This window comes from Pan troglodytes, chromosome 23 (genome assembly GCF_028858775.2).
Source record: "Pan troglodytes isolate AG18354 chromosome 23, NHGRI_mPanTro3-v2.0_pri, whole genome shotgun sequence".
Classification (NCBI taxonomy): Eukaryota; Metazoa; Chordata; class Mammalia; order Primates; family Hominidae; genus Pan; species Pan troglodytes.
Window position 1 is genome coordinate 13,850,595 of NC_086016.1, and position 72,089 is coordinate 13,922,683.

Below are 72,089 nucleotides of genomic sequence, written 5' to 3' on the forward strand. Positions count from 1 at the left end.
GCTCTGTCCAAGAAAGGTTCAACTCTGTGAGCTGAATACACACAACACAAAGAAGTTACTGAAAATTCTGCTGTCTAGCATTATATGAAGAAATCCCGTTTCCAAAGACGTCCTCAAAGAGATCCAAATATCCACTTGCAGACTTTACAAACAGAGTGTTTCCAAACTGCTCTATGAACAGAAAGGTTAAACTCTCTGAGCTGAATGCACACATCACATAGTAGTTTCTGAGAATGATTCTGTCTAGTTTTTATACGAAGATATTTCCTTTTCTAACATTGGCCTAAAATCGCTTGAAATCTCCAATTGCAATTTCCCCGGAGAGTTTCAAATCTGCTCTGTCCAAAGAAAGGTTCAACTCTGTGAGCTGAATACACACAACACAAAAAAGTTACTGGAAATTCTTCTGTCTAGCATTATATGAAGAAATACAGTTTCCAACGAAGTCCTCAAAGAGGTCCAAATATCCACTTGCAGACTTTACAAACAGAGTGTTTCCAAACTGCTCTATGAACAAAAAGGTTAAACTCTGTGAGCTGAATGCACGCATCACATAGTAGTTTCTGAGAATGATTCTGTCTAGTTTTTATACCAAGATATTTCCTTTTCTAACATTGGCCTCAAATCGCTTGAAATCTCAAATTCCAAATTCCAGAAAAAGACAGTTTCAAACCTGCAGTGTGTAAGGAAAGGTTCAAATCTGTGAGTTGAATACGCACAACACAAAGAAGTTACTGAGAATTCTTCTGTCTAGCATTATATGAAGAAATCCCGTTTCCAACGAAGGCCTCAAAGAGGTGCAAATATTCACTTGTAGACTTTACAAACAGAGTGTTTCCAAACTGCTCTATGAACAGAAAGTTTAAACTCTGTGAGCTGAACGCACACATCACAAAGTAGTTTCTGAGAATGATTCTGTCTAGTTTCTATACCAAGATATTTCCTTTTCTAACTTTGGCCTAAAATCGCTTGAAATCTCCAATTGCAATTTCCACAAAAAGAGAGTTTCAAATCTGCTCTGTCCAAAGAACGGTTCAACTCTGTGAGCTGAATACACACAACACAAAGAAGTTACTCAAAATTCTTCTGTCTTGCATTATATGAAGAAATCCCGTTTCCAACGAAGTCCTCAAAGAGGTCCAAATATCCACTTGCAGACTTTACAAACAGAGTGTTTCCAAACTGCTCTATGAACAAAAAGGTTAAACTCTGTGAGCTGAATGCACACATCACATAGTAGTTTCTGAGAATGATTCTGTCTAGTTTTTATACGAAGATATTTCCTTTTCTAACATTGGCCTCAAATCGCTTGAAATCTCAAATCCCAAATTCCAGAAAAAGACAGTTTCAAACCTGCAGTGTGTAAGGAAACGTTCAAATCTGTTAGTTGAATACGCACAACACAAAGAAGTTACTGAGAATTCTTCTGTCTAGCATTATATAAAGAAATCCCGTTTCCAACGAAGGCCTCAAAGAGGTGCAAATATTCACTTGCAGACTTTACAAACAGAGTGTTTCCAAACTGCTCTATGAACAGAAAGGTTAAACTCTGTGAGCTGAATGCACACATCACAAAGTAGTTTCTGAGAATGATTCTGTCTAGTTTCTATACGAAGATATTTCCTTTTCTAACATTGGCCTCAAATCGCTTGAAATCTCAAATTCCAAATTCCAGAAAAAGACAGTTTCAAACCTGCAGGGTGTAAGGAAAGGTTCAAATCTGTGAGTTGAATACACACAACACAAAGAAGTTACTGAGAGTTCTTCTGTCTAGCATTATATAAAGAAATCCCGTTTCCAACGAAGTCCTCAAAGAGGTCCAAATATCCATTTGCAGACTTTACAAACAGAGTGTTTCCAAACTGCTCTATGAACAGAAAGGTTCAACTCTGTGAGCTGAATGCACACATCACATAGAAGTTTCTGAGAATGATTCTGTCTAGTTTTTGTACGAAGATATTTCCGTTTCTAACATTGGCCTAAAATCGCTTGAAATATCCAATTGCAAATTCCAGAAAAAGAGAGTTTCAAATCTGCTCTGTCCAAAGAAAGGTTCAACTCTGTGAGCTGAATACACACAACACAAAGAAGTTACTGAAAATTCTTCTGTCTAGCATTATATGAAGAAATCCCGTTTCCAACGAAGTCCTCAAAGAGGTCCAAATATCCACTTGCAGACTTTACAAACAGAGTGTTTCCAAACTTCTCTATGAACAGAAAGGTTAAACTCTGTGAGCTGAATGCACACATCACCATGTAGTTTCTGAGAATGATTCTGTCTAATTTCTATACCAAGATATTTCCTTTTCTAACATTGGCCTAAAATCGCTTGAAATCTCCAATTGCAATTTCCACAAAAAGAGAGTTTCAAATCTGCTCTGTCCAAAGAAAGTTTCAACTCTGTGAGCTGAATACACACAACACAAAGAAGTTACTGAAAATTCTTCTGTCTAGCATTATATGAAGAAATCCCGTTTCCAACGAAGTCCTCAAAGAGGTCCAAATATCCACTTGTAGACTTTACAAACAGAGTGTTTCCAAACTGCTCTATGAATAGAAAGGTTAAACTCTGTGAGCTGAACGCACACATCACAAAGTAGTTTCTGAGAATGATTCTGTCTAGTTTTTATATGAAGATATTTCCTTTTCTAACATTGGCCTAAAATCGCTTGAAATCTCCAATTGCAATGGCGACAAAAAGAGAGTTTCAAATCTGCTCTGTCCAAAGAAAGGTGCAACTCTGTGAGCTGAATGCACACAACACAAAGAAGTTACTGAGAATTCTTCTGTCTAACATTATATGAAGAAATCCCGTTTCCAACGAAGTCCTCAAAGAGGTCCAAATATCCACTTGCAGACTTTACAAACAGAGTGTTTCCGAACTGCTCTATGAACAGAAAGGTTAAAATCTGTGAGCTGAATGCACCCATCACAAAGTAGTTTCTGAGAATGATTCTGTCTAGTTTCTATACGAAGATATTTCCTTTTCTAACGTTGGCCTCAAATCGCTTGAAATCTCAAATACCAAATTCCAGAAAAAGACAGTTTCAAACCTGCAGTGTGTAAGGAAAGGTTCAAATCTGTGAGTTGAGTACAAACAACACAAAGAAGTTACTGAGAATTCTTCTGTCTAGCATTATATGAAGAAATCCCGTTTCCAACGAAGGCCTCAAAGAGGTGCATATATCCACTAGTAGACTTTACAAACAGAGTGTTTCCAAACTGCTCTATGAACAGAAAAGTTAAACTCTGTGAGCTGAACGCACACATCACAAAGTTGTTTCTGAGAATGTTTCTGTCTTGTTTTTATACCAAGATATTTCCATTTCTAACATTGGCCTAAAATCGCTTGAAATCTCCAATTGCAATTTCCACAAAAAGAGAGTTTCAAATCTGCTCTGTCCAAAGAAAGGTTCAACTCTGTGAGCTGAATACACACAACACAAAGAAGTTACTGAAAATTCTTCTGTCTAGCATTATATGAAGAAATCCCGTTTCCAACGAAGTCCTCAAAGAGGTCCAAATATCCACTTGCAGACTTTACAAACAGAGTGTTTCCAAACTGCTGTATGAACAGAAAGGTTAAACTCTGTGAGATGAATGCACACATCACATAGTAGTTTCTGAGAATGATTCTGTCTAGTTTTTATACGAAGATATTTCCTTTTCTAACATTGGCCTCAAATCGCTTGAAATCTCAAATCCCAAATTCCAGAAAAAGACAGTTTCAAACCTGCAGTGTGTAAGGAAACGTTCAAATCTGTTAGTTGAATACGCACAACACAAAGAAGTTACTGAGAATTCTTCTGTCTAGCATTATATGAAGAAATCCCGTTTCCAACGAAGGCCTCAAAGAGTTCCAAATATCCACTTGCAGACTTTACAAACAGAGTGTTTCCAAACTGCTCTATGAGCAGAAATGTTAAACTCTGTGAGCTGAATGCACACATCACATAGTAGTTTCTGAGAATGATTCTGTCTAGTTTTTATACGAAGATATTTCCTTTTCTAACATTGGCCTAAAATCGCTTGAAATCTCCAATTGCAATTTCCGCAAAAAGAGAGTTTCAAATCTGCTCTGTCCAAGAAAGGTTCAACTCTGTGAGCTGAATACACACAACACAAAGAAGTTACTGAAAATTCTGCTGTCTAGCATTATATGAAGAAATCCCGTTTCCAAAGACGTCCTCAAAGAGATCCAAATATCCACTTGCAGACTTTACAAACAGAGTGTTTCCAAACTGCTCTATGAACAGAAAGGTTAAACTCTCTGAGCTGAATGCACACATCACATAGTAGTTTCTGAGAATGATTCTGTCTAGTTTTTATACGAAGATATTTCCTTTTCTAACATTGGCCTAAAATCGCTTGAAATCTCCAATTGCAATTTCCCCGGAGAGTTTCAAATCTGCTCTGTCCAAAGAAAGGTTCAACTCTGTGAGCTGAATACACACAACACAAAAAAGTTACTGGAAATTCTTCTGTCTAGCATTATATGAAGAAATACAGTTTCCAACGAAGTCCTCAAAGAGGTCCAAATATCCACTTGCAGACTTTACAAACAGAGTGTTTCCAAACTGCTCTATGAACAAAAAGGTTAAACTCTGTGAGCTGAATGCACGCATCACATAGTAGTTTCTGAGAATGATTCTGTCTAGTTTTTATACCAAGATATTTCCTTTTCTAACATTGGCCTCAAATCGCTTGAAATCTCAAATTCCAAATTCCAGAAAAAGACAGTTTCAAACCTGCAGTGTGTAAGGAAAGGTTCAAATCTGTGAGTTGAATACGCACAACACAAAGAAGTTACTGAGAATTCTTCTGTCTAGCATTATATGAAGAAATCCCGTTTCCAACGAAGGCCTCAAAGAGGTGCAAATATTCACTTGTAGACTTTACAAACAGAGTGTTTCCAAACTGCTCTATGAACAGAAAGTTTAAACTCTGTGAGCTGAACGCACACATCACAAAGTAGTTTCTGAGAATGATTCTGTCTAGTTTCTATACCAAGATATTTCCTTTTCTAACTTTGGCCTAAAATCGCTTGAAATCTCCAATTGCAATTTCCACAAAAAGAGAGTTTCAAATCTGCTCTGTCCAAAGAACGGTTCAACTCTGTGAGCTGAATACACACAACACAAAGAAGTTACTCAAAATTCTTCTGTCTTGCATTATATGAAGAAATCCCGTTTCCAACGAAGTCCTCAAAGAGGTCCAAATATCCACTTGCAGACTTTACAAACAGAGTGTTTCCAAACTGCTCTATGAACAAAAAGGTTAAACTCTGTGAGCTGAATGCACACATCACATAGTAGTTTCTGAGAATGATTCTGTCTAGTTTTTATACGAAGATATTTCCTTTTCTAACATTGGCCTCAAATCGCTTGAAATCTCAAATCCCAAATTCCAGAAAAAGACAGTTTCAAACCTGCAGTGTGTAAGGAAACGTTCAAATCTGTTAGTTGAATACGCACAACACAAAGAAGTTACTGAGAATTCTTCTGTCTAGCATTATATAAAGAAATCCCGTTTCCAACGAAGGCCTCAAAGAGGTGCAAATATTCACTTGCAGACTTTACAAACAGAGTGTTTCCAAACTGCTCTATGAACAGAAAGGTTAAACTCTGTGAGCTGAATGCACACATCACAAAGTAGTTTCTGAGAATGATTCTGTCTAGTTTCTATACGAAGATATTTCCTTTTCTAACATTGGCCTCAAATCGCTTGAAATCTCAAATTCCAAATTCCAGAAAAAGACAGTTTCAAACCTGCAGGGTGTAAGGAAAGGTTCAAATCTGTGAGTTGAATACACACAACACAAAGAAGTTACTGAGAGTTCTTCTGTCTAGCATTATATAAAGAAATCCCGTTTCCAACGAAGTCCTCAAAGAGGTCCAAATATCCATTTGCAGACTTTACAAACAGAGTGTTTCCAAACTGCTCTATGAACAGAAAGGTTCAACTCTGTGAGCTGAATGCACACATCACATAGAAGTTTCTGAGAATGATTCTGTCTAGTTTTTGTACGAAGATATTTCCGTTTCTAACATTGGCCTAAAATCGCTTGAAATATCCAATTGCAAATTCCAGAAAAAGAGAGTTTCAAATCTGCTCTGTCCAAAGAAAGGTTCAACTCTGTGAGCTGAATACACACAACACAAAGAAGTTACTGAAAATTCTTCTGTCTAGCATTATATGAAGAAATCCCGTTTCCAACGAAGTCCTCAAAGAGGTCCAAATATCCACTTGCAGACTTTACAAACAGAGTGTTTCCAAACTTCTCTATGAACAGAAAGGTTAAACTCTGTGAGCTGAATGCACACATCACCATGTAGTTTCTGAGAATGATTCTGTCTAATTTCTATACCAAGATATTTCCTTTTCTAACATTGGCCTAAAATCGCTTGAAATCTCCAATTGCAATTTCCACAAAAAGAGAGTTTCAAATCTGCTCTGTCCAAAGAAAGTTTCAACTCTGTGAGCTGAATACACACAACACAAAGAAGTTACTGAAAATTCTTCTGTCTAGCATTATATGAAGAAATCCCGTTTCCAACGAAGTCCTCAAAGAGGTCCAAATATCCACTTGTAGACTTTACAAACAGAGTGTTTCCAAACTGCTCTATGAATAGAAAGGTTAAACTCTGTGAGCTGAACGCACACATCACAAAGTAGTTTCTGAGAATGATTCTGTCTAGTTTTTATATGAAGATATTTCCTTTTCTAACATTGGCCTAAAATCGCTTGAAATCTCCAATTGCAATGGCGACAAAAAGAGAGTTTCAAATCTGCTCTGTCCAAAGAAAGGTGCAACTCTGTGAGCTGAATGCACACAACACAAAGAAGTTACTGAGAATTCTTCTGTCTAACATTATATGAAGAAATCCCGTTTCCAACGAAGTCCTCAAAGAGGTCCAAATATCCACTTGCAGACTTTACAAACAGAGTGTTTCCGAACTGCTCTATGAACAGAAAGGTTAAAATCTGTGAGCTGAATGCACCCATCACAAAGTAGTTTCTGAGAATGATTCTGTCTAGTTTCTATACGAAGATATTTCCTTTTCTAACGTTGGCCTCAAATCGCTTGAAATCTCAAATACCAAATTCCAGAAAAAGACAGTTTCAAACCTGCAGTGTGTAAGGAAAGGTTCAAATCTGTGAGTTGAGTACAAACAACACAAAGAAGTTACTGAGAATTCTTCTGTCTAGCATTATATGAAGAAATCCCGTTTCCAACGAAGGCCTCAAAGAGGTGCATATATCCACTAGTAGACTTTACAAACAGAGTGTTTCCAAACTGCTCTATGAACAGAAAAGTTAAACTCTGTGAGCTGAACGCACACATCACAAAGTTGTTTCTGAGAATGTTTCTGTCTTGTTTTTATACCAAGATATTTCCATTTCTAACATTGGCCTAAAATCGCTTGAAATCTCCAATTGCAATTTCCACAAAAAGAGAGTTTCAAATCTGCTCTGTCCAAAGAAAGGTTCAACTCTGTGAGCTGAATACACACAACACAAAGAAGTTACTGAAAATTCTTCTGTCTAGCATTATATGAAGAAATCCCGTTTCCAACGAAGTCCTCAAAGAGGTCCAAATATCCACTTGCAGACTTTACAAACAGAGTGTTTCCAAACTGCTGTATGAACAGAAAGGTTAAACTCTGTGAGATGAATGCACACATCACATAGTAGTTTCTGAGAATGATTCTGTCTAGTTTTTATACGAAGATATTTCCTTTTCTAACATTGGCCTCAAATCGCTTGAAATCTCAAATCCCAAATTCCAGAAAAAGACAGTTTCAAACCTGCAGTGTGTAAGGAAACGTTCAAATCTGTTAGTTGAATACGCACAACACAAAGAAGTTACTGAGAATTCTTCTGTCTAGCATTATATAAAGAAATCCCGTTTCCAACGAAGGCCTCAAAGAGGTGCAAATATTCACTTGCAGACTTTACAAACAGAGTGTTTCCAAACTGCTCTATGAACAGAAAGGTTAAACTCTGTGAGCTGAATGCACACATCACAAAGTAGTTTCTGAGAATGATTCTGTCTAGTTTCTATACGAAGATATTTCCTTTTCTAACATTGGCCTCAAATCGCTTGAAATCTCAAATTCCAAATTCCAGAAAAAGACAGTTTCAAACCTGCAGGGTGTAAGGAAAGGTTCAAATCTGTGAGTTGAATACACACAACACAAAGAAGTTACTGAGAGTTCTTCTGTCTAGCATTATATAAAGAAATCCCGTTTCCAACGAAGTCCTCAAAGAGGTCCAAATATCCATTTGCAGACTTTACAAACAGAGTGTTTCCAAACTGCTCTATGAACAGAAAGGTTCAACTCTGTGAGCTGAATGCACACATCACATAGAAGTTTCTGAGAATGATTCTGTCTAGTTTTTGTACGAAGATATTTCCGTTTCTAACATTGGCCTAAAATCGCTTGAAATATCCAATTGCAAATTCCAGAAAAAGAGAGTTTCAAATCTGCTCTGTCCAAAGAAAGGTTCAACTCTGTGAGCTGAATACACACAACACAAAGAAGTTACTGAAAATTCTTCTGTCTAGCATTATATGAAGAAATCCCGTTTCCAACGAAGTCCTCAAAGAGGTCCAAATATCCACTTGCAGACTTTACAAACAGAGTGTTTCCAAACTTCTCTATGAACAGAAAGGTTAAACTCTGTGAGCTGAATGCACACATCACCATGTAGTTTCTGAGAATGATTCTGTCTAATTTCTATACCAAGATATTTCCTTTTCTAACATTGGCCTAAAATCGCTTGAAATCTCCAATTGCAATTTCCACAAAAAGAGAGTTTCAAATCTGCTCTGTCCAAAGAAAGTTTCAACTCTGTGAGCTGAATACACACAACACAAAGAAGTTACTGAAAATTCTTCTGTCTAGCATTATATGAAGAAATCCCGTTTCCAACGAAGTCCTCAAAGAGGTCCAAATATCCACTTGTAGACTTTACAAACAGAGTGTTTCCAAACTGCTCTATGAATAGAAAGGTTAAACTCTGTGAGCTGAACGCACACATCACAAAGTAGTTTCTGAGAATGATTCTGTCTAGTTTTTATATGAAGATATTTCCTTTTCTAACATTGGCCTAAAATCGCTTGAAATCTCCAATTGCAATGGCGACAAAAAGAGAGTTTCAAATCTGCTCTGTCCAAAGAAAGGTGCAACTCTGTGAGCTGAATGCACACAACACAAAGAAGTTACTGAGAATTCTTCTGTCTAACATTATATGAAGAAATCCCGTTTCCAACGAAGTCCTCAAAGAGGTCCAAATATCCACTTGCAGACTTTACAAACAGAGTGTTTCCGAACTGCTCTATGAACAGAAAGGTTAAAATCTGTGAGCTGAATGCACCCATCACAAAGTAGTTTCTGAGAATGATTCTGTCTAGTTTCTATACGAAGATATTTCCTTTTCTAACGTTGGCCTCAAATCGCTTGAAATCTCAAATACCAAATTCCAGAAAAAGACAGTTTCAAACCTGCAGTGTGTAAGGAAAGGTTCAAATCTGTGAGTTGAGTACAAACAACACAAAGAAGTTACTGAGAATTCTTCTGTCTAGCATTATATGAAGAAATCCCGTTTCCAACGAAGGCCTCAAAGAGGTGCATATATCCACTAGTAGACTTTACAAACAGAGTGTTTCCAAACTGCTCTATGAACAGAAAAGTTAAACTCTGTGAGCTGAACGCACACATCACAAAGTTGTTTCTGAGAATGTTTCTGTCTTGTTTTTATACCAAGATATTTCCATTTCTAACATTGGCCTAAAATCGCTTGAAATCTCCAATTGCAATTTCCACAAAAAGAGAGTTTCAAATCTGCTCTGTCCAAAGAAAGGTTCAACTCTGTGAGCTGAATACACACAACACAAAGAAGTTACTGAAAATTCTTCTGTCTAGCATTATATGAAGAAATCCCGTTTCCAACGAAGTCCTCAAAGAGGTCCAAATATCCACTTGCAGACTTTACAAACAGAGTGTTTCCAAACTGCTGTATGAACAGAAAGGTTAAACTCTGTGAGATGAATGCACACATCACATAGTAGTTTCTGAGAATGATTCTGTCTAGTTTTTATACGAAGATATTTCCTTTTCTAACATTGGCCTCAAATCGCTTGAAATCTCAAATCCCAAATTCCAGAAAAAGACAGTTTCAAACCTGCAGTGTGTAAGGAAACGTTCAAATCTGTTAGTTGAATACGCACAACACAAAGAAGTTACTGAGAATTCTTCTGTCTAGCATTATATGAAGAAATCCCGTTTCCAACGAAGGCCTCAAAGAGTTCCAAATATCCACTTGCAGACTTTACAAACAGAGTGTTTCCAAACTGCTCTATGAGCAGAAATGTTAAACTCTGTGAGCTGAATGCACACATCACATAGTAGTTTCTGAGAATGATTCTGTCTAGTTTTTATACGAAGATATTTCCTTTTCTAACATTGGCCTAAAATCGCTTGAAATCTCCAATTGCAATTTCCGCAAAAAGAGAGTTTCAAATCTGCTCTGTCCAAGAAAGGTTCAACTCTGTGAGCTGAATACACACAACACAAAGAAGTTACTGAAAATTCTGCTGTCTAGCATTATATGAAGAAATCCCGTTTCCAAAGACGTCCTCAAAGAGATCCAAATATCCACTTGCAGACTTTACAAACAGAGTGTTTCCAAACTGCTCTATGAACAGAAAGGTTAAACTCTCTGAGCTGAATGCACACATCACATAGTAGTTTCTGAGAATGATTCTGTCTAGTTTTTATACGAAGATATTTCCTTTTCTAACATTGGCCTAAAATCGCTTGAAATCTCCAATTGCAATTTCCCCGGAGAGTTTCAAATCTGCTCTGTCCAAAGAAAGGTTCAACTCTGTGAGCTGAATACACACAACACAAAAAAGTTACTGGAAATTCTTCTGTCTAGCATTATATGAAGAAATACAGTTTCCAACGAAGTCCTCAAAGAGGTCCAAATATCCACTTGCAGACTTTACAAACAGAGTGTTTCCAAACTGCTCTATGAACAAAAAGGTTAAACTCTGTGAGCTGAATGCACGCATCACATAGTAGTTTCTGAGAATGATTCTGTCTAGTTTTTATACCAAGATATTTCCTTTTCTAACATTGGCCTCAAATCGCTTGAAATCTCAAATTCCAAATTCCAGAAAAAGACAGTTTCAAACCTGCAGTGTGTAAGGAAAGGTTCAAATCTGTGAGTTGAATACGCACAACACAAAGAAGTTACTGAGAATTCTTCTGTCTAGCATTATATGAAGAAATCCCGTTTCCAACGAAGGCCTCAAAGAGGTGCAAATATTCACTTGTAGACTTTACAAACAGAGTGTTTCCAAACTGCTCTATGAACAGAAAGTTTAAACTCTGTGAGCTGAACGCACACATCACAAAGTAGTTTCTGAGAATGATTCTGTCTAGTTTCTATACCAAGATATTTCCTTTTCTAACTTTGGCCTAAAATCGCTTGAAATCTCCAATTGCAATTTCCACAAAAAGAGAGTTTCAAATCTGCTCTGTCCAAAGAACGGTTCAACTCTGTGAGCTGAATACACACAACACAAAGAAGTTACTCAAAATTCTTCTGTCTTGCATTATATGAAGAAATCCCGTTTCCAACGAAGTCCTCAAAGAGGTCCAAATATCCACTTGCAGACTTTACAAACAGAGTGTTTCCAAACTGCTCTATGAACAAAAAGGTTAAACTCTGTGAGCTGAATGCACACATCACATAGTAGTTTCTGAGAATGATTCTGTCTAGTTTTTATACGAAGATATTTCCTTTTCTAACATTGGCCTCAAATCGCTTGAAATCTCAAATCCCAAATTCCAGAAAAAGACAGTTTCAAACCTGCAGTGTGTAAGGAAACGTTCAAATCTGTTAGTTGAATACGCACAACACAAAGAAGTTACTGAGAATTCTTCTGTCTAGCATTATATAAAGAAATCCCGTTTCCAACGAAGGCCTCAAAGAGGTGCAAATATTCACTTGCAGACTTTACAAACAGAGTGTTTCCAAACTGCTCTATGAACAGAAAGGTTAAACTCTGTGAGCTGAATGCACACATCACAAAGTAGTTTCTGAGAATGATTCTGTCTAGTTTCTATACGAAGATATTTCCTTTTCTAACATTGGCCTCAAATCGCTTGAAATCTCAAATTCCAAATTCCAGAAAAAGACAGTTTCAAACCTGCAGGGTGTAAGGAAAGGTTCAAATCTGTGAGTTGAATACACACAACACAAAGAAGTTACTGAGAGTTCTTCTGTCTAGCATTATATAAAGAAATCCCGTTTCCAACGAAGTCCTCAAAGAGGTCCAAATATCCATTTGCAGACTTTACAAACAGAGTGTTTCCAAACTGCTCTATGAACAGAAAGGTTCAACTCTGTGAGCTGAATGCACACATCACATAGAAGTTTCTGAGAATGATTCTGTCTAGTTTTTGTACGAAGATATTTCCGTTTCTAACATTGGCCTAAAATCGCTTGAAATATCCAATTGCAAATTCCAGAAAAAGAGAGTTTCAAATCTGCTCTGTCCAAAGAAAGGTTCAACTCTGTGAGCTGAATACACACAACACAAAGAAGTTACTGAAAATTCTTCTGTCTAGCATTATATGAAGAAATCCCGTTTCCAACGAAGTCCTCAAAGAGGTCCAAATATCCACTTGCAGACTTTACAAACAGAGTGTTTCCAAACTTCTCTATGAACAGAAAGGTTAAACTCTGTGAGCTGAATGCACACATCACCATGTAGTTTCTGAGAATGATTCTGTCTAATTTCTATACCAAGATATTTCCTTTTCTAACATTGGCCTAAAATCGCTTGAAATCTCCAATTGCAATTTCCACAAAAAGAGAGTTTCAAATCTGCTCTGTCCAAAGAAAGTTTCAACTCTGTGAGCTGAATACACACAACACAAAGAAGTTACTGAAAATTCTTCTGTCTAGCATTATATGAAGAAATCCCGTTTCCAACGAAGTCCTCAAAGAGGTCCAAATATCCACTTGTAGACTTTACAAACAGAGTGTTTCCAAACTGCTCTATGAATAGAAAGGTTAAACTCTGTGAGCTGAACGCACACATCACAAAGTAGTTTCTGAGAATGATTCTGTCTAGTTTTTATATGAAGATATTTCCTTTTCTAACATTGGCCTAAAATCGCTTGAAATCTCCAATTGCAATGGCGACAAAAAGAGAGTTTCAAATCTGCTCTGTCCAAAGAAAGGTGCAACTCTGTGAGCTGAATGCACACAACACAAAGAAGTTACTGAGAATTCTTCTGTCTAACATTATATGAAGAAATCCCGTTTCCAACGAAGTCCTCAAAGAGGTCCAAATATCCACTTGCAGACTTTACAAACAGAGTGTTTCCGAACTGCTCTATGAACAGAAAGGTTAAAATCTGTGAGCTGAATGCACCCATCACAAAGTAGTTTCTGAGAATGATTCTGTCTAGTTTCTATACGAAGATATTTCCTTTTCTAACGTTGGCCTCAAATCGCTTGAAATCTCAAATACCAAATTCCAGAAAAAGACAGTTTCAAACCTGCAGTGTGTAAGGAAAGGTTCAAATCTGTGAGTTGAGTACAAACAACACAAAGAAGTTACTGAGAATTCTTCTGTCTAGCATTATATGAAGAAATCCCGTTTCCAACGAAGGCCTCAAAGAGGTGCATATATCCACTAGTAGACTTTACAAACAGAGTGTTTCCAAACTGCTCTATGAACAGAAAAGTTAAACTCTGTGAGCTGAACGCACACATCACAAAGTTGTTTCTGAGAATGTTTCTGTCTTGTTTTTATACCAAGATATTTCCATTTCTAACATTGGCCTAAAATCGCTTGAAATCTCCAATTGCAATTTCCACAAAAAGAGAGTTTCAAATCTGCTCTGTCCAAAGAAAGGTTCAACTCTGTGAGCTGAATACACACAACACAAAGAAGTTACTGAAAATTCTTCTGTCTAGCATTATATGAAGAAATCCCGTTTCCAACGAAGTCCTCAAAGAGGTCCAAATATCCACTTGCAGACTTTACAAACAGAGTGTTTCCAAACTGCTGTATGAACAGAAAGGTTAAACTCTGTGAGATGAATGCACACATCACATAGTAGTTTCTGAGAATGATTCTGTCTAGTTTTTATACGAAGATATTTCCTTTTCTAACATTGGCCTCAAATCGCTTGAAATCTCAAATCCCAAATTCCAGAAAAAGACAGTTTCAAACCTGCAGTGTGTAAGGAAACGTTCAAATCTGTTAGTTGAATACGCACAACACAAAGAAGTTACTGAGAATTCTTCTGTCTAGCATTATATGAAGAAATCCCGTTTCCAACGAAGGCCTCAAAGAGTTCCAAATATCCACTTGCAGACTTTACAAACAGAGTGTTTCCAAACTGCTCTATGAGCAGAAATGTTAAACTCTGTGAGCTGAATGCACACATCACATAGTAGTTTCTGAGAATGATTCTGTCTAGTTTTTATACGAAGATATTTCCTTTTCTAACATTGGCCTAAAATCGCTTGAAATCTCCAATTGCAATTTCCGCAAAAAGAGAGTTTCAAATCTGCTCTGTCCAAGAAAGGTTCAACTCTGTGAGCTGAATACACACAACACAAAGAAGTTACTGAAAATTCTGCTGTCTAGCATTATATGAAGAAATCCCGTTTCCAAAGACGTCCTCAAAGAGATCCAAATATCCACTTGCAGACTTTACAAACAGAGTGTTTCCAAACTGCTCTATGAACAGAAAGGTTAAACTCTCTGAGCTGAATGCACACATCACATAGTAGTTTCTGAGAATGATTCTGTCTAGTTTTTATACGAAGATATTTCCTTTTCTAACATTGGCCTAAAATCGCTTGAAATCTCCAATTGCAATTTCCCCGGAGAGTTTCAAATCTGCTCTGTCCAAAGAAAGGTTCAACTCTGTGAGCTGAATACACACAACACAAAAAAGTTACTGGAAATTCTTCTGTCTAGCATTATATGAAGAAATACAGTTTCCAACGAAGTCCTCAAAGAGGTCCAAATATCCACTTGCAGACTTTACAAACAGAGTGTTTCCAAACTGCTCTATGAACAAAAAGGTTAAACTCTGTGAGCTGAATGCACGCATCACATAGTAGTTTCTGAGAATGATTCTGTCTAGTTTTTATACCAAGATATTTCCTTTTCTAACATTGGCCTCAAATCGCTTGAAATCTCAAATTCCAAATTCCAGAAAAAGACAGTTTCAAACCTGCAGTGTGTAAGGAAAGGTTCAAATCTGTGAGTTGAATACGCACAACACAAAGAAGTTACTGAGAATTCTTCTGTCTAGCATTATATGAAGAAATCCCGTTTCCAACGAAGGCCTCAAAGAGGTGCAAATATTCACTTGTAGACTTTACAAACAGAGTGTTTCCAAACTGCTCTATGAACAGAAAGTTTAAACTCTGTGAGCTGAACGCACACATCACAAAGTAGTTTCTGAGAATGATTCTGTCTAGTTTCTATACCAAGATATTTCCTTTTCTAACTTTGGCCTAAAATCGCTTGAAATCTCCAATTGCAATTTCCACAAAAAGAGAGTTTCAAATCTGCTCTGTCCAAAGAACGGTTCAACTCTGTGAGCTGAATACACACAACACAAAGAAGTTACTCAAAATTCTTCTGTCTTGCATTATATGAAGAAATCCCGTTTCCAACGAAGTCCTCAAAGAGGTCCAAATATCCACTTGCAGACTTTACAAACAGAGTGTTTCCAAACTGCTCTATGAACAAAAAGGTTAAACTCTGTGAGCTGAATGCACACATCACATAGTAGTTTCTGAGAATGATTCTGTCTAGTTTTTATACGAAGATATTTCCTTTTCTAACATTGGCCTCAAATCGCTTGAAATCTCAAATCCCAAATTCCAGAAAAAGACAGTTTCAAACCTGCAGTGTGTAAGGAAACGTTCAAATCTGTTAGTTGAATACGCACAACACAAAGAAGTTACTGAGAATTCTTCTGTCTAGCATTATATAAAGAAATCCCGTTTCCAACGAAGGCCTCAAAGAGGTGCAAATATTCACTTGCAGACTTTACAAACAGAGTGTTTCCAAACTGCTCTATGAACAGAAAGGTTAAACTCTGTGAGCTGAATGCACACATCACAAAGTAGTTTCTGAGAATGATTCTGTCTAGTTTCTATACGAAGATATTTCCTTTTCTAACATTGGCCTCAAATCGCTTGAAATCTCAAATTCCAAATTCCAGAAAAAGACAGTTTCAAACCTGCAGGGTGTAAGGAAAGGTTCAAATCTGTGAGTTGAATACACACAACACAAAGAAGTTACTGAGAGTTCTTCTGTCTAGCATTATATAAAGAAATCCCGTTTCCAACGAAGTCCTCAAAGAGGTCCAAATATCCATTTGCAGACTTTACAAACAGAGTGTTTCCAAACTGCTCTATGAACAGAAAGGTTCAACTCTGTGAGCTGAATGCACACATCACATAGAAGTTTCTGAGAATGATTCTGTCTAGTTTTTGTACGAAGATATTTCCGTTTCTAACATTGGCCTAAAATCGCTTGAAATATCCAATTGCAAATTCCAGAAAAAGAGAGTTTCAAATCTGCTCTGTCCAAAGAAAGGTTCAACTCTGTGAGCTGAATACACACAACACAAAGAAGTTACTGAAAATTCTTCTGTCTAGCATTATATGAAGAAATCCCGTTTCCAACGAAGTCCTCAAAGAGGTCCAAATATCCACTTGCAGACTTTACAAACAGAGTGTTTCCAAACTTCTCTATGAACAGAAAGGTTAAACTCTGTGAGCTGAATGCACACATCACCATGTAGTTTCTGAGAATGATTCTGTCTAATTTCTATACCAAGATATTTCCTTTTCTAACATTGGCCTAAAATCGCTTGAAATCTCCAATTGCAATTTCCACAAAAAGAGAGTTTCAAATCTGCTCTGTCCAAAGAAAGTTTCAACTCTGTGAGCTGAATACACACAACACAAAGAAGTTACTGAAAATTCTTCTGTCTAGCATTATATGAAGAAATCCCGTTTCCAACGAAGTCCTCAAAGAGGTCCAAATATCCACTTGTAGACTTTACAAACAGAGTGTTTCCAAACTGCTCTATGAATAGAAAGGTTAAACTCTGTGAGCTGAACGCACACATCACAAAGTAGTTTCTGAGAATGATTCTGTCTAGTTTTTATATGAAGATATTTCCTTTTCTAACATTGGCCTAAAATCGCTTGAAATCTCCAATTGCAATGGCGACAAAAAGAGAGTTTCAAATCTGCTCTGTCCAAAGAAAGGTGCAACTCTGTGAGCTGAATGCACACAACACAAAGAAGTTACTGAGAATTCTTCTGTCTAACATTATATGAAGAAATCCCGTTTCCAACGAAGTCCTCAAAGAGGTCCAAATATCCACTTGCAGACTTTACAAACAGAGTGTTTCCGAACTGCTCTATGAACAGAAAGGTTAAAATCTGTGAGCTGAATGCACCCATCACAAAGTAGTTTCTGAGAATGATTCTGTCTAGTTTCTATACGAAGATATTTCCTTTTCTAACGTTGGCCTCAAATCGCTTGAAATCTCAAATACCAAATTCCAGAAAAAGACAGTTTCAAACCTGCAGTGTGTAAGGAAAGGTTCAAATCTGTGAGTTGAGTACAAACAACACAAAGAAGTTACTGAGAATTCTTCTGTCTAGCATTATATGAAGAAATCCCGTTTCCAACGAAGGCCTCAAAGAGGTGCATATATCCACTAGTAGACTTTACAAACAGAGTGTTTCCAAACTGCTCTATGAACAGAAAAGTTAAACTCTGTGAGCTGAACGCACACATCACAAAGTTGTTTCTGAGAATGTTTCTGTCTTGTTTTTATACCAAGATATTTCCATTTCTAACATTGGCCTAAAATCGCTTGAAATCTCCAATTGCAATTTCCACAAAAAGAGAGTTTCAAATCTGCTCTGTCCAAAGAAAGGTTCAACTCTGTGAGCTGAATACACACAACACAAAGAAGTTACTGAAAATTCTTCTGTCTAGCATTATATGAAGAAATCCCGTTTCCAACGAAGTCCTCAAAGAGGTCCAAATATCCACTTGCAGACTTTACAAACAGAGTGTTTCCAAACTGCTGTATGAACAGAAAGGTTAAACTCTGTGAGATGAATGCACACATCACATAGTAGTTTCTGAGAATGATTCTGTCTAGTTTTTATACGAAGATATTTCCTTTTCTAACATTGGCCTCAAATCGCTTGAAATCTCAAATCCCAAATTCCAGAAAAAGACAGTTTCAAACCTGCAGTGTGTAAGGAAACGTTCAAATCTGTTAGTTGAATACGCACAACACAAAGAAGTTACTGAGAATTCTTCTGTCTAGCATTATATGAAGAAATCCCGTTTCCAACGAAGGCCTCAAAGAGTTCCAAATATCCACTTGCAGACTTTACAAACAGAGTGTTTCCAAACTGCTCTATGAGCAGAAATGTTAAACTCTGTGAGCTGAATGCACACATCACATAGTAGTTTCTGAGAATGATTCTGTCTAGTTTTTATACGAAGATATTTCCTTTTCTAACATTGGCCTAAAATCGCTTGAAATCTCCAATTGCAATTTCCGCAAAAAGAGAGTTTCAAATCTGCTCTGTCCAAGAAAGGTTCAACTCTGTGAGCTGAATACACACAACACAAAGAAGTTACTGAAAATTCTGCTGTCTAGCATTATATGAAGAAATCCCGTTTCCAAAGACGTCCTCAAAGAGATCCAAATATCCACTTGCAGACTTTACAAACAGAGTGTTTCCAAACTGCTCTATGAACAGAAAGGTTAAACTCTCTGAGCTGAATGCACACATCACATAGTAGTTTCTGAGAATGATTCTGTCTAGTTTTTATACGAAGATATTTCCTTTTCTAACATTGGCCTAAAATCGCTTGAAATCTCCAATTGCAATTTCCCCGGAGAGTTTCAAATCTGCTCTGTCCAAAGAAAGGTTCAACTCTGTGAGCTGAATACACACAACACAAAAAAGTTACTGGAAATTCTTCTGTCTAGCATTATATGAAGAAATACAGTTTCCAACGAAGTCCTCAAAGAGGTCCAAATATCCACTTGCAGACTTTACAAACAGAGTGTTTCCAAACTGCTCTATGAACAAAAAGGTTAAACTCTGTGAGCTGAATGCACGCATCACATAGTAGTTTCTGAGAATGATTCTGTCTAGTTTTTATACCAAGATATTTCCTTTTCTAACATTGGCCTCAAATCGCTTGAAATCTCAAATTCCAAATTCCAGAAAAAGACAGTTTCAAACCTGCAGTGTGTAAGGAAAGGTTCAAATCTGTGAGTTGAATACGCACAACACAAAGAAGTTACTGAGAATTCTTCTGTCTAGCATTATATGAAGAAATCCCGTTTCCAACGAAGGCCTCAAAGAGGTGCAAATATTCACTTGTAGACTTTACAAACAGAGTGTTTCCAAACTGCTCTATGAACAGAAAGTTTAAACTCTGTGAGCTGAACGCACACATCACAAAGTAGTTTCTGAGAATGATTCTGTCTAGTTTCTATACCAAGATATTTCCTTTTCTAACTTTGGCCTAAAATCGCTTGAAATCTCCAATTGCAATTTCCACAAAAAGAGAGTTTCAAATCTGCTCTGTCCAAAGAACGGTTCAACTCTGTGAGCTGAATACACACAACACAAAGAAGTTACTCAAAATTCTTCTGTCTTGCATTATATGAAGAAATCCCGTTTCCAACGAAGTCCTCAAAGAGGTCCAAATATCCACTTGCAGACTTTACAAACAGAGTGTTTCCAAACTGCTCTATGAACAAAAAGGTTAAACTCTGTGAGCTGAATGCACACATCACATAGTAGTTTCTGAGAATGATTCTGTCTAGTTTTTATACGAAGATATTTCCTTTTCTAACATTGGCCTCAAATCGCTTGAAATCTCAAATCCCAAATTCCAGAAAAAGACAGTTTCAAACCTGCAGTGTGTAAGGAAACGTTCAAATCTGTTAGTTGAATACGCACAACACAAAGAAGTTACTGAGAATTCTTCTGTCTAGCATTATATAAAGAAATCCCGTTTCCAACGAAGGCCTCAAAGAGGTGCAAATATTCACTTGCAGACTTTACAAACAGAGTGTTTCCAAACTGCTCTATGAACAGAAAGGTTAAACTCTGTGAGCTGAATGCACACATCACAAAGTAGTTTCTGAGAATGATTCTGTCTAGTTTCTATACGAAGATATTTCCTTTTCTAACATTGGCCTCAAATCGCTTGAAATCTCAAATTCCAAATTCCAGAAAAAGACAGTTTCAAACCTGCAGGGTGTAAGGAAAGGTTCAAATCTGTGAGTTGAATACACACAACACAAAGAAGTTACTGAGAGTTCTTCTGTCTAGCATTATATAAAGAAATCCCGTTTCCAACGAAGTCCTCAAAGAGGTCCAAATATCCATTTGCAGACTTTACAAACAGAGTGTTTCCAAACTGCTCTATGAACAGAAAGGTTCAACTCTGTGAGCTGAATGCACACATCACATAGAAGTTTCTGAGAATGATTCTGTCTAGTTTTTGTACGAAGATATTTCCGTTTCTAACATTGGCCTAAAATCGCTTGAAATATCCAATTGCAAATTCCAGAAAAAGAGAGTTTCAAATCTGCTCTGTCCAAAGAAAGGTTCAACTCTGTGAGCTGAATACACACAACACAAAGAAGTTACTGAAAATTCTTCTGTCTAGCATTATATGAAGAAATCCCGTTTCCAACGAAGTCCTCAAAGAGGTCCAAATATCCACTTGCAGACTTTACAAACAGAGTGTTTCCAAACTTCTCTATGAACAGAAAGGTTAAACTCTGTGAGCTGAATGCACACATCACCATGTAGTTTCTGAGAATGATTCTGTCTAATTTCTATACCAAGATATTTCCTTTTCTAACATTGGCCTAAAATCGCTTGAAATCTCCAATTGCAATTTCCACAAAAAGAGAGTTTCAAATCTGCTCTGTCCAAAGAAAGTTTCAACTCTGTGAGCTGAATACACACAACACAAAGAAGTTACTGAAAATTCTTCTGTCTAGCATTATATGAAGAAATCCCGTTTCCAACGAAGTCCTCAAAGAGGTCCAAATATCCACTTGTAGACTTTACAAACAGAGTGTTTCCAAACTGCTCTATGAATAGAAAGGTTAAACTCTGTGAGCTGAACGCACACATCACAAAGTAGTTTCTGAGAATGATTCTGTCTAGTTTTTATATGAAGATATTTCCTTTTCTAACATTGGCCTAAAATCGCTTGAAATCTCCAATTGCAATGGCGACAAAAAGAGAGTTTCAAATCTGCTCTGTCCAAAGAAAGGTGCAACTCTGTGAGCTGAATGCACACAACACAAAGAAGTTACTGAGAATTCTTCTGTCTAACATTATATGAAGAAATCCCGTTTCCAACGAAGTCCTCAAAGAGGTCCAAATATCCACTTGCAGACTTTACAAACAGAGTGTTTCCGAACTGCTCTATGAACAGAAAGGTTAAAATCTGTGAGCTGAATGCACCCATCACAAAGTAGTTTCTGAGAATGATTCTGTCTAGTTTCTATACGAAGATATTTCCTTTTCTAACGTTGGCCTCAAATCGCTTGAAATCTCAAATACCAAATTCCAGAAAAAGACAGTTTCAAACCTGCAGTGTGTAAGGAAAGGTTCAAATCTGTGAGTTGAGTACAAACAACACAAAGAAGTTACTGAGAATTCTTCTGTCTAGCATTATATGAAGAAATCCCGTTTCCAACGAAGGCCTCAAAGAGGTGCATATATCCACTAGTAGACTTTACAAACAGAGTGTTTCCAAACTGCTCTATGAACAGAAAAGTTAAACTCTGTGAGCTGAACGCACACATCACAAAGTTGTTTCTGAGAATGTTTCTGTCTTGTTTTTATACCAAGATATTTCCATTTCTAACATTGGCCTAAAATCGCTTGAAATCTCCAATTGCAATTTCCACAAAAAGAGAGTTTCAAATCTGCTCTGTCCAAAGAAAGGTTCAACTCTGTGAGCTGAATACACACAACACAAAGAAGTTACTGAAAATTCTTCTGTCTAGCATTATATGAAGAAATCCCGTTTCCAACGAAGTCCTCAAAGAGGTCCAAATATCCACTTGCAGACTTTACAAACAGAGTGTTTCCAAACTGCTGTATGAACAGAAAGGTTAAACTCTGTGAGATGAATGCACACATCACATAGTAGTTTCTGAGAATGATTCTGTCTAGTTTTTATACGAAGATATTTCCTTTTCTAACATTGGCCTCAAATCGCTTGAAATCTCAAATCCCAAATTCCAGAAAAAGACAGTTTCAAACCTGCAGTGTGTAAGGAAACGTTCAAATCTGTTAGTTGAATACGCACAACACAAAGAAGTTACTGAGAATTCTTCTGTCTAGCATTATATGAAGAAATCCCGTTTCCAACGAAGGCCTCAAAGAGTTCCAAATATCCACTTGCAGACTTTACAAACAGAGTGTTTCCAAACTGCTCTATGAGCAGAAATGTTAAACTCTGTGAGCTGAATGCACACATCACATAGTAGTTTCTGAGAATGATTCTGTCTAGTTTTTATACGAAGATATTTCCTTTTCTAACATTGGCCTAAAATCGCTTGAAATCTCCAATTGCAATTTCCGCAAAAAGAGAGTTTCAAATCTGCTCTGTCCAAGAAAGGTTCAACTCTGTGAGCTGAATACACACAACACAAAGAAGTTACTGAAAATTCTGCTGTCTAGCATTATATGAAGAAATCCCGTTTCCAAAGACGTCCTCAAAGAGATCCAAATATCCACTTGCAGACTTTACAAACAGAGTGTTTCCAAACTGCTCTATGAACAGAAAGGTTAAACTCTCTGAGCTGAATGCACACATCACATAGTAGTTTCTGAGAATGATTCTGTCTAGTTTTTATACGAAGATATTTCCTTTTCTAACATTGGCCTAAAATCGCTTGAAATCTCCAATTGCAATTTCCCCGGAGAGTTTCAAATCTGCTCTGTCCAAAGAAAGGTTCAACTCTGTGAGCTGAATACACACAACACAAAAAAGTTACTGGAAATTCTTCTGTCTAGCATTATATGAAGAAATACAGTTTCCAACGAAGTCCTCAAAGAGGTCCAAATATCCACTTGCAGACTTTACAAACAGAGTGTTTCCAAACTGCTCTATGAACAAAAAGGTTAAACTCTGTGAGCTGAATGCACGCATCACATAGTAGTTTCTGAGAATGATTCTGTCTAGTTTTTATACCAAGATATTTCCTTTTCTAACATTGGCCTCAAATCGCTTGAAATCTCAAATTCCAAATTCCAGAAAAAGACAGTTTCAAACCTGCAGTGTGTAAGGAAAGGTTCAAATCTGTGAGTTGAATACGCACAACACAAAGAAGTTACTGAGAATTCTTCTGTCTAGCATTATATGAAGAAATCCCGTTTCCAACGAAGGCCTCAAAGAGGTGCAAATATTCACTTGTAGACTTTACAAACAGAGTGTTTCCAAACTGCTCTATGAACAGAAAGTTTAAACTCTGTGAGCTGAACGCACACATCACAAAGTAGTTTCTGAGAATGATTCTGTCTAGTTTCTATACCAAGATATTTCCTTTTCTAACTTTGGCCTAAAATCGCTTGAAATCTCCAATTGCAATTTCCACAAAAAGAGAGTTTCAAATCTGCTCTGTCCAAAGAACGGTTCAACTCTGTGAGCTGAATACACACAACACAAAGAAGTTACTCAAAATTCTTCTGTCTTGCATTATATGAAGAAATCCCGTTTCCAACGAAGTCCTCAAAGAGGTCCAAATATCCACTTGCAGACTTTACAAACAGAGTGTTTCCAAACTGCTCTATGAACAAAAAGGTTAAACTCTGTGAGCTGAATGCACACATCACATAGTAGTTTCTGAGAATGATTCTGTCTAGTTTTTATACGAAGATATTTCCTTTTCTAACATTGGCCTCAAATCGCTTGAAATCTCAAATCCCAAATTCCAGAAAAAGACAGTTTCAAACCTGCAGTGTGTAAGGAAACGTTCAAATCTGTTAGTTGAATACGCACAACACAAAGAAGTTACTGAGAATTCTTCTGTCTAGCATTATATAAAGAAATCCCGTTTCCAACGAAGGCCTCAAAGAGGTGCAAATATTCACTTGCAGACTTTACAAACAGTGTGTTTCCAAACTGCTCTATGAACAGAAAGGTTAAACTCTGTGAGCTGAATGCACACATCACAAAGTAGTTTCTGAGAATGATTCTGTCTAGTTTCTATACGAAGATATTTCCTTTTCTAACATTGGCCTCAAATCGCTTGAAATCTCAAATTCCAAATTCCAGAAAAAGACAGTTTCAAACCTGCAGGGTGTAAGGAAAGGTTCAAATCTGTGAGTTGAATACACACAACACAAAGAAGTTACTGAGAGTTCTTCTGTCTAGCATTATATAAAGAAATCCCGTTTCCAACGAAGTCCTCAAAGAGGTCCAAATATCCATTTGCAGACTTTACAAACAGAGTGTTTCCAAACTGCTCTATGAACAGAAAGGTTCAACTCTGTGAGCTGAATGCACACATCACATAGAAGTTTCTGAGAATGATTCTGTCTAGTTTTTGTACGAAGATATTTCCGTTTCTAACATTGGCCTAAAATCGCTTGAAATATCCAATTGCAAATTCCAGAAAAAGAGAGTTTCAAATCTGCTCTGTCCAAAGAAAGGTTCAACTCTGTGAGCTGAATACACACAACACAAAGAAGTTACTGAAAATTCTTCTGTCTAGCATTATATGAAGAAATCCCGTTTCCAACGAAGTCCTCAAAGAGGTCCAAATATCCACTTGCAGACTTTACAAACAGAGTGTTTCCAAACTTCTCTATGAACAGAAAGGTTAAACTCTGTGAGCTGAATGCACACATCACCATGTAGTTTCTGAGAATGATTCTGTCTAATTTCTATACCAAGATATTTCCTTTTCTAACATTGGCCTAAAATCGCTTGAAATCTCCAATTGCAATTTCCACAAAAAGAGAGTTTCAAATCTGCTCTGTCCAAAGAAAGTTTCAACTCTGTGAGCTGAATACACACAACACAAAGAAGTTACTGAAAATTCTTCTGTCTAGCATTATATGAAGAAATCCCGTTTCCAACGAAGTCCTCAAAGAGGTCCAAATATCCACTTGTAGACTTTACAAACAGAGTGTTTCCAAACTGCTCTATGAATAGAAAGGTTAAACTCTGTGAGCTGAACGCACACATCACAAAGTAGTTTCTGAGAATGATTCTGTCTAGTTTTTATATGAAGATATTTCCTTTTCTAACATTGGCCTAAAATCGCTTGAAATCTCCAATTGCAATGGCGACAAAAAGAGAGTTTCAAATCTGCTCTGTCCAAAGAAAGGTGCAACTCTGTGAGCTGAATGCACACAACACAAAGAAGTTACTGAGAATTCTTCTGTCTAACATTATATGAAGAAATCCCGTTTCCAACGAAGTCCTCAAAGAGGTCCAAATATCCACTTGCAGACTTTACAAACAGAGTGTTTCCGAACTGCTCTATGAACAGAAAGGTTAAAATCTGTGAGCTGAATGCACCCATCACAAAGTAGTTTCTGAGAATGATTCTGTCTAGTTTCTATACGAAGATATTTCCTTTTCTAACGTTGGCCTCAAATCGCTTGAAATCTCAAATACCAAATTCCAGAAAAAGACAGTTTCAAACCTGCAGTGTGTAAGGAAAGGTTCAAATCTGTGAGTTGAGTACAAACAACACAAAGAAGTTACTGAGAATTCTTCTGTCTAGCATTATATGAAGAAATCCCGTTTCCAACGAAGGCCTCAAAGAGGTGCATATATCCACTAGTAGACTTTACAAACAGAGTGTTTCCAAACTGCTCTATGAACAGAAAAGTTAAACTCTGTGAGCTGAACGCACACATCACAAAGTTGTTTCTGAGAATGTTTCTGTCTTGTTTTTATACCAAGATATTTCCATTTCTAACATTGGCCTAAAATCGCTTGAAATCTCCAATTGCAATTTCCACAAAAAGAGAGTTTCAAATCTGCTCTGTCCAAAGAAAGGTTCAACTCTGTGAGCTGAATACACACAACACAAAGAAGTTACTGAAAATTCTTCTGTCTAGCATTATATGAAGAAATCCCGTTTCCAACGAAGTCCTCAAAGAGGTCCAAATATCCACTTGCAGACTTTACAAACAGAGTGTTTCCAAACTGCTGTATGAACAGAAAGGTTAAACTCTGTGAGATGAATGCACACATCACATAGTAGTTTCTGAGAATGATTCTGTCTAGTTTTTATACGAAGATATTTCCTTTTCTAACATTGGCCTCAAATCGCTTGAAATCTCAAATCCCAAATTCCAGAAAAAGACAGTTTCAAACCTGCAGTGTGTAAGGAAACGTTCAAATCTGTTAGTTGAATACGCACAACACAAAGAAGTTACTGAGAATTCTTCTGTCTAGCATTATATGAAGAAATCCCGTTTCCAACGAAGGCCTCAAAGAGTTCCAAATATCCACTTGCAGACTTTACAAACAGAGTGTTTCCAAACTGCTCTATGAGCAGAAATGTTAAACTCTGTGAGCTGAATGCACACATCACATAGTAGTTTCTGAGAATGATTCTGTCTAGTTTTTATACGAAGATATTTCCTTTTCTAACATTGGCCTAAAATCGCTTGAAATCTCCAATTGCAATTTCCGCAAAAAGAGAGTTTCAAATCTGCTCTGTCCAAGAAAGGTTCAACTCTGTGAGCTGAATACACACAACACAAAGAAGTTACTGAAAATTCTGCTGTCTAGCATTATATGAAGAAATCCCGTTTCCAAAGACGTCCTCAAAGAGATCCAAATATCCACTTGCAGACTTTACAAACAGAGTGTTTCCAAACTGCTCTATGAACAGAAAGGTTAAACTCTCTGAGCTGAATGCACACATCACATAGTAGTTTCTGAGAATGATTCTGTCTAGTTTTTATACGAAGATATTTCCTTTTCTAACATTGGCCTAAAATCGCTTGAAATCTCCAATTGCAATTTCCCCGGAGAGTTTCAAATCTGCTCTGTCCAAAGAAAGGTTCAACTCTGTGAGCTGAATACACACAACACAAAAAAGTTACTGGAAATTCTTCTGTCTAGCATTATATGAAGAAATACAGTTTCCAACGAAGTCCTCAAAGAGGTCCAAATATCCACTTGCAGACTTTACAAACAGAGTGTTTCCAAACTGCTCTATGAACAAAAAGGTTAAACTCTGTGAGCTGAATGCACGCATCACATAGTAGTTTCTGAGAATGATTCTGTCTAGTTTTTATACCAAGATATTTCCTTTTCTAACATTGGCCTCAAATCGCTTGAAATCTCAAATTCCAAATTCCAGAAAAAGACAGTTTCAAACCTGCAGTGTGTAAGGAAAGGTTCAAATCTGTGAGTTGAATACGCACAACACAAAGAAGTTACTGAGAATTCTTCTGTCTAGCATTATATGAAGAAATCCCGTTTCCAACGAAGGCCTCAAAGAGGTGCAAATATTCACTTGTAGACTTTACAAACAGAGTGTTTCCAAACTGCTCTATGAACAGAAAGTTTAAACTCTGTGAGCTGAACGCACACATCACAAAGTAGTTTCTGAGAATGATTCTGTCTAGTTTCTATACCAAGATATTTCCTTTTCTAACTTTGGCCTAAAATCGCTTGAAATCTCCAATTGCAATTTCCACAAAAAGAGAGTTTCAAATCTGCTCTGTCCAAAGAACGGTTCAACTCTGTGAGCTGAATACACACAACACAAAGAAGTTACTGAGAATTCTTCTGTCTAGCATTATATGAAGAAATCCCGTTTCCAACAAAGTCCTCAAAGAGGTCCAAATATCCACTTGCAGACTTTACAAACAGAGTGTTTCCAAACTGCTCTATGAGCAGAAATGTTAAACTCTGTGAGCTGAATACACACATCACATAGTAGTTTCTGAGAATGATTCTGTCTAGTTTTTATACCAAGATATTTGTTTTTCTAACATTGGCCTAAAATCGCTTGAAATCTCCAATTGCAATTTCCACAAAAAGAGAGTTTCAAATCTCCTCTGTCCAAAGAAAGGTTCAACTCTGTGAGCTGAATACACACAACACAAAAAAGTTACTGAAAATTCTTCTGTCTAGCATTATATGAAGAAATACCGTTTCCAACGAAGTCCTCAAAGAGGTCCAAATATCCACTGGCCGACTTTACAAACAGAGTGTTTCCAAACTGCTCTATGAACAGAAAGGTTAAACTCTGTGAGCTGAATGCACACATCACATGGTAGTTTCTGAGAATCATTCTGTCTAGTTTTTATACCAAGATATTTCCTTTTCTAACATTGGCCTAAAATCGCTTGAAATCTCCAATTGCAATTTCGACAAAAAGAGAGTTTCAAATCTGCTCTGTCCAAAGAAAGGTTCAACTCTGTGAGCTGAATACACACAACACAAAGAAGTTACTCAAAATTCTTCTGTCTTGCATTATATAAAGAAATCCCGTTTCCAACGAAGTCCCCAAAGAGGTCCAAATACCCACTTGCAGACTTTACAAACAGAGTATTTCCAAACTGCTCTATGAACAGAAAGGTTAAACTCTGTGAGCTCAATGCACACATCACAAAGTAGTTTCTGAGAATGATTCTGTCTAGTTTCTATACCAAGAAATTTCCTTTTCTTACATTGGCCTAAAATCGCTTGAAATCTCCAATTGCAATTTCCACAAAAAGAGAGTTTCAAATCTGCTCTGTCCAAAGAAACGTTCAACTCTGTGAGCTGAATACACACAACACAAAGAAGTTACTGAAAATTCTTCTGTCTAGCATTATATGAAGAAATCCCGTTTCCAACGAAGTCCTCAAAGAGGTCCAAATATCAGCTTGCAGACTTTACAAACAGAGTGTTTCCAAACTGCTCTATGAACAGAAAGGTTAAACTCTGTGAGCTGAATGCACACATCACATAGTAGTTTCTGAGAATCATTCTGTCTAGTTTTTATACGAAGATATTTCCTTTTCTTACATTGGCCTAAAATCGCTTGAAATCTCCAATTGCAATTTCCACAAAAAGAGAGTTTCAAATCTGCTCTGTCCAAAGAAAGGTTCAACTCTGTGAGCTGAATACACACAACACAAATAAGTTACTGAAAATTCTTCTGTCTAGCATTATATGAAGAAATCCCGTTTCCAACGAAGTCCTCAAAGAGGTCCAAATATCCACTGGCAGACTTTACAAACAGAGTGTTTCCAAACTGCTCTATGAAGAGAAAGGTTAAACTCTGTGAGCTGAATGCACACATCACAAAGTAGTTTCTGAGAATGATTCTGTCTAGTTTCTATACGAAGATATTTCCTTTTCTAACATTGGCCTCAAATCGCTTGAAATCTCAAATACCAAATTCCAGAAAAAGACAGTTTCAAACCTGCAGTGTGTAAGGAAATGTTCAAATCTGTGAGTTGAATACACACAACACAAAGAAGTTACTGAGAATTCTTCTGTCTAGCATTATATGAAGAAATCCCGTTTCCAACGAAGGCCTCAAAAAGGTGCATATATCCACTTGTAGACTTTACAAACAGAGTGTTTCCAAACTGCTCTATGAACAGAAAAGTTAAACTCTGTGAGCTGAACGCACACATCACAAAGTAGTTTCTGAGAATCATTCTGTCTAGTTTCTATACCAAGAAATTTCCTTTTCTTACATTGGCCTAAAATCGCTTGAAATCTCCAATTGCAATTTCCACAAAAAGAGAGTTTCAAATCTGCTCTGTCCAAAGAAACGTTCAACTCTGTGAGCTGAATACACACAACACAAAGAAGTTACTGAAAATTCTTCTGTCTAGCATTATATGAAGAAATCCCGTTTCCAACGAAGTCCTCAAAGAGGTCCAAATATCAGCTTGCAGACTTTACAAACAGAGTGTTTCCAAACTGCTCTATGAACAGAAAGGTTAAACTCTGTGAGCTGAATGCACACATCACATAGTAGTTTCTGAGAATCATTCTGTCTAGTTTTTATACGAAGATATTTCCTTTTCTTACATTGGCCTCAAATCGCTTGAAATCTCCAATTGCAATTTCCACAAAAAGAGAGTTTCAAATCTGCTCTGTCCAAAGAAAGGTTCAACTCTGTGAGCTGAATACACACAACACAAATATGTTACTGAAAATTCTTCTGTCTAGCATTATATGAAGAAATCCCGTTTCCAACGAAGTCCTCAAAGAGGTCCAAATATCCACTGGCAGACTTTACAAACAGAGTGTTTCCAAACTGCTCTATGAAGAGAAAGGTTAAACTCTGTGAGCTGAATGCACACATCACAAAGTAGTTTCTGAGAATGATTCTGTCTAGTTTCTATACGAAGATATTTCCTTTTCTAACATTGGCCTCAAATCGCTTGAAATCTCAAATTCCAAATTCCAGAAAAAGACAGTTTCAAACCTGCAGTGTGTAAGGAAAGGTTCAAACCTGTGAGTTGAATACGCACAACACAAAGAAGTTACTGAGAATTCTTCTGTCTAGCATTATATGAAGAAATCCCGTTTCCAACGAAGTCCTCAAAGAGGTCCAAATATCCACTTGCAGACTTTACAAACAGAGTGTTTCCAAACTGCTCTATGAACAGAAAGGTTAAACTCTGTGAGCTCAATGCACACATCACAAAGTAGTTTCTGAGAATGATTCTGTCTAGTTTCTATACCAAGATATTTCCTTTTCTAACATTGGCCTAAAATCGCTTGAAATCTCCAATTGCAATTTCCACAAAAAGAGAGTTTCAAATCTGCTCTTTCCAAAGAAAGGTTCAACTCTGTGAGCTGAATACACACCACACAAAGAAGTTACTGAAAATTCTTCTGTCTAGCATTAAATGAAGAAACACCATTTCCAACGAGGTCCTCAAAGTGGTACAAATATCCACTTGCAGACTTTACAAACAGAGTGTTTCCAAACTGCTGTATGAACAGAAAGGTTAAACTCCGTGAGCTGAATGCACACATCACAATGTAGTTTCTGAGAATGATTCTGTCTAGTTTCTTTACGAAGATATTTCCTTTTCTAACATTGGCCTCAAATCGCTTGAAATCTCAAATACCAAATTCCAGAAAAAGACAGTTTCAAATCTGCAGTGTGTAAGGAAATGTTCAAATCTGTGAGTTGAATACACACAACACAAAGAAGTTACTGAGAATTCTTCTGTCTAGCATTATATGAAGAAATCCCGTTTCCAACGAAGGCCTCAAAAAGGTGCATATATCCACTTGTAGACTTTACAAACAGAGTGTTTCCAAACTGCTCTATGAACAGAAAAGTTAAACTCTGTGAGCTGAACGCACACATCACAAAGTTGTTTCTGAGAATGATTCTGTCTAGTTTTTATACCATGATATTTCCTTTTCTAACATTGGCCTAAAATCGCTTGAAATCTCCAATTGCAATTTCCACAAAAAGAGAGTTTCAAATCTGCTCTGTCCAAAGAAAAGTTCAACTCTGTGAGCTGAATACACACAACACAAAGAAGTTACTGAAAATTCTTCTGTCTAGCATTATATGAAGAAATCCCGTTTCCAACGAAGTCCTCAAAGAGGTCCAAATATCCACTTGCAGACTTTACAAACAGAGGGTTTCCAAACTGCTGTATGAACAGAAAGGTTAAACTCTGTGAGCTGAATGCACACATCACATAGTAGTTTCTGAGAATCATTCTGTCTAGTTTTTATACCAAGATATTTCCTTTTCTAACATTGGCCTAAAATCGCTTGAAATCTCCAATTGCAATTTCCACAAAAAGAGAGTTTCAAATCTGCTCTGTCCAAAGAAAGGTTCAACTCTGTGAGCTGAATACACACAACACAAAGAAGTTACTGAAAATTCTTCTGTCTAGCATTAAATGAAGAAATCCCGTTTCCAACGAAGTACTCAAAGAGGTCCAAATATCCACTTGCAGACTTTGCAAACAGAGTGTTTCCAAACTGCTGTATGAACACAAAGTTTAAACTCTGTGAGCAGAATGCACACATCACATAGTAGTTTCGGAGAATCATTCTGTCTAGTTTTTATACGAAGATATTTCCTTTTCTAACATTGGCCTAAAATCGCTTGTAATCTCCAATTGCAATTTCGACAAAAAGAGAGTTTCAAATCTGCTCTGTCCAAAGAAAGGTTCAACTCTGTGAGCTGAATACACACAACACAAAGAAGTTACTCAAAATTCTTCTGTCTTGCATTATATAAAGTAATCCTGTTTCCAACGAAGTCCTCAAAGTGGTCCAAATATCCACTTGCAGACTTTACAAACAGAGTGTTTCCAAACTGCTCTATGAACAGAAAGGTTAAACTCTGTGAGCTGAATGCACACATCACATAGTAGTTTCTGAGAATGATTCTGTCTAGTTTCTATATGAAGATATTTCCTTTTCCAACGTTGGCCTCAAATCGCTTGAAATCTCAAATACCAAATTCCAGAAAAAGAGAGTTTCAAACCTGCAGTGTGTAAGGAAAGGTTCAAATCTGTGAGTTGAATACACACAACACAAAGAAGTTACTGAGAATTCTTCTGTCTACCATTATATGAAGAAATCCCGTTTCCAAAGAAGGCCTCAAAGAGGTGCATATATCCACTTGTAGACTTTACAAACAGAGTGTTTCCAAACTGCTCTATGAACAGAAAAGTTAAACTCTGTGAGCTGAACGCACACATCACAAAGTTGTATCTGAGAATGATTCTGTCTAGTTTTTATACCAAGATATTTCCTGTTCTAACATTGGCCAAAAATCGCTTGAAATCTCCAATTGCAATTTCCCCAAAAAGAGAGTTTCAAATCTGCTCTGCCCAAAGAAAGGTTCAACTCTGTTAGCTGAATACAAACAACACAAAGAAGTTACTCAAAATTCTTCTGTCTTGCATTATATAAAGAAATCCCGTTTCCAACGAAGTCCTCAAAGAGGTCCAAATATCCACTTGCAGACTTTGCAAACAGAGTGTTTCCAAACTGCTCTATGAACAGAAAGGTTAAACTCTGTGAGCTGAATGCACACATCACATAGTAGTTTCTGAGAATGATTCTGTCTAGTTTTTATACGAAGATATTTCCTTTCCTAACATTGGCCTAAAATCGCTTGAAATCTCCAATTGCAAATTCCAGAAAAAGAGAGTTTCAAATCTGCTCTGTCCAAAGAAAGGTTCAACTCTGTGAGCTGAATACACACAACACAAAGAAGTTACTGAAAATTCTTCTGTCTAGCATTATATGAAGAAATACCGTTTCCTACGATGTCCTCAAAGGGGTCCAAATATCCACCGGCAGACTTTACAAACAGAGTGTTTCCAAACTGCTCTATGAACAGAAAGGTTAAACTAAGTGAGCTGAATGCACACATCACATAGTAGTTTCTGAGAATCATTCTGTCTAGTTTTTATACCAAGATATTTCCTTTTCTAACATTGGCCTAAAATCGCTTGAATTCTCCAATTGCAATTTCCACAAAAAGAGAGTTTCAAATCTGCTCTGTCCAAAGAAAGTTTCAACTCTGTGAGCTGAATACACACAACACAAAGAAGTTACTCAAAATTCTTCTGTCTTGCATTATATAAAGAAATCCCGTTTCCAACGAAGTCCCCAAAGAGGTCCAAATATCCACTTGCAGACTTTACAAACAGAGTGTTTCAAAACTTCTCTATGAACAGAAAGGTTAAACTCTGTGAGCTCAATGCACACATCACAAACTGGTTTCTGAGAATGATTCTGTCTAGTTTCTATACCAAGATATTTCCTTTTCTTACATTGGCCTAAAATCGCTTGAAATCTCCAATTGCAATTTCCACAAAAAGAGAGTTTCAAATCTGCTCTGTCCAAAGAAAGGTTCAACTCTGTGAGCTTTATACACACAACACAATGAAGTTACTGATAATTCTTCTGTCTAGCATTATATGAAGAAATCCCGTTTCCAACGAGGTCCTCAAAGAGGTCCAAATATCCACTTGCAGACTTTACACACAGAGTGTTTCCAAACTGCTGTATGAACAGAAAGGTTAAACTCTGTGAGCTGAATGCACACATCACAAAGTAGTTTCTGAGAATGATTCTGTCTAGTTTCTATACGAAGATATTTCCTTTTCTAACATTGGCCTCAAATCGCTTGAAATCTCAAATACCAAATTCCGGAAAAAGAGAGTTTCAAACCTGCAGTGTGTAAGGAAATGTTCAAATCTGTGAGTTGAATACACACAACACAAAGAAGTTACTGAGAATTCTTCTGTCTAGCATTATATAAAGAAATCCCGTTTCCAACGAAGTCCTCAAAGAGGTCCAAATATTCACTTGCAGACTTTACAAACAGAGTGTTTCCAAACTGCTCTATGAACAGAAAGGTTAAACTCTGTGAGCTGAATGCACACATCACATAGTAGTTTCTGAGAATGATTCTGTCTAGTTTTTATACCAAGATATTTCCTTTTCTAACATTGGCCTAAAATCGCTTGAAATCTCCAATTTCAAATTCCAGAAAAAGTGAGTTTCAAATCTGCTCTGTCCAAAGAAAGGTTCAACTCTGTGAGCTGAATACACACAACACAAAGAAGTTACTGAAAATTCTTCTGTCTAGCATTATATGAAGAAATCCCGTTTCCAACGAAGTCCTCGAAGAGGTCCAAATATCCACTGGCAGATTTTACAACCAGAGTGCCAAACTGCTCTATGAACAGAAGGTTAAACTCTGTGAGCTGAATGCACACATCACATAGTAGTTTCTGAGAATGATTCTGTCTAGTTTCTATACGAAGATATTTCCTTTTCTAACATTGGCCTCAAATCGCTTGAAATCTCAAATTCCAAATTCCAGAAAAAGACAGTTTCAAACCTGCAGTGTGTAAGAAAAGGTTCAAACCTGTGAGTTGAATACGCACAACACAAAGAAGTTACTGAGAATTCTTCTGTCTAGCATTATATGAAGAAATCCCGTTTCCAACGAAGGCCTCAAAGAGGTGCAAATATCCACTGGTAGACTTTACAAACAGAGTGTTTCCAAACTGCTCTATGAACACAAAATTAAACTCTGTGAGCTGAACGCACACATCACAAAGTAGTTTCTGAGAATGATTCTGTCTAGTTTTTATACGAAGATATTTCCTTTTCTAACATTGGCCTTAAATCGCTTGAAATCTCCAATTGCAATTTCCACAAAAAGAGAGTTTCAAATCTGCTGTGTCCAAAGAAAGATTCAACTCTGTGAGCTGAATACACACAACACAAGGAAGTTACTGAAAATTCTTCTGTCTAGCATTATATGAAGAAATCCCGTTTCCAACGAAATCCTCAAAGAGATCCAAATATCCACTTGCAGACTTTACAAACAGAGTGTTTCCAAACTGCTCTATGAAGAGAAAGGTTAAACTCTGTGAGCTGAATGCACACATCACATAGTAGTTTCTGAGAATGATTCTGTCTAGTTTTATACGAAGATATTTCCTTTTCTAACATTGGCCTAAAATCGCTTGAAATCTCCAATTGCAATTTCCCCAAAAGGAGAGTTTGAAATCTGCTCTGTCCAAAGAAAGGTTCAACTCTGTGAGCTGAATACACACAACACAAAAAAGTTACTGAAAATTCTTCTGTCTAGCATTATATGAAGAAATACCGTTTCCAACGAAGTCCTCAAAGAGGTCCAAATATCCACTTGCAGACTTTACCTACAGAGTGTTTGCAAACAGCTCTATGAACAGAAAGGTTAAACTCTGTGAGCTGAATGCACACATCACATAGTAGTTTCTGAGAATGATTCTGTCTAGTTTTTATACCAAGATATTTCTTTTTCTAACATTGGCCTAAAATCGCTTGAAATCTCCAATTGCAATTTCCACAAAAAGAGAGTTTCAAATTTGCTCTGTCCAAAAAAGCTTCAACTCTGTGAGCTGAATGCACACAACACAAAGAAGTTACTGGAAATTCTTCTGTCTAGCATTATATGAAGAAATCCCCTTTCCTACGAAGTCCTCAAAGGGGTCCAAACATCCACCGGCAGACTTTACAAACAGAGTGTTTCCAAACTGCTCTATGAACAGAAAGGTTAAACTAAGTGAGCTGAATGCACACATCACATAGTAGTTTCTGAGAATCATTCTGTCTACTTTTTATACCAAGATATTTCCTTTTCTAACATTGGCCTAAAATCGCTTGAATTCTCCAATTGCAATTTCCACAAAAAGAGAGTTTCAAATCTGCTCTGTCCAAAGAAAGGTTCAACTCTGTGAGCTGAATACACACAACACAAAGAAGTTACTCAAAATTCTTCTGTCTTGCATTATATAAAGAAATCCCGTTTCCAACGAAGTCCCCAAAGAGGTCCAAATATCCACTTGCAGACTTTACAAACAAAGTGTTTCCAAACTGCTCTATGAACAGAAAGGTTAAACTCTGTGAGCTCAATGCACACATCACAAAGTAGTTTCTGAGAATGATTCTGTCTAGTTTCTATACCAAGATATTTCCTTTTCTTACATTGGCCTAAAATCGCTTGAAATCTCCAATTGCAATTTCCACAAAAAGACAGTTTCAAATCTGCTCTGTCCAAAGAAAGGTTCAACTCTGTGAGCTGAATACACACAACACAAAGAAGTTACTGAAAATTCTTCTGTCTAGCATTATATGAAGAAATCCCGTTTCCAACGAAGTCCTCAAAGAGGTCCAAATATCCACTTGCAGACTTTACAAACAGAGTGTTTCCAAACTGCTGTATGAACAGAAAGGTTAAACTCTGTGAGCTGAATGCACACATCACATAGTAGTTTCTGAGAATGATTCTGTCTAGTTTTTATACGAAGATATTTCCTTTTCTTACATTGGCCTAAAATCGCTTGAAATCTCCAATTGCAATTTCCACAAAAAGAGAGTTTCAAATCTGCTCTGTCCAAAGAAAGGTTCAACTCTCTGAGCTGAATACACACAACACAATGAAGTTACTGAAAATTCTTCTGTCTAGCATTATATGAAGAAATCCCGTTTCCAACGAAGTCCTCAAAGAGGTCCAAATATCCACTTGCAGACTTTACAAACAGAGTGTTTCCAAACTGCTCTATGAAGAGAAAGGTTAAACTCTGTGAGCTGAATGCACACATCCCAAAGTAGTTTCTGAGAATGATTCTGTCTAGTTTCTATACGAAGATATTTCCTTTTCTAATATTGGCCTCAAATCGCTTGAAATGTCAAATACCAAATTCCAGAAAAAGAGAGTTTCAAACCTGCAGTGTGTAAGGAAAGGTTCAAATCTGTGAGTTGAATACACACAACACAAAGAAGTTACTGAGAATTCTTCTGTCTAGCATTATATGAAGAAATCCCGTTTCCAACGAAGTCCTCAAAGAGGTCCAAATATCCACTTGCAGACTTTACAAACAGAGTGTTTCCAAACTGCTGTATGAACAGAAAGGTTAAACTCTGTGAGCTGAATGCACACATCACATAGTAGTTTCTGAGAATCATTCTGTCTAGTTTTTATACCAAGATATTTCCTTTTCTAACATAGGCCTAAAATCGCTTGAAATCTCCAATTGCAATTTCCACAAAAAGAGAGTTTCAAATCTGCTCTGTCCAAAGAAAGGTTCAACTCTGTGAGCTGAATACACACAACTCAAAGAAGTTACTCAAAATTCTTCTGTCTAGCATTATATAAAGAAATCCCGTTTCCAACGAAGTCCTCAAAGAGGTCCAAATATCCACTTGCAGACTTTTCAAACAGAGTGTTTCCAAACTGCTCTATGAACAGAAAGGTTAAACTCTGTGAGCTGAATGCACACATCACATAGTAGTTTCTGAGAATGATTCTGTCTAGTTTTTATACCAAGATATTTCCTTTTCTAACATTGGCCCAAAATCGCTTGAAATCTCCAATTTCAAATTCCAGAAAAAGTGAGTTTCAAATCTGCTCTGTCCAAAGAAAGGTTCAACTCTGTGAGCTGAATACACACAACACAAAGAAGTTACTGAAAATTGTTCTGTCTAGCATTATATGAAGAAATCCCCTTTCCAACGAAGTCCTCAAAGAGGTCCAAATATCCACTGGCAGACTTTACAAACAGAGTGTTTCCAAACTGCTCTATGAACAGAAGGTTACACTCTGTGAGCTGAATGCACACATCACATAGTAGTTTCTGAGAATGATTCTGTCTAGTTTTTATACGAAGATATTTCCTTTTCTTACATTGGCCTAAAATCGCTTGAAATCTCCAATTGCAATTTCCACAAAAAGAGAGTTTCAAATCTGCTCTGTCCAAAGAAAGTTTCAACTCTCTGAGCTGAATACACACAACACAATGAAGTTACTGAAAATTCTTCTGTCTAGCATTATATGAAGAAATCCCGTTTCCAACGAAGTCCTCAAAGAGGTCCAAATATCCACTTGCAGACTTTACAAACAGAGTGTTTCCAAACTGCTCTATGAAGAGAAAGGTTAAACTCTGTGAGCTGAATGCACACATCACATAGTAGTTTCTGAGAATGATTCTGTCTAGTTTCTATACGAAGATATTTCCTTTTCTAACATTGGCCTCAAATCGCTTGAAATCTCAAATTCCAAATTCCAGAAAAAGACAGTTTCAAACCTGCAGTGTGTAAGGAAAGGTTCAAACCTGTGAGTTGAATACGCACAACACAAAGAAGTTACTGAGAATTCTTCTGTCTAGCATTATATGAAGAAATCCCGTTTCCAACGAAGGCCTCAAAGAGGGGCAAATATCCACTTGTAGACTTTAGAAACAGAGTGTTTCCAAACTGCTCTATGAACAGAAAAGTTAAAATCTGTGAGCTGAATGCACACATCACATAGTAGTTTCTGAGAATGATTCTGTCTAGTTTCTATAAGAAGATATTTCCTTTTCTAACATTGGCCTCAAATCGCTTGAAATCTCAAATTCCAAATTCCAGAAAAAGACAGTTTCAAACCTGCAGTGTGTAAGGAAAGGTTCAAACCTGTGAGTTGAATACGCACAACACAAAGAAGTTACTGAGAATTCTTCTGTCTAGCATTATATGAAGAAATCCCGTTTCCAACGAAGGCCTCAAAGAGGGGCAAATATCCACTTGTAGACTTTAGAAACAGAGTGTTTCCAAACTGCTCTATGAACAGAAAAGTTAAAATCTGTGAGCTGAATGCACACATCACATAGTAGTTTCTGAGAATGATTCTGTCTAGTTTTTCTACCAAGATATTTCCTTTTCTAACATTGGCCTAAAATCGCTTGAAATCTCCATTTGCAAATTCCAGAAAAAGAGAGTTTCAAATCTGCTCTGTCCAAAGAAAGGTTCAACTCTGTGAGCTGAATACACACAACACAAAGAAGTTACTGAAAATTCTTCTGTCTAGCATTATATGAAGAAATCCCGTTTCCAACGAAGTCCTCAAAGAGGTCCAAATATCCACTTGCAGACTTTACAAACAGAGTGTTTCCAAACTGCTCAATGAACAGAAAGGTTAAACTCTGTGAGCTGAATGCACACATCACATAGTAGTTTCTGAGAATGATTCTGTCTAGTTTTTATACGAAGATATTTCCTTTTCTAACATTGGCCTAAAATCGCTTGAAATCTCCAATTGCAATTTCCCCAAAAAGAGAGTTTCAAATCTGCTCTGTCCAAAGAAAGGTTCAACTCTGTGAGCTGAATACACACAACACAAAAAAGTTACTGAAAATTCTTCTGTCTAGCATTATATGAAGAAATCCCGTTTAAAACGAAGGCCTCAAAAAGGTGCAAATATCCAATTGTAGTCTTTACAAACAGAGTGTTTCCAAACTGCTCTATGAACAGAAAAGTTAAACTCTGTGAGCTGAACGAACACATCACAAAGTAGTTTCTGAGAATGATTCTGTCTAGTTTTTATACCAAGATATTTCCTTTTCTAACATTGGCCTTAAATCGCTTGAAAACTCCAATTGCAATTTCCACAAAAAGAGAGTTTCAAATCTGCTCTGTCCAAAGAAAGATTGAACTCTGTGAGCTGAATACACACAACACAAAGAAGTTACTGAAAATTCTTCTGTCTAGCATTATATGAAGAAATCCCGTTTCCAACGAAGTCCTCAAAGAGATCAAAATATCTACTTGCAGACTTTACAAACAGAGTGTTTCCAAACTGCTGTATGAACAGAAAGGTTAAACTCTGTGAGCTGAATGCACACATCACATAGTAGTTTCTGAGAATGATTCTGTGTATTTTTTATACGAAGATATTTCCTTTTCTAACATTGGCCTAAAATCGCTTGAAATCTCCAATTGCAATTTCGACAAAAAGAGAGTTTCAAATCTGCTCTGTCCAAAGAAAGGTTCAACTCTCTGAGCTGAATACACACAACACAAAGAAGTTACTCAAAATTCTTCTGTCTAGCATTATATAAAGAAATCCCGTTTCCAACGAAGTCCTCAAAGAGGTCCAAATATCCACTGACAGACTTTACAAACAGAGTGTTTCCAAACTGCTCTATGAACAGAAAGGTTAAACTCTGTGAGCTGAATGCACACATCACATAGTAGTTTCTGAGAATCATTCTGTCTAGTTTTTATACCAAGATATTTCCTTTTCTAACATTGGCCTAAAATCGCTTGAAATCTCCAATTGCAAATTCCAGAAAAAGAGAGTTTGAAATCTGCCCTGTCCAAAGAAAGGTTCAACTCTGTGAGCTGAATACACACAACACGAAGAAGTTACTGAAAATTCTTCTGTCTAGCATTATATGAAGAAATCCCGTTTCCAACGAAGTCCTCAAAGAGGTCCAAATATCCACTTGCAGACTTTACAAACAGAGTGTTTCCAAACTGCTCTATGAACAGAAAGGTTAAACTCCGTGAGCTGAATGCACACATCACAAAGTAGTTTCTGAGAACGATTCTGTCTAGTTTCTATACGAAGATATTTCCTTTTCTAACATTGGCCTCAAATCGCTTGAAATCTCAAATTCCAAATTCAAGAAAAAGACAGTTTCAAACCTGCAGTGTGTAAGGAAAGGTTCAAACCTGTGAGTTGAATACGCACAACACAAAGAAGTTACTGAGAATTCTTCTGTCTAGCATTCTATGAAGAAATCCCGTTTCCAACGGAGGCCTCAAAGAGGTGCAAATATCCACTTGGAGCCTTTACAAACAGAGTGTTTCCAAACTGCTCTATGAACAGAAAAGTTAAACTCTGTGAGCTGAACGCACACATCACAAAGTAGTTTCTGAGAATGATTCTGTCTAGTTTTTATACGAAGATATTTCCTTTTCTAACATTGGCCTTAAATCGCTTGAAATCTCCAATTGCAATTTCCCCAAAAGGAGAGTTTCAAATCAGCTCTGTCCAAAGAAAGGTTCAACTCTGTGAGCTGAATACACACAACACAAAAAAGTTACTGAAAATTCTTCTGTCTAGCATTATATGAAGAAATCCCATTTCCAAAGATGTCCTCAAAGAGGTCCAAATATCCACTTGCAGACTTTACAAACAGAGTGTTTCCAAACTGCTCTATGAACAGAAAGGTTAAACTCTGTGAGCTGAATGCACACATCACATAGTAGTTTCTGAGAATGATTCTGTCTAGTTTTTATACCAAGATATTTCCTTTTCTAACATTGGCCTAAAATCGCTTGAAATCTCCAATTGCAGTTTCCACAAAAAGAGAGTTTCAAATCTGCTCTGTCCAAAGAAAGGTTCAACTCTGTGAGCAGAATACACACAACACAAAGAAGTTACTGAAAATTCTTCTGTCTAGCATTGTATGAAGAAATCCCGTTTCCAAAGAAGTCCTCAAAGAGATCCAAATATCCACTTGCAGACTTTACAAACAGAGTGTTTCCAAACTGCTCTATGAACAGAAAGGTTAAACTCTGTGAGCTGAATGCACACATCACATAGTAGTTTCTGAGAATGATTCTGTCTAGTTTTTATACGAAGATATTTCCTTTTCTAACATTGGCCTAAAATCCCTTGAAATCTCCAATTGCAATTTCCCCAAAAAGAGAGTTTCAAATCTGCTCTGTCCAAAGAAAGTTTCAACTCTGTGAGCTGAATACACACAACACAAAAAAGTTACTGAAAATTCTTCTGTCTAGCATTATATAAAGAAATACCGTTTCCAACGAAGTCCTCAAAGAGGTCCAAATATCCACTTGCAGACTTTACAAACAGAGTGTTTCCAAACTGCTGTATGAACAGAAAGGTTAAACTCTGTGAGCTGAATGCACACATCAAAAAGTAGTTTCTGAGAATGATTCTGTCTAGTTTCTATACGAAGATATTTCCTTTTCTAACATTGGCCTCAAATCGCTTGAAATCTCCAATTGCAATTTCCCCAAAAGGAGAGTTTCAAATCTGCTCTTTCCAAAGAAAGGTTCAACTCTGTGAGCTGAATACACACAACACAAAGAAGTTACTGAAAATTCTTCTGTCTAGCATTATATGAAGAAATCCCGTTTCCAACGAAGTCCTCAAAGTGGTCCAAATATCCACTTGCAGACTTTACAAACAGAGTTTTTCCAAACTGCTGTATGAACAGAAAGGTTAAACTCTGTGAGCTGAATGCACACATCACATAGTAGTTTCTGAGAATGATTCTGTCTAGTTTTTATACCAAGATATTTCCTTTTCTAACATTGGCCTAAAATCGCTTGAAATCTCCAATTTCAAATTCCAGAAAAAGAGAGTTTCAAATCTGCTCTGTCCAAAGAAAGGTTCAACTCTGTGAGCTGAATACACAGAACACGAAGAAGTTACTCAAAATTCTTCTGTCTAGCATTATATGAAGAAATCCCGTTTCCAATGAAGTCCTCAAGAGGTCCAAATATCCACTTGCAGACTTTACAAACAGAGTGTTTCCAAACTGCTCTATGAACAGAAAGGTTAAAATCTGTGAGCTGAATGCACACATCACAAAGTAGTTTCTCAGAATGATTCTGTCTAGTTTTTATACGAAGATATTTCCTTTTCTAACATTGGCCTAAAATCGCTTGAAATCTCCAATTGCAATTTCGACAAAAAGAGAGTTTCAAATCTGCTCTATCCAAAGAAAGGTGCAACTCTGTGAGCTGAATGCACACAACACAAAGAAGTTACTGAGAATTCTTCTGTATAGCATTATATGAAGAAATCCCGTTTCCAACGAAGTCCTCAAAGAGGTCCAAATATCCACTTGCAGACTTTACAAATAGAGTGTTTCCAAACTGCTCTATGAACACAAAGGTTAAACTCTGTGAGCTGAATGCACACATCACATAGTAGTTTCTGAGAATGATTCTGTCTAGTTTTTATACCAAGATATTTCTTTTTCTAATATTGGCCTAAAATCGCTTGAAATCTCCAATTGCAATTTCCACAAAAAGAGAGTTTCAAATCTGCTCTGTCCAAACAAAGGTTCAACTCTGTGAGCTGAATGCACACAACACAAAGAAGTTACTGAAAATTCTTCTGTCTAGCATTATATGAAGAAATCCCGTTTCCAACGAAGGCCTCAAAGAGGTGCAAATATCCAATTGTAGTCTTTACAAACAGAGTGTTTCCAAACTGCTCTATGAACAGAAAAGTTAAACTCTGTGAGCTGAACGCACACATCACAAAGTAGTTTCTGAGAATGATTCTGTCTAGTTTTTATACCAAGATATTTCCTTTTCTAATATTGGCCTTAAATCGCTTGAAATCTCCAATTGCAATTTCCACAAAAAGAGAGTTTCAAATCTGCTCTGTCCAAAGAAAGATTCAACTCTGTGAGCTGAATACACACAACACAAAGAAGTTACTGAAAATTCTTCTTTCTAGCATTATATGAAGAAATCCCGTTTCCAACGAAGTCCTCAAAGAGATCCAAATATCCACTTGCAGACTTTACAAACAGAGTGTTTCCAAACTGCTGTATGAACAGAAAGGTTAAACTCTGTGAGCTGAATGCACACATCACATAGTAGTTTCTGAGAATGATTCTGTGTAGTTTTTATACGAAGATATTTCCTTTTCTAACATTGGCCTCAAATCGCTTGAAATCTCCAATTGCAATTTCGACAAAAAGAGAGTTTCAAATCTGCTCTGACCAAAGAAAGGTGCAACTCTGTGAGCTGAATGCACACAACACAAAGGAGTTACTGAGAATTCTTCTGTCTAGCATTATATGAAGAAATCCCGTTTCCAACGAAGTCCTCAAAGAGGTCCAAATATCCACTTGCAGACTGTACAAATAGAGTGTTTCCAAACTGCTCTATGAACACAAAGGTTAAACCCTGTGAGCTGAATGCACACATCACATCGTAGTTTCTGAGAATGATTCTGTCTAGTTTTTATACCAAGATATTTCATTTTCTAATATTGGCCTAAAATCGCTTGAAATCTCCAATTGCAATTTCCAAAAAAAGAGAGTTTCAAATCTGCTCTGTCCAAAGAAAGGTTCAACTCTGTGAGCTGAATACACACAACACAAAGAAGTTACTGAAAATTCTTCTGTCTAGCATTATATGAAGAAATCCCGTTTCCAACGAAGGCCTCAAAGAGGTGCAAATATCCAATTGTAGTCTTTACAAACAGAGTGTTTCCAAACTGCTCTATGAACAGAAAAGTTAAACTCTGTGAGCTGAACGCACACATCACAAAGTAGTTTCTGAGAATGATTCTGTCTAGTTTTTATACCAAGATATTTCCTTTTCTAACATTGGCCTTAAATCGCTTGAAATCTCCAATTGCAATTTCCACAAACAGAGAGTTTCAAATCTGCTCTGTCCAAAGAGAGATTCAACTCTGTGAGCTGAATACACACAACACAAAGAAGTTACTGAAAATTCTTCTGTCTAGCATTATATGAAGAAATCCCGTTTCCAACGAAGTCCTCAAAGAGATCCAAATATCCACTTGCAGACTTTACAAACAGAGTGTTTCCAAACTGCTGTATGAACAGAAAGGTTAAACTCTGTGAGCTGAATGCACACATCACATAGTAGTTTCTGAGAATGATTCTGTCTAGTTTTTATACGAAGATATTTCCTTTCCTAACATTGGCCTAAAATCGCTTGAAATCTCCAATTGCAATTTCGACAAAAAGAGAGTTTGAAATCTGCTCTGTCCAAAGAAAGGTTCAACTCTGTGAGCTGAATACACACAACACAAAGAAGTTACTGAAAATTCTTCTGTCTAGCATTATATGAAGAAATCCCGTTTCCAACGAAGTCCTCAAAGAAGTCCAAATATCCACTTGCAGACTTTACAAACAGAGTGTTTCCAAACTGCTCTATGAACAGAAAGGTTAAACTCTGTGAACTGAAGGCACACATCACAAAGTAGTTTCTGAGAATGATTCTGTCTAGTTTCTATACGAAGATATTTCCTTTTCTAACATTGGCCTCAAATCGCTTGAAATCTCAAATTCCAAATTCCAGGAAAAGACAGTTTCAAACCTGCAGTGTGTAAGGAAAGGTTCAAATCTGTGAGTTGAATACGCACAACACAAAGAAGTTACTGAGAATTCTTCTGTCTAGCATTATATGAAGAAATCCCGTTTCCAACGAAGGCCTCAAAGAGGTTCAAATATCCACTTGCAGCCTTTACAAACAGAGTGTTTCCAAACTGATTTATGAACAGAGAGGTTAAATTCTGTGAGCTGAATGCACACATCACATAGTAGTTTCTGAGAATGATTCTGTCTAGTTTTTATACCAAGATATTTCCTTTTCTAACATTGGCCTAAAATCGCTTGAAATCTCCAAATGCAATTTCCACAAAAAGAGAGTTTCAAATCTGCTCTGTCCAAAGAAAGGTTCAACTCTGTGAGCTGAATACACACAACACCAAGAAGTTACTGAAAATTCTTTTGTCTAGCATTATATGAAGAAATCCCGTTTCCAACGAAGTCCTCAAAGAGGTCCAAATATCCACTTGCAGACTTTACAAACAGAGTGTTTCCAAACTGCTCTATGAACAGAAAGGTTAAACTCCGTGAGCTGAATGCACACATCACAAAGTAGTTTCTGAGAACGATTCTGTCTAGTTTCTATACGAAGATATTTCCTTTTCTAACATTGGCCTCAAGTCGCTTGAAATCTCAAATTCCAAATTCCAGAAAAAGACAGTTTCAAACCTGCAGTGTGTAAGGAAAGGTTCAAACCTGTGAGTTGAATACGCACAACACAAAGAAGTTACTGAGAATTCTTCTGTCTAGCATTATATGAAGAAATCCCGTTTCCAACGGAGGCCTCAAAGAGGTGCAAATATCCACTTGCAGCCTTCACAAACAGAGTGTTTCCAAACTGCTCTATGAACAGAAATGTTAAACTCTGTGAGCTGAATGCACACATCACATAGTATTTTCTGAGAATGATTCTGTCTAGTTTTTATACCAAGATATTTCCTTTTCTAACATTGGCCTCAAATCGCTTGAAATCTCAAATTCCAAATTCCAGAAAACGACAGTTTCAAACCTGCAGTGTGTAAGGAAAGGTTCAAACCTGTGAGTTGAATACGCACAACACAAAGAAGTTACTGAGAATTCTTCTGTCTAGCATTATATGAAGAAATCCCGTTTCCAACGAAGGCCTCAAAGAGGTGCAAATATCCACTGGTAGACTTTACAAACAGAGTGTTTCAAAACTGCTCTATGAACAGAAAAGTTAAACTCTGTGAGCTGAACGCACACATCACAAAGTAGTTTCTGAGAATGATTCTGTCTAGATTTTATACCAAGATATTTCCTTTTCTAACATTGGCCTTAAATCGCTTGAAATCTCCAATTGCAATTTCCACAAAAAGAGAGTTTCAAATCTGCTGTGTCCAAAGAAAGATTCAACTCTGTGAGCTGAATACACACAACAAAAAGTTACTGAAAATTCCTCTGTCTAGCATTATATGAAGAAATCCCGTTTCCAACGAAATCCTAAAAGAGATCCAAATATCCACTTGCAGACTTTACAAACAGAGTGTTTCCAAACTGCTCTATGAACAGAAAGGTTAAACTCTGTGAGCTGAATGCACACATCACATAGTAGTTTCTGAGAATGATTCTGTGTAGTTTTTATACGAAGATATTTCCTTTTCTAACATTGGCCTAAAATCGCTTGAAATCTCCAATTGCAATTTCCCCAAAAAGAGAGTTTCAAATCTGCTCTGTCCAAAGAAAGGTTCAACTCTGTGAGCTGAATACACACAACACAAAAAAGTTACTAAAAATTCTTCTGTCTAGCATTATATGAAGAAATACCGTTTCCAACGAAGTCCTCAAAGAGGTCAAAGTATCCACTTGCAGACTTTACAAACAGAGTGTTTCCAAACTGCTCTATGAACAGAAAGGTTAAACTCTGTGAGCTGAATGCACACATCACATAGTAGTTTCTGAGAATGATTCTGTCTAGTTTTTATACCAAGATATTTCCTTTTCTAACATTGGCCTAAAATCGCTTGAAATCTCCAATTGCAAATTCCAGAAAAAGAGAGTTTCAAATCTGCTCTGTCCAAAGAAAGGTTCAACTCTGTGAGCTGAATACACACAACACAAAGAAGTTACTGAAAATTCTTCTGTCTAGCATTATATGAAGAAATCCCGTTTCCAAAGAAGTCCTCAAAGAGATCCAAATATCCACTTGCAGACTTTACAAACAGAGTGTTTCCAAACTGCTGTATGAACAGAAAGGTTAAACTCTGTGAGCTGAATGCACACATCACATAGTAGTTTCTGAGAATGATTCTGTCTAGTTTTTATACGAAGATATTTCCTTTTCTAACATTGGCCTAAAATCGCTTGAAATCTCCAATTGCAATTTCGACAAAAAGAGAGTTTCAAATCTGCTCTGTCCAAAGAAAGGTTCAACTCTCTGAGCTGAATACACACAACACAAAGAAGTTACTCAAAATTCTTCTGTCTAGCATTATATAAAGAAATCCCATTTCCAACGAAGTCCTCAAAGAGGTCCAAATATCCACTGGCAGACTTTACAAACAGAGTGTTTCCAAACTGCTCTATGAACAGAAAGGTTAAACTCTGTGAGCTGAATGCACACATCACATAGTAGTTTCTGAGAATAATTCTGTCTAGTTTTTATACCAAGATATTTCCTTTTCTAACATTGGCCTAAAATCGCTTGAAATCTCCAATTGCAAATTCCAGAAAAAGAGAGTTTGAAATCTGCTCTGTCCAAAGAAAGGTTCAACTCTGTGAGCTGAATACACACAACACAAAGAAGTTACTGAAAACTCTTCTGTCTAGCATTATATGAAGAAATCCCGTTTCCAACGAAGTCCTCAAAGTGGTCCAAATATCCACTTGCAGACTTTACAAACAGAGTGTTTGCAAACTGCTGTATGAACAGAAAGGTTAAACTCTGTGAGCTGAATGCACACATCACATAGTAGTTTCTGAGAATGATTCTGTCTAGTTTTTATAACAAGATATTTCCTTTTCTAACATTGGTCTAAAATCGCTTTAAATCTCCAATTTCAAATTCCAGAAAAAGAGAGTTTCAAATCTGCTCTGTCCAAAGAAAGGTTGAACTCTGTGAGCTGAATACACACAACACGAAGAAGTTACTCAAAATTCTTCTGTCTAGCATTATATGAAGGAATCCCGTTTCCAACGAAGTCCCCAAAGAGGTCCAAATATCCACTTGCAGACTTTACAAACAGAGTGTTTCCAAACTGCTCTATGAACAGAAAGGTTAAACTCTGTGAGCTGAATGCACACATCACATAGTAGTTTCTGAGAATGATTCTGTCTAGTTTTTATACCAAGATATTTCCTGTTCTAACATTGGCCTAAAATCGCTTGAAATCTCCAATTGCAAATTCCAGAAAAAGAGAGTTTCAAATCTGCTCTGTCCAAAGAAAGGTTCAACTCTGTGAGCTGAATACACACAACACAAAGAAGTTACTGAAAATTCTTCTTTTTAGCATTATATGAAGAAATCCCGTTTCCAAAGAAGTCCTCAAAGAGATCCAAATATCCACTTGCAGACTTTACAAACAGAGTGTTTCCAAACTGCTCTATGAACAGTAAGGTTAAACTCTGTGAGCTGAATGCACACATCACATAGTAGTTTCTGAGAATGATTTTGTCTAGTTTTTATACCAAGATATTTCCTTTTCTAACATTGGCCTAAAATCCCTTGAAATCTCCAATTGCAATTTCCCCAAAAAGAGAGTTTCAAATCTGCTCTGTCCAAAGAAAGGTTCAACTCTGTGAGCTGAATACACACAACACAAAGAAGTTACTGAAAATTCTTCTGTCTAGCATTATATGAAGAAATCCCGTTTAAAAAGAAGTCCTCAAAGAGATCCAAATATCCACTTGCAGACTTTACAAACAGAGTGTTTCCAAACTCCTCTATGAACAGAAAGGTTAAACTCTGTGAGCTGAATGCACACATCACATAGTAGTTTCTGAGAATGATTCTGTCTAGTTTTTATACCAAGATATTTCCTTTTCTAACATTGGCCTAAAATCGCTTGAAATCTCCAATTGCAAATTCCAGAAAAAGAGAGTTTCAAATCTGCTCTGTCCAAAGAGAGGTTCAACTCTGTGAGCTGAATACACACAACACAAAGAAGTTACTGAAAATTCTTCTGTCTAGCATTATATGAAGAAATCCCGTTTCCAAAGAAGTCCTCAAAGAGATCCAAATATCCACTTGCAGACTTTACAAACAGAGTGTTTCCAAACTGCTCTATGAACAGAAAGGTTAAACTCTGTGAGCTGAATGCACACATCACATAGTAGTTTCTGAGAATGATTCTGTCTAGTTTTTATACGAAGATATTTCCTTTTCTAACATTGGCCTAAAATCGCTTGAAATCTCCAATTGCAATTTCGACAAAAAGAGAGTTTCAAATCTGCTCTGTCCAAAGAAAGGTTCAACTCTCTGAGCTGAATACACACAACACAAAGAAGTTACTCAAAATTCTTCTGTCTAGCATTATATAAAGAAATCCCATTTCCAACGAAGTCCTCAAAGAGGTCCAAATATCCACTGGCAGACTTTACAAACAGAGTGTTTCCAAACTGCTCTATGAACAGAAAGGTTAAACTCTGTGAGCTGAATGCACACATCACATAGTAGTTTCTGAGCATAATTCTGTCTAGTTTTTATACCAAGATATTTCCTTTTCTAACATTGGCCTAAAATCGCTTGAAATCTCCAATTGCAAATTCCAGAAAAAGAGAGTTTGAAATCTGCTCTGTCCAAAGAAAGGTTCAACTCTGTGAGCTGAATACACACAACACAAAGAAGTTACTGAAAATTCTTCTGTCTAGCATTATATGAAGAAATCCCGTTTCCAACGAAGTCCTCAAAGTGGTCCAAATATCCACTTGCAGACTTTACAAACAGAGTTTTTCCAAACTGCTGTATGAATAGAAAGGTTAAACTCTGTGAGCTGAATGCACACATCACATAGTAGTTTCTGAGAATGATTCTGTCTAGTTTTTATACCAAGATATTTCCTTTTCTAACATTGGCCTAAAATCGCTTGAAACCTCCAATTGCAATTTCCCCAAAAAGAGAGTTTCAAATCTGCTCTGTCCAAAGAAAGGTTCAACTCTGTGAGCTGAATACACACAACACAAAAAAGTTACTGAAAATTCTTCTGTCTAGCATTATATGAAGAAATACCGTTTCCAACGAAGTCCTCAATGAGGTCCAAATATCCACTTGCAGACTTACAAACAGAGTGTTTCCAAACTGCTCTATGAACAGAAAGGTTAAACTTTGCGAGCTGAATGCACACATCACATAGTAGTTTCTGAGAATGATTCTGTCTAGTTTTTATACCAAGGTATTTCCTGTTCTAACATTGGCCTAAAATCGCTTGAAATCTCCAATTGCAAATTCCAGAAAAAGAGAGTTTCAAATCTGCTCTGTCCAAAGAAAGGTTCAACTCTGTGAGCTGAATACACACAACACAAAGAAGTTACTGAAAATTCTTCTTTCTAGCATTATATGAAGAAATCCCGTTTCCAAAGAAGTCCTCAAAGAGATCCAAATATCCACTTGCAGACTTTACAAACAGAGTGTTTCCAAACTGCTCTATGAACAGTAAGGTTAAACTCTGTGAGCTGAATGCACACATCACATAGTAGTTTCTGAGAATGATTCTGTCTAGTTTTTATACCAAGATATTTCCTTTTCTAACATTGGCCTAAAATCGCTTGAAATCTCCAATTGCAATTTCCCCAAAAAGAGAGTTTCAAATCTGCTCTGTCCAAAGAAAGTTTCAACTCTGTGAGCTGAATACACACAACACAAACAAGTTACTCAAAATTCTTCTGTCTAGCATTATATGAAGAAATTCCGTTTCCAACGAAGTCCTCAAAGAGGTCCAAATATCCACTTGCAGACTTTACAAACAGAGTGTTTCCAAACTGCTCTATGAACAGAAAGTTTAAACTCTGTGAGCTGAATGCACACATCACATAGTAGTTTCTGAGAATGATTCTGTCTAGTTTTTATACCAAGATATTTCCTGTTCTAACATTTGCCAAAAATCGCTTGAAATCTGCAATTGCAATTTCCACAAAAAGAGAGTTTCAAATCTGCTCTGTCCAAAGAGAGGTTCAACTCTGTGAGCTGAATACACACAACACAAAGAAGTTACTGAAAATTCTTCTGTCTAGCATTATATGAAGAAATCCCGTTTCCAAAGAAGTCCTCAAAGAGATCCAAATATCCACTTGCAGACTTTACAAACAGAGTGTTTCCAAACTGCTCTATGAACAGAAAGGTTAAACTCTGTGAGCTGAATGCACACATCACATAGTAGTTTCTGAGAATGATTCTGTCTAGTTTTTATACCAAGATATTTCCTTTTCTAACATTGGCCTAAAATCGCTTGAAATCTCCAATTGCAATTTCGACAAAAAGAGAGTTTCAAATCTGCTCTGTCCAAAGAAAGGTTCAACTCTCTGAGCTGAATACACACAACACAAAGAAGTTACTCAAAATTCTTCTGTCTAGCATTATATAAAGAAATCCCATTTCCAACGAAGTCCTCAAAGAGGTCCAAATATCCACTGGCAGACTTTACAAACAGAGTGTTTCCAAACTGCTCTATGAACAGAAAGGTTAAACTCTGTGAGCTGAATGCACGCATCACATAGTAGTTTCTGAGAATAATTCTGTCTACTTTTTATACCAAGATATTTCCTTTTCTAACATTGGCCTAAAATCGCTTGAAATCTCCAATTGCAAATTCCAGAAAAAGAGAGTTTGAAATCTGCTCTGTCCAAAGAAAGGTTCAACTCTGTGAGCTGAATACACACAACACAAAGAAGTTACTGAAAATTCTTCTGTCTAGCATTATATGAAGAAATCCCGTTTCCAACGAAGTCCTCAAAGTGGTCCAAATATCCACTTGCAGACTTTACAAACAGAGTGTTTCCAAACTGCTGTATGAACAGAAAGGTTAAACTTTGTGAGCTGAATGCACACATCACATAGTAGTTTCTGAGAATGATTCTGTCTAGTTTTTATACCAAGATATTTCCTTTTCTAACATTGGCCTAAAATCGCTTGAAACCTCCAATTGCAATTTCCCCAAAAAGAGAGTTTCAAATCTGCTCTGTCCAAAGAAAGGTTCAACTCTGTGAGCTGAATACACACAACACAAAAAAGTTACTGAAAATTCTTCTGTCTAGCATTATATGAAGAAATACCGTTTCCAACGAAGTCCTCAATGAGGTCCAAATATCCACTTGCAGACTTACAAACAGAGTGTTTCCAAACTGCTCTATGAACAGAAAGGTTAAACTCTGCGAGCTGAATGCACACATCACATAGTAGTTTCTGAGAATGATTCTGTCTAGTTTTTATACCAAGATATTTCCTGTTCTAACATTGGCCTAAAATCGCTTGAAATCTCCAATTGCAAATTCCAGAAAAAGAGAGTTTCAAATCTGCTCTGTCCAAAGAAAGGTTCAACTCTGTGAGCTGAATACACACAACACAAAGAAGTTACTGATAATTCTTCTTTCTAGCATTATATGAAGAAATCCCGTTTCCAAAGAAGTCCTCAAAGAGATCCAAATATCCACTTGCAGACTTTACAAACAGAGTGTTTCCAAACTGCTCTATGAACAGTAAGGTTAAACTCTGTGAGCTGAATGCACACATCACATAGTAGTTTCTGAGAATGATTCTGTCTAGTTTTTATACCAAGATATTTCCTTTTCTAACATTGGCCTAAAATCCCTTGAAATCTCCAATTGCAATTTCCCCAAAAAGAGAGTTTCAAATCTGCTCTGTCCAAAGAAAGTTTCAACTCTGTGAGCTGAATACACACAACACAAAGAAGTTACTCAAAATTCTTCTGTCTAGCATTATATGAAGAAATACCGTTTCCAACGAAGTCCTCAAAGAGGTCCAAATATCCACTTGCAGACTTTACAAACAGAGTGTTTCCAAACTGCTGTATGAACAGAAAGTTTAAACTCTGTGAGCTGAATGCACACATCACATAGTAGTTTCTGAGAATGATTCTGTCTAGTTTTTATACCAAGATATTTCCTTTTCTAACATTGGCCTAAAATCGCTTTAAATCTCCAATTTCAAATTCCAGAAAAAGAGAGTTTCAAATTTGCTCTGTCCAAAGAAAGGTTCAACTCTGTGAGCTGAATACACCCAACACGAAGAAGTTACTCAAAATTCTTCTGTCTAGCATTATATGAAGAAATCCCGTTTCCAACGAAGTCCTCAAAGAGGTCCAAATATCCACTTGCAGACTTTACAAACAGAGTGTTTCCAAACTGCTCTATGAACAGAAAGATTTAACTCTGTGAGCTGAATGCACACATCACAAAGTAGTTTCTCAGAATGATTCTGTCTAGTTTTTATACGAAGATATTTCCTTTTCTAACATTGGCCTAAAATCGCTTGAAATCTCCAATTGCAATTTCCCCAAAAAGAGAGTTTCAAATCTACTCTGTCCAAAGAAAGGTTCAACTCTGTGAGCTGAATACACACAACACAAAAAAGTTACTGAAAATTCTTCTGTCTAGCATTATATGTAGAAATACCGTTTCCAACGAAGTCCTCAAAGAGGTCCAAATATCCACTTGCAGACTTTACAAACAGAATGTTTCCAAACTGCTCTATGAACAGAAAGGTTAAACTCTGTGAGCTGAATGCACACATCACATAGTAGTTTCTGAGAATGATTCTGTCTAGTTTTTATACCAAGATATTTCCTGTTCTAACATTTGCCAAAAATCGCTTGAAATCTGCAATTGCAATTTCCACAAAAAGAGAGTTTCAAATCTGCTCTGTCCAAAGAAAGGTTCAACTCTGTGAGCTGAATACACACAACACAAAGAAGTTACTGAAAATTCTTCTGTCTAGCATTATATGAAGAAATCCCGTTTCCAACGAAGTCCTCAAAGAGATCCAAATATCCACTTGCAGACTTTACAAACAGAGTGTTTCCAAACTGCTGTATGAACAGAAAGGTTAAACTCTGTGAGCTGAATGCACACATCACATACTAGTTTCTGAGAATGATTCTGTCTAGTTTTTATACCAAGATATTTCCTTTTCTAACATTGGCCTAAAATCGCTTGAAATCTCCAATTGCAAATTCCAGAAAAAGAGAGTTTGAAATCTGCTCTGTCCAAAGAAAGGTTCAACTCTGTGAGCTGAATACACACAACACAAAGAAGTTACTTAAAATTCTTCTGTCTAGCATTATATGAAGAAATCCCGTTTCCAACGAAGTCCTCAAAGTGGTCCAAATATCCACTTGCAGACTTTACAAACAGAGTGTTTCCAAACTGCTGTATGAACAGAAAGGTTAAACTCTGTGAGCTGAATGCACACATCACATAGTAGTTTCTGAGAATGATTCTGTCTAGTTTTTATACCAAGATATTTCCTTTTCTAACATTGGCCTAAAATCGCTTTAAATCTCCAATTTCAAATTCGAGAAAGAGAGAGTTTCAAATCTGCTCTGTCCAAAGAAAGGTTCAACTCTGTGAGCTGAATAGACACAACACGAAGAAGATACTCAAAATTCTTCTGTCTAGCATTATATGAAGAAATCCCGTTTCCAACGAAGTCCTCAAAGAGGTCCAAATATCCACTTGCAGACTTTACAAACAGAGTGTTTCCAAACTGCTCTATGAACGGAAAGGTTTAACTCTGTGAGCTGAATGCACACATCACAAAGTAGTTTCTCAGAATGATTCTGTCTAGTTTTTATACGAAGATATTTCCTTTTCTAACATTGGCCTAAAATCGCTTGAAATCTCCAATTGCAATTTCCCCAAAAAGAGAGTTTCAAATCTGCTCTGTCCAAAGAAAGGTTCAACTCTGTGAGCTGAATACACACAACACAAAAAAGTTACTGAAAATTCTTCTGTCTAGCATTATATGAAGAAATGCCGTTTCCAACGAAGTCCTCAAAGAGGTCCAAATATCCACTTGCAGACTTTACAAACAGAGTGTTTCCAAACTGCTCTATGAACAGAAAGGTTAAACTCTGTGAGCTGAATGCTCACATCACATAGTAGTTTCTGAGAATGATTCTGTCTAGTTTTTATACCAAGATATTTCCTGTTCTAACATTTGCCAAAAATCGCTTGAAATCTGCAATTGCAATTTCCACAAAAAGAGAGTTTCAAATCTGCTCTGTCCAAAGAAAGGTTCAACTCTGTGAGCTGAATACACACAACACAAAGAAGTTACTGAAAATTCTTCTGTCTAGCATTATATGAAGGAATCCCGTTTCCAACGAAGTCCTCAAAGAGATCCAAATATCCACTTGCAGACTTTACAAACAGAGTGTTTCCAAACTGCTGTATGAACAGAAAGGTTAAACTCTGTGAGCTGAATGCACACATCACATAGTAGTTTCTGAGAATCATTCTGTCTAGTTTTTATACCAAGATATTTCCTTTTCTAACATTGGCCTAAAATCGCTTGAAATCTCCAATTGCAAATTCCAGAAAAAGAGAGTTTGAAATCTGCTCTGTCCAAAGAAAGGTTCAACTCTGTGAGCTGAATACACACAACACAAAGAAGTTACTGAAAATTCTTCTGTCTAGCATTATATGAAGAAATCCCGTTTCCAACGAAGTCCTCAAAGTGGTCCAAATATCCACTTGCAGACTTTACAAACAGAGTGTTTCCAAACTGCTGTATGAACAGAAAGGTTAAATTCTGTGAGCTGAATGCACACATCACATAGTAGTTTCTGAGAATGATTCTGTCTAGTTTTTATACCAAGATATTTCCTTTTCTAACATTGGCCTAAAATCACTTTAAATCTCCAATTTCAAATTCCAGAAAGAGAGAGTTTCAAATCTGCTCTGTCCAAAGAAAGGTTCAACTCTGTGAGCTGAATACACACAACACGAAGAAGTTACTCAAAATTATTCTGTCTAGCATTATATGAAGAAATCCCGTTTCCAACGAAGTCCTCAAAGAGGTCCAAATATCCACTTGCAGACTTTACAAACAGAGTGTTTCCAAACTGCTCTATGAACAGAAAGGTTTAACTCTGTGAGCTGAATGCACACATCACAAAGTAGTTTCTCAGAATGATTCTGTCTAGTTTTTATACGAAGATATTTCCTTTTCTAACATTGGCCTAAAATCGCTTGAAATCTCCAATTGCAATTTCGACAAAAAGAGAGTTTCAAATCTGCTCTGTCCAAAGAAAGGTGCAGCTCTGTGAGCTGAATGCACACAACACAAAGAAGTTACTGAGAATTCTTCTGTCTAGCATTATATGAAGAAATCCCGTTTCCAACGAAGTCCTCAAAGAGGTCCAAATATCCACTTGCAGACTTTACAAATAGAGTGTTTCCAAACTGCTCTATGAACACAAAGGTTAAACTCTGTGAGCTGAACGCACACATCACAAAGTAGTTTCTGAGAATGATTCTGTCTAGTTTTTATACCAAGATATTTCCTTTTCTAACATTGGCCTTAAATCGCGTGAAATCTCCAATTGCAATTTCCACAAAAAGAGAGTTTCAAATCTACTCTGTCCAAAGAAAGATTCAACTCTGTGAGCTGAATACACACAACACAAAGAAGTTACTGAAAATTCTTCTGTCTAGCATTATATGAAGAAATCCCGTTTCCAACGAAGTCCTCAAAGAGATCCAAATATCCACTTGCAGGCTTTACAAACAGAGTGTTTCCAAACTGCTGTATGAACAGAAAGGTTAAATTCTGTGAGCTGAATGCACACATCACATAGTAGTTTCTGAGAATGATTCTGTCTAGTTTTTATACCAAGATATTTCCTTTTCTAACATTGGCCTAAAATCGCTTTAAATCTCCAATTTCAAATTCCAGAAAGAGAGAGTTTCAAATCTGCTCTGTCCAAAGAAAGGTTCAACTCTGTGAGCTGAATACACACAACACGAAGAAGTTACTCAAAATTCTTCTGTCTAGCATTATATGAAGAAATCCCGTTTCCAACGAAGTCCTCAAAGAGGTCCAAATATCCACTTGCAGACTTTACAAACAGAGTGTTTCCAAACTGCTCTATGAACAGAAAGGGTTAACTCTGTGAGCTGAATGCACACATCACAAAGTAGTTTCTCAGAATGATTCTGTCTAGTTTTTATACGAAGATATTTCCTATTCTAACATTGGCCTAAAATCGCTTGAAATCTCCAATTGCAATTTCAACAAAAAGAGAGTTTCAAATCTGCTCTGTCCAAAGAAAGGTGCAGCTCTGTGAGCTGAATGCACACAACACAAAGAAGTTACTGAGAATTCTTCTGTCTAGCATTATATGAAGAAATCCCGTTTCCAACGAAGTCCTCAAAGAGGTCCAAATATACACTTGCAGACTTTACAAATAGAGTGTTTCCAAACTGCTCTATGAACACAAAGGTTAAACTCTGTGAGCTGAACGCACACATCACAAAGTAGTTTCTGAGAATGATTCTGTCTAGTTTTTATACCAAGATATTTCCTTTTCTAACATTGGCCTTAAATCGCGTGAAATCTCCAATTGCAATTTCCACAAAAAGAGAGTTTCAAATCTACTCTGTCCAAAGAAAGATTCAACTCTGTGAGCTGAATACACACAACACAAAGAAGTTACTGAAAATTCTTCTGTCTAGCATTATATGAAGAAATCCCGTTTCCAACGAAGTCCTCAAAGAGATCCAAATATCCACTTGCAGGCTTTACAAACAGAGTGTTTCCAAACTGCTGTATGAACAGAAAGGTTAAATTCTGTGAGCTGAATGCACACATCACATAGTAGTTTCTGAGAATGATTCTGTCTAGTTTTTATACCAAGATATTTCCTTTTCTAACATTGGCCTAAAATCGCTTTAAATCTCCAATTTCAAATTCCAGAAAGAGAGAGTTTCAAATCTGCTCTGTCCAAAGAAAGGTTCAACTCTGTGAGCTGAATACACACAACACGAAGAAGTTACTCAAAATTCTTCTGTCTAGCATTATATGAAGAAATCCCGTTTCCAACGAAGTCCTCAAAGAGGTCCAAATATCCACTTGCAGACTTTACAAACAGAGTGTTTCCAAACTGCTCTATGAACAGAAAGGTTTAACTCTGTGAGCTGAATGCACACATCACAAAGTAGTTTCTCAGAATGATTCTGTCTAGTTTTTATACGAAGATATTTCCTATTCTAACATTGGCCTAAAATCGCTTGAAATCTCCAATTGCAATTTCAACAAAAAGAGAGTTTCAAATCTGCTCTGTCCAAAGAAAGGTGCAGCTCTGTGAGCTGAATGCACACAACACAAAGAAGTTACTGAGAATTCTTCTGTCTAGCATTATATGAAGAAATCCCGTTTCCAACGAAGTCCTCAAAGAGGTCCAAATATACACTTGCAGACTTTACAAATAGAGTGTTTCCAAACTGCTCTATGAACACAAAGGTTAAACTCTGTGAGCTGAACGCACACATCACAAAGTGGTTTCTGAGAATGATTGTGTCTAGTTTTTATACCAAGATATTTCCTTTTCTAACATTGGCCTTAAATCGCGTGAAATCTCCAATTGCAATTTCCACAAAAAGAGAGTTTCAAATCTACTCTGTCCAAAGAAAGATTCAACTCTGTGAGCTGAATACACACAACACAAAGAAGTTACTGAAAATTCTTCTGTCTAGCATTATATGAAGAAATCCCGTTTCCAACGAAGTCCTCAAAGAGATCCAAATATCCACTTGCAGACTTTACAAACAGAGTGTTTCCAAACTGCTGTATGAACAGAAAGGTTAAACTCTGTGAGTTGAATGCACACAACACATAGTAGTTTCTGAGAATGATTCTGTGTATTTTTTATACGAAGATATTTCCTTTTCTAACATTGGCCTAAAATCGCTTGAAATCTCCAATTGCAATTTCGACAAAAAGAGAGTTTCAAATCTGCTCTGTCCAAAGAAAGGTTCAACTCTCTGAGCTGAATACACACAACAAAAAGAAGTTACTCAAAATTCTTCTGTCTAGCATTATATAAAGAAATCCCGTTTCAAACGAAGTCCTCAAAGAAGTCCAAATATCCACTTGCAGACTTTACAAAGAGAGTGTTTCCAAACTGCTCTATGAACAGAAAGGTTAAACTCTGTGAACTGAATGCACACATCACAAAGTAGTTTCTGAGAATGATTCTGTCTAGTTTCTATAAGAAGATATTTCCTTTTCTAACATTGGCCTCAAATCGCTTGGAATCTCAAATTCCAAATTCCAGAAAAAGACAGTTTCAAACCTGCAGTGTGTAAGGAAAGTTTCAAATCTGTGAGTTGAATACGCACAACACAAAGAAGTTACTGAGAATTCTTCTGTCTAGCATTATATGAAGAAATCCCGTTTCCAACGAAGTCCTCAAAGAGTTCCAAATATCCACTTGCAGACTTTACAAACAGAGTGTTTCCAAACTGCTCTATGAACAGAAAGATTTAACTCTGTGAGCTGAATGCACACATCACAAACCAGTTTCTCAGAATGATTCTGTCTAGTTTTTATACGAAGATATTTCCTTTTCTAACATTGGCCTAAAATCGCTTGAAATCTCCAATTGCAATTTCCCCAAAAAGAGAGTTTCAAATCTGCTCTGTCCAAAGAAAGGTTCAACTCTGTGAGCTGAATACACACAACACAAAAAAGTTACTGAAAATTCTTCTGTCTAGCATTATATGAAGAAATCCCGTTTCCAACGAAGTCCTCAAAGAGGTCCAAATATCCACTTGCAGACTTTACAAACAGAGTGTTTCCAAACTGCTCTATGAACAGAAAGGTTAAACTCTGTGAGCTGAATGCACACATCACATAGTAGTTTCTGAGAATGATTCTGTCTAGTTTTTATACCAAGATATTTCCTGTTCTAACTTTGGCCTAAAATCGCTTGAAATCTCCAATTGCAAATTCCAGAAAAAGAGAGTTTCAAATCTGCTCTGTCCAAAGAAAGGTTCAACTCTGTGAGCTGAATACACATAACACAAAGAAGTTACTGAAAATTCTTCTGTCTAGCATTATATGAAGAAATACCGTTTCCAACGAAGTCCTCAAAGTGGTCCAAATATCCACTTGCAGACTTTACAAACAGAGTATTTCCAAACTGCTCTATGAACAGAAAGGTTAAACTCTGTGAGCTGAATGCACACATCACATAGTAGTTTCTGAGAATCATTCTGTCTAGTTTTTATACCAAGATATTTCCTGTTCTAACGTTTGCCAAAAATCGCTTGAAATCTGCAATTGCAATTTCCACAAAAAGAGAGTTTCAAATCTGCTCTGTCCAAAGAAAGGTTCAACTCTGTGAGCTGAATACACACAACACAAAGAAGTTACTGAAAATTCTTCTGTCTAGCATTATATGAAGAAATCCCATTTCCAACGAAGTCCTCAAAGAGGTCCAAATATCCACTGGCAGACTTTACAAACAGAGTGTTTCCAAACTGCTCTATGAACAGAAAGGTTAAACTCTGTGAGCTGAATGCACACATCACATAGTAGTTTCTGAGAATCATTCTGTCTAGTTTTTATACCAAGATATTTCCTTTTCTAACATTGGCCCAAAATCGCTTGAAATCTCCAATTGCAAATTCCAGAAAAAGAGAGTTTGAAATCTGCTCTGTCCAAAGAAAGGTTCAACTCTGTGAGCTGAATACACACAACACAAAGAAGTTACTGAAAATTCTTCTGTCTGGCATTATATGAAGAAATCCCGTTTCCAACGAAGTCCTCAAAGTGGTCCAAATATCCACTTGCAGACTTTACAAACAGAGTGTTTCCAAACTGCTCTATGAACAGAAAGGTTAAACTCTGTGAGCTGAATGCACACATCACATAGTAGTTTCTGAGAATGATTCTGTCTAGTTTTTATACCAAGATATTTCCTTTTCTAACATTGGCCTAAAATCGCTTTAAATCTCCAATTTCAAATTCCAGAAAAAGAGAGTTTCAAATCTGCTCTGTCCAAAGAAAGGTTCAACTCTGTGAGCTGAATACACACAACACAAAGAAGTTACTCAAAATTCTTCTGTCTAGCATTATATGAAGAAATCCCGTTTCCAACGAAGTCCTCAAAGAGGTCCAAATATCCACTTGCAGACTTTACAAACAGAGTGTTTCCAAACTGCTCTATGAACAGAAAGGTTAAACTTTGCGAGCTGAATGCACACATCACATAGTAGTTTCTGAGAATGATTCTGTCTAGTTTTTATACCAAGGTATTTCCTGTTCTAACATTGGCCTAAAATCGCTTGAAATCTCCAATTGCAAATTCCAGAAAAAGAGAGTTTCAAATCTGCTCTGTCCAAAGAAAGGTTCAACTCTGTGAGCTGAATACACACAACACAAAGAAGTTACTGAAAATTCTTCTTTCTAGCATTATATGAAGAAATCCCGTTTCCAAAGAAGTCCTCAAAGAGATCCAAATATCCACTTGCAGACTTTACAAACAGAGTGTTTCCAAACTGCTCTATGAACAGTAAGGTTAAACTCTGTGAGCTGAATGCACACATCACATAGTAGTTTCTGAGAATGATTCTGTCTAGTTTTTATACCAAGATATTTCCTTTTCTAACATTGGCCTAAAATCGCTTGAAATCTCCAATTGCAATTTCCCCAAAAAGAGAGTTTCAAATCTGCTCTGTCCAAAGAAAGTTTCAACTCTGTGAGCTGAATACACACAACACAAACAAGTTACTCAAAATTCTTCTGTCTAGCATTATATGAAGAAATTCCGTTTCCAACGAAGTCCTCAAAGAGGTCAAAATATCCACTTGCAGACTTTACAAACAGAGTGTTTCCAAACTGCTCTATGAACAGAAAGTTTAAACTCTGTGAGCTGAATGCACACATCACATAGTAGTTTCTGAGAATGATTCTGTCTAGTTTTTATACCAAGATATTTCCTGTTCTAACATTTGCCAAAAATCGCTTGAAATCTGCAATTGCAATTTCCACAAAAAGAGAGTTTCAAATCTGCTCTGTCCAAAGAGAGGTTCAACTCTGTGAGCTGAATACACACAACACAAAGAAGTTACTGAAAATTCTTCTGTCTAGCATTATATGAAGAAATCCCGTTTCCAAAGAAGTCCTCAAAGAGATCCAAATATCCACTTGCAGACTTTACAAACAGAGTGTTTCCAAACTGCTCTATGAACAGAAAGGTTAAACTCTGTGAGCTGAATGCACACATCACATAGTAGTTTCTGAGAATGATTCTGTCTAGTTTTTATACCAAGATATTTCCTTTTCTAACATTGGCCTAAAATCGCTTGAAATCTCCAATTGCAATTTCGACAAAAAGAGAGTTTCAAATCTGCTCTGTCCAAAGAAAGGTTCAACTCTCTGAGCTGAATACACACAACACAAAGAAGTTACTCAAAATTCTTCTGTCTAGCATTATATAAAGAAATCCCATTTCCAACGAAGTCCTCAAAGAGGTCCAAATATCCACTGGCAGACTTTACAAACAGAGTGTTTCCAAACTGCTCTATGAACAGAAAGGTTAAACTCTGTGAGCTGAATGCACGCATCACATAGTAGTTTCTGAGAATAATTCTGTCTACTTTTTATACCAAGATATTTCCTTTTCTAACATTGGCCTAAAATCGCTTGAAATCTCCAATTGCAAATTCCAGAAAAAGAGAGTTTGAAATCTGCTCTGTCCAAAGAAAGGTTCAACTCTGTGAGCTGAATACACACAACACAAAGAAGTTACTGAAAATTCTTCTGTCTAGCATTATATGAAGAAATCCCGTTTCCAACGAAGTCCTCAAAGTGGTCCAAATATCCACTTGCAGACTTTACAAACAGAGTGTTTCCAAACTGCTGTATGAACAGAAAGGTTAAACTTTGTGAGCTGAATGCACACATCACATAGTAGTTTCTGAGAATGATTCTGTCTAGTTTTTATACCAAGATATTTCCTTTTCTAACATTGGCCTAAAATCGCTTGAAACCTCCAATTGCAATTTCCCCAAAAAGAGAGTTTCAAATCTGCTCTGTCCAAAGAAAGGTTCAACTCTGTGAGCTGAATACACACAACACAAAAAAGTTACTGAAAATTCTTCTGTCTAGCATTATATGAAGAAATACCGTTTCCAACGAAGTCCTCAATGAGGTCCAAATATCCACTTGCAGACTTACAAACAGAGTGTTTCCAAACTGCTCTATGAACAGAAAGGTTAAACTCTGCGAGCTGAATGCACACATCACATAGTAGTTTCTGAGAATGATTCTGTCTAGTTTTTATACCAAGATATTTCCTGTTCTAACATTGGCCTAAAATCGCTTGAAATCTCCAATTGCAAATTCCAGAAAAAGAGAGTTTCAAATCTGCTCTGTCCAAAGAAAGGTTCAACTCTGTGAGCTGAATACACACAACACAAAGAAGTTACTGATAATTCTTCTTTCTAGCATTATATGAAGAAATCCCGTTTCCAAAGAAGTCCTCAAAGAGATCCAAATATCCACTTGCAGACTTTACAAACAGAGTGTTTCCAAACTGCTCTATGAACAGTAAGGTTAAACTCTGTGAGCTGAATGCACACATCACATAGTAGTTTCTGAGAATGATTCTGTCTAGTTTTTATACCAAGATATTTCCTTTTCTAACATTGGCCTAAAATCCCTTGAAATCTCCAATTGCAATTTCCCCAAAAAGAGAGTTTCAAATCTGCTCTGTCCAAAGAAAGTTTCAACTCTGTGAGCTGAATACACACAACACAAAGAAGTTACTCAAAATTCTTCTGTCTAGCATTATATGAAGAAATACCGTTTCCAACGAAGTCCTCAAAGAGGTCCAAATATCCACTTGCAGACTTTACAAACAGAGTGTTTCCAAACTGCTGTATGAACAGAAAGTTTAAACTCTGTGAGCTGAATGCACACATCACATAGTAGTTTCTGAGAATGATTCTGTCTAGTTTTTATACCAAGATATTTCCTTTTCTAACATTGGCCTAAAATCGCTTTAAATCTCCAATTTCAAATTCCAGAAAAAGAGAGTTTCAAATTTGCTCTGTCCAAAGAAAGGTTCAACTCTGTGAGCTGAATACACACAACACGAAGAAGTTACTCAAAATTCTTCTGTCTAGCATTATATGAAGAAATCCCGTTTCCAACGAAGTCCTCAAAGAGGTCCAAATATCCACTTGCAGACTTTACAAACAGAGTGTTTCCAAACTGCTCTATGAACAGAAAGATTTAACTCTGTGAGCTGAATGCACACATCACAAAGTAGTTTCTCAGAATGATTCTGTCTAGTTTTTATACGAAGATATTTCCTTTTCTAACATTGGCCTAAAATCGCTTGAAATCTCCAATTGCAATTTCCCCAAAAAGAGAGTTTCAAATCTACTCTGTCCAAAGAAAGGTTCAACTCTGTGAGCTGAATACACACAACACAAAAAAGTTACTGAAAATTCTTCTGTCTAGCATTATATGTAGAAATACCGTTTCCAACGAAGTCCTCAAAGAGGTCCAAATATCCACTTGCAGACTTTACAAACAGAATGTTTCCAAACTGCTCTATGAACAGAAAGGTTAAACTCTGTGAGCTGAATGCACACATCACATAGTAGTTTCTGAGAATGATTCTGTCTAGTTTTTATACCAAGATATTTCCTGTTCTAACATTTGCCAAAAATCGCTTGAAATCTGCAATTGCAATTTCCACAAAAAGAGAGTTTCAAATCTGCTCTGTCCAAAGAAAGGTTCAACTCTGTGAGCTGAATACACACAACACAAAGAAGTTACTGAAAATTCTTCTGTCTAGCATTATATGAAGAAATCCCGTTTCCAACGAAGTCCTCAAAGAGATCCAAATATCCACTTGCAGACTTTACAAACAGAGTGTTTCCAAACTGCTGTATGAACAGAAAGGTTAAACTCTGTGAGCTGAATGCACACATCACATACTAGTTTCTGAGAATGATTCTGTCTAGTTTTTATACCAAGATATTTCCTTTTCTAACATTGGCCTAAAATCGCTTGAAATCTCCAATTGCAAATTCCAGAAAAAGAGAGTTTGAAATCTGCTCTGTCCAAAGAAAGGTTCAACTCTGTGAGCTGAATACACACAACACAAAGAAGTTACTTAAAATTCTTCTGTCTAGCATTATATGAAGAAATCCCGTTTCCAACGAAGTCCTCAAAGTGGTCCAAATATCCACTTGCAGACTTTACAAACAGAGTGTTTCCAAACTGCTGTATGAACAGAAAGGTTAAACTCTGTGAGCTGAATGCACACATCACATAGTAGTTTCTGAGAATGATTCTGTCTAGTTTTTATACCAAGATATTTCCTTTTCTAACATTGGCCTAAAATCGCTTTAAATCTCCAATTTCAAATTCGAGAAAGAGAGAGTTTCAAATCTGCTCTGTCCAAAGAAAGGTTCAACTCTGTGAGCTGAATAGACACAACACGAAGAAGATACTCAAAATTCTTCTGTCTAGCATTATATGAAGAAATCCCGTTTCCAACGAAGTCCTCAAAGAGGTCCAAATATCCACTTGCAGACTTTACAAACAGAGTGTTTCCAAACTGCTCTATGAACGGAAAGGTTTAACTCTGTGAGCTGAATGCACACATCACAAAGTAGTTTCTCAGAATGATTCTGTCTAGTTTTTATACGAAGATATTTCCTTTTCTAACATTGGCCTAAAATCGCTTGAAATCTCCAATTGCAATTTCCCCAAAAAGAGAGTTTCAAATCTGCTCTGTCCAAAGAAAGGTTCAACTCTGTGAGCTGAATACACACAACACAAAAAAGTTACTGAAAATTCTTCTGTCTAGCATTATATGAAGAAATGCCGTTTCCAACGAAGTCCTCAAAGAGGTCCAAATATCCACTTGCAGACTTTACAAACAGAGTGTTTCCAAACTGCTCTATGAACAGAAAGGTTAAACTCTGTGAGCTGAATGCTCACATCACATAGTAGTTTCTGAGAATGATTCTGTCTAGTTTTTATACCAAGATATTTCCTGTTCTAACATTTGCCAAAAATCGCTTGAAATCTGCAATTGCAATTTCCACAAAAAGAGAGTTTCAAATCTGCTCTGTCCAAAGAAAGGTTCAACTCTGTGAGCTGAATACACACAACACAAAGAAGTTACTGAAAATTCTTCTGTCTAGCATTATATGAAGGAATCCCGTTTCCAACGAAGTCCTCAAAGAGATCCAAATATCCACTTGCAGACTTTACAAACAGAGTGTTTCCAAACTGCTGTATGAACAGAAAGGTTAAACTCTGTGAGCTGAATGCACACATCACATAGTAGTTTCTGAGAATCATTCTGTCTAGTTTTTATACCAAGATATTTCCTTTTCTAACATTGGCCTAAAATCGCTTGAAATCTCCAATTGCAAATTCCAGAAAAAGAGAGTTTGAAATCTGCTCTGTCCAAAGAAAGGTTCAACTCTGTGAGCTGAATACACACAACACAAAGAAGTTACTGAAAATTCTTCTGTCTAGCATTATATGAAGAAATCCCGTTTCCAACGAAGTCCTCAAAGTGGTCCAAATATCCACTTGCAGACTTTACAAACAGAGTGTTTCCAAACTGCTGTATGAACAGAAAGGTTAAATTCTGTGAGCTGAATGCACACATCACATAGTAGTTTCTGAGAATGATTCTGTCTAGTTTTTATACCAAGATATTTCCTTTTCTAACATTGGCCTAAAATCACTTTAAATCTCCAATTTCAAATTCCAGAAAGAGAGAGTTTCAAATCTGCTCTGTCCAAAGAAAGGTTCAACTCTGTGAGCTGAATACACACAACACGAAGAAGTTACTCAAAATTATTCTGTCTAGCATTATATGAAGAAATCCCGTTTCCAACGAAGTCCTCAAAGAGGTCCAAATATCCACTTGCAGACTTTACAAACAGAGTGTTTCCAAACTGCTCTATGAACAGAAAGGTTTAACTCTGTGAGCTGAATGCACACATCACAAAGTAGTTTCTCAGAATGATTCTGTCTAGTTTTTATACGAAGATATTTCCTTTTCTAACATTGGCCTAAAATCGCTTGAAATCTCCAATTGCAATTTCGACAAAAAGAGAGTTTCAAATCTGCTCTGTCCAAAGAAAGGTGCAGCTCTGTGAGCTGAATGCACACAACACAAAGAAGTTACTGAGAATTCTTCTGTCTAGCATTATATGAAGAAATCCCGTTTCCAACGAAGTCCTCAAAGAGGTCCAAATATCCACTTGCAGACTTTACAAATAGAGTGTTTCCAAACTGCTCTATGAACACAAAGGTTAAACTCTGTGAGCTGAACGCACACATCACAAAGTAGTTTCTGAGAATGATTCTGTCTAGTTTTTATACCAAGATATTTCCTTTTCTAACATTGGCCTTAAATCGCGTGAAATCTCCAATTGCAATTTCCACAAAAAGAGAGTTTCAAATCTACTCTGTCCAAAGAAAGATTCAACTCTGTGAGCTGAATACACACAACACAAAGAAGTTACTGAAAATTCTTCTGTCTAGCATTATATGAAGAAATCCCGTTTCCAACGAAGTCCTCAAAGAGATCCAAATATCCACTTGCAGGCTTTACAAACAGAGTGTTTCCAAACTGCTGTATGAACAGAAAGGTTAAATTCTGTGAGCTGAATGCACACATCACATAGTAGTTTCTGAGAATGATTCTGTCTAGTTTTTATACCAAGATATTTCCTTTTCTAACATTGGCCTAAAATCGCTTTAAATCTCCAATTTCAAATTCCAGAAAGAGAGAGTTTCAAATCTGCTCTGTCCAAAGAAAGGTTCAACTCTGTGAGCTGAATACACACAACACGAAGAAGTTACTCAAAATTCTTCTGTCTAGCATTATATGAAGAAATCCCGTTTCCAACGAAGTCCTCAAAGAGGTCCAAATATCCACTTGCAGACTTTACAAACAGAGTGTTTCCAAACTGCTCTATGAACAGAAAGGGTTAACTCTGTGAGCTGAATGCACACATCACAAAGTAGTTTCTCAGAATGATTCTGTCTAGTTTTTATACGAAGATATTTCCTATTCTAACATTGGCCTAAAATCGCTTGAAATCTCCAATTGCAATTTCAACAAAAAGAGAGTTTCAAATCTGCTCTGTCCAAAGAAAGGTGCAGCTCTGTGAGCTGAATGCACACAACACAAAGAAGTTACTGAGAATTCTTCTGTCTAGCATTATATGAAGAAATCCCGTTTCCAACGAAGTCCTCAAAGAGGTCCAAATATACACTTGCAGACTTTACAAATAGAGTGTTTCCAAACTGCTCTATGAACACAAAGGTTAAACTCTGTGAGCTGAACGCACACATCACAAAGTAGTTTCTGAGAATGATTCTGTCTAGTTTTTATACCAAGATATTTCCTTTTCTAACATTGGCCTTAAATCGCGTGAAATCTCCAATTGCAATTTCCACAAAAAGAGAGTTTCAAATCTACTCTGTCCAAAGAAAGATTCAACTCTGTGAGCTGAATACACACAACACAAAGAAGTTACTGAAAATTCTTCTGTCTAGCATTATATGAAGAAATCCCGTTTCCAACGAAGTCCTCAAAGAGATCCAAATATCCACTTGCAGGCTTTACAAACAGAGTGTTTCCAAACTGCTGTATGAACAGAAAGGTTAAATTCTGTGAGCTGAATGCACACATCACATAGTAGTTTCTGAGAATGATTCTGTCTAGTTTTTATACCAAGATATTTCCTTTTCTAACATTGGCCTAAAATCGCTTTAAATCTCCAATTTCAAATTCCAGAAAGAGAGAGTTTCAAATCTGCTCTGTCCAAAGAAAGGTTCAACTCTGTGAGCTGAATACACACAACACGAAGAAGTTACTCAAAATTCTTCTGTCTAGCATTATATGAAGAAATCCCGTTTCCAACGAAGTCCTCAAAGAGGTCCAAATATCCACTTGCAGACTTTACAAACAGAGTGTTTCCAAACTGCTCTATGAACAGAAAGGTTTAACTCTGTGAGCTGAATGCACACATCACAAAGTAGTTTCTCAGAATGATTCTGTCTAGTTTTTATACGAAGATATTTCCTATTCTAACATTGGCCTAAAATCGCTTGAAATCTCCAATTGCAATTTCAACAAAAAGAGAGTTTCAAATCTGCTCTGTCCAAAGAAAGGTGCAGCTCTGTGAGCTGAATGCACACAACACAAAGAAGTTACTGAGAATTCTTCTGTCTAGCATTATATGAAGAAATCCCGTTTCCAACGAAGTCCTCAAAGAGGTCCAAATATACACTTGCAGACTTTACAAATAGAGTGTTTCCAAACTGCTCTATGAACACAAAGGTTAAACTCTGTGAGCTGAACGCACACATCACAAAGTGGTTTCTGAGAATGATTGTGTCTAGTTTTTATACCAAGATATTTCCTTTTCTAACATTGGCCTTAAATCGCGTGAAATCTCCAATTGCAATTTCCACAAAAAGAGAGTTTCAAATCTACTCTGTCCAAAGAAAGATTCAACTCTGTGAGCTGAATACACACAACACAAAGAAGTTACTGAAAATTCTTCTGTCTAGCATTATATGAAGAAATCCCGTTTCCAACGAAGTCCTCAAAGAGATCCAAATATCCACTTGCAGACTTTACAAACAGAGTGTTTCCAAACTGCTGTATGAACAGAAAGGTTAAACTCTGTGAGTTGAATGCACACAACACATAGTAGTTTCTGAGAATGATTCTGTGTATTTTTTATACGAAGATATTTCCTTTTCTAACATTGGCCTAAAATCGCTTGAAATCTCCAATTGCAATTTCGACAAAAAGAGAGTTTCAAATCTGCTCTGTCCAAAGAAAGGTTCAACTCTCTGAGCTGAATACACACAACAAAAAGAAGTTACTCAAAATTCTTCTGTCTAGCATTATATAAAGAAATCCCGTTTCAAACGAAGTCCTCAAAGAAGTCCAAATATCCACTTGCAGACTTTACAAAGAGAGTGTTTCCAAACTGCTCTATGAACAGAAAGGTTAAACTCTGTGAACTGAATGCACACATCACAAAGTAGTTTCTGAGAATGATTCTGTCTAGTTTCTATAAGAAGATATTTCCTTTTCTAACATTGGCCTCAAATCGCTTGGAATCTCAAATTCCAAATTCCAGAAAAAGACAGTTTCAAACCTGCAGTGTGTAAGGAAAGTTTCAAATCTGTGAGTTGAATACGCACAACACAAAGAAGTTACTGAGAATTCTTCTGTCTAGCATTATATGAAGAAATCCCGTTTCCAACGAAGTCCTCAAAGAGTTCCAAATATCCACTTGCAGACTTTACAAACAGAGTGTTTCCAAACTGCTCTATGAACAGAAAGATTTAACTCTGTGAGCTGAATGCACACATCACAAACCAGTTTCTCAGAATGATTCTGTCTAGTTTTTATACGAAGATATTTCCTTTTCTAACATTGGCCTAAAATCGCTTGAAATCTCCAATTGCAATTTCCCCAAAAAGAGAGTTTCAAATCTGCTCTGTCCAAAGAAAGGTTCAACTCTGTGAGCTGAATACACACAACACAAAAAAGTTACTGAAAATTCTTCTGTCTAGCATTATATGAAGAAATCCCGTTTCCAACGAAGTCCTCAAAGAGGTCCAAATATCCACTTGCAGACTTTACAAACAGAGTGTTTCCAAACTGCTCTATGAACAGAAAGGTTAAACTCTGTGAGCTGAATGCACACATCACATAGTAGTTTCTGAGAATGATTCTGTCTAGTTTTTATACCAAGATATTTCCTGTTCTAACTTTGGCCTAAAATCGCTTGAAATCTCCAATTGCAAATTCCAGAAAAAGAGAGTTTCAAATCTGCTCTGTCCAAAGAAAGGTTCAACTCTGTGAGCTGAATACACATAACACAAAGAAGTTACTGAAAATTCTTCTGTCTAGCATTATATGAAGAAATACCGTTTCCAACGAAGTCCTCAAAGTGGTCCAAATATCCACTTGCAGACTTTACAAACAGAGTATTTCCAAACTGCTCTATGAACAGAAAGGTTAAACTCTGTGAGCTGAATGCACACATCACATAGTAGTTTCTGAGAATCATTCTGTCTAGTTTTTATACCAAGATATTTCCTGTTCTAACGTTTGCCAAAAATCGCTTGAAATCTGCAATTGCAATTTCCACAAAAAGAGAGTTTCAAATCTGCTCTGTCCAAAGAAAGGTTCAACTCTGTGAGCTGAATACACACAACACAAAGAAGTTACTGAAAATTCTTCTGTCTAGCATTATATGAAGAAATCCCATTTCCAACGAAGTCCTCAAAGAGGTCCAAATATCCACTGGCAGACTTTACAAACAGAGTGTTTCCAAACTGCTCTATGAACAGAAAGGTTAAACTCTGTGAGCTGAATGCACACATCACATAGTAGTTTCTGAGAATCATTCTGTCTAGTTTTTATACCAAGATATTTCCTTTTCTAACATTGGCCCAAAATCGCTTGAAATCTCCAATTGCAAATTCCAGAAAAAGAGAGTTTGAAATCTGCTCTGTCCAAAGAAAGGTTCAACTCTGTGAGCTGAATACACACAACACAAAGAAGTTA